We start from the raw sequence: 72,089 nt of genomic DNA, 5'->3' as shown, positions 1-72,089 counted from the left end.
GAATCCACTCCCGTCCACCGGGAAAACCCTACCTTGCCTTTCACTCGCTGCCAAATTAGTAGAAAACCACCGGAATCCCCAGAAGGATTCCCTGAGACCTTGTGGATCTCCCTTCCCCTTGCACTTCCCACTTCAGTGATTTCACCACCAACTCGCCAGAATTCCGCTGAGTTCCCAGTGAGCCCACTGATGTTCTCCCTTCTCTTCCTCCAATAATCAGAGGACCTATAGAGCCCTCTGAACTTGTTGCAATCTCCCCTTCAGCAGCAGAACGACCGGAGGAGCACTGGAACTCCGGCAGGCACCTCTGTAAATCCTGCTAAGGCCCCGAGCAGCCCTGTTCCTTACTCAAAAAGCCTCGGCATGTCCCTAAAAGTTTGCAATCACCGCCCGAAGTTTTGCGACATCCTGATGCTCGCCAGAAAAGCTCATAACCGCCTGTCTCTGCAAATTTTGATCGGGAAGTTCTCGTCAGAAAACCTTCGCCAAAAGCTTTGGCCCTCCCTCTCTAAAAGCCTTTCTACTGTTTTACCCTTACGTAAAAGAGTAAAGTGGGGTTTTTCCCCCTTTTATACCCAGTGGTGCCGTAAACTGCCCTCGACAAACACGATATGATGCGCCAGTCTCAAGTTCTTGGAGACAATAAGACCAAGCCGGGGTGGGTCAAGCCAGAGAGGGCTATCGCCATGCCCTTCACCGAGAGGGCTATCACCGCGCGCCTTGGTCAAGGGCCATCACCCCACGCCTTTGTCAAACGCCACCGTCATGGGCCCTCGTCAAAGGGTCATCGCCAAGCGCCCTCATCAAAGGGTCATCATCGCGCGCCTTCATCAAGAGCCATTGCCACGCGCCTCATTGAAAGAATTATCGCCTTGCGTTTTGCTAAGGGCCACTACCACACGCTTCACCAAGGGGCCTAATGCCGCGTGCGTCATCCGACACTTAATGCCACGCTCATGCCATGGCACTCTCAGCTGGACCATCGTTCTGTACTCTCAGGAAGTTCATCCCCTGCACCACAGCCTCACTCCTCGAGGAGTCCAGCCTCCGGTGATGGCTCTGTTCCCCATGGAGTCAAATTCCCTCACCACGCTACAGTCCAAATGCACGACCCTAAACTGCACGGTCCAAACTATATGACCTTAAAGTGTAGCGGTGGTCTAGTTGTATGCCCTTAAAATGCTTAGTCCTTGTCTCACGACTCAAAACTATACGACCACGGTTTGAACTATATGACCTTAAACTGTAGTGACGGTCCCGATGCACGACCTAAACTGTACGGTCCAAACTATATGACCTTAAACTATAGCGATGGTCTAGTTGTGCGACCTTAAACTGCATAGTCCTTGTCTCATGACTCAAAACTGTATGACCACAGTCTGAACTATATGACCTTAAACTGTAGCGACGGTCCAAATGCACGACCCTAAATTGCACAATCCGAACTATATGACCTTAAACTGTACCAGTGGTCTAGTTGTATGACCTTAAACTGTATAGTCCTTGTCTCACGACTCAAAACTGTACGACACGGTCCGAACTACATGACCTTAAACTGTAGCGATAGTCCAGATGCATGACCCTAAGCTGTACGGTCCGAACTATATGACCTTAAACTGTAGCGGTGGTATAGTTGTACGACCTTAAACTACATAGTCCTTGTCTCACGACTCAAAACTATACGACCACGGTCCAAACTATGTGACCTTAAACTGTAGCGACGGTCCAGATGCACGACCCTAAACTGCACGGTTCGAACTATATGACCTTAAATTGTAGCGGTGGTCTAGTTGTATAGTCCTTATCTCATGACTCAAAACTGTAAGCCCATGGTCCATGCTGCATGACCTTAAATTGCACAGCCATGGGTGAAACTATGCGACCTTAAACTGTAGCGAAGGTCTAGTTGCACGACCTTCAACTGCATGGTCAGAGCCGCACGACTTTAAACTACATAGCCATGGTTTAAGCTACAAGACCCTAAAACTATAACGAACGACATGACAAAGGGTCCATACACACAACTCCAATCGAGAGATAGAACACCTCCTCACTAAAAGGGTATTTCATCAACATCCCTAGTGGAGTTAGATGTGTGCAAGATTCATACCTACCCCTTTAACCAATTGACAGACGAGCATGGTCACGAAACCATGAGTAAGAGAGTTCCGTGGAAAACAAAATCCAGGCACGGTGAAAACCCCTACAGGGCATCATGAGTAAAACACGGAGGAAAATGGTGGATATGACTGCAGGTCATGGGTAAAAGAGCTCAGAAATAGCATAAGTTGGTGAAAATCATCTTCACAGTGCCACTTCCCTTGTTCAAGTGAAAACCCACAAAAGGGTGCTTGGACCGACAAGACAGGCTGACACACGAACACTGCCTCAGCCGACACTCAATCTCCAAACAGTCACAATCCTGGCTAATGAGGTATGCCTACAATCCTCAAAAGCCAGCATCCAATCGCAACACCACATGGCTCTTCAGGGAGTGAGAGCCGCATAAGATCTCCCAACTATCATGACTCATCAGGGGGGTGAGAGCCGCATAAGATCCCCCACATTTCAACATGGCTCATCAGGGAGTGAGAGCCGCATAAGATCTCCCAACCATCGTGGCTCACCAGGGGGTGAGAGGCGTATATGATCCCCCACGTTTCAATATGGCTCATCAGGGAGTGAGAGCCACATAAGATCTCCCAACCATCATGGCTCATCAAGGGATGAGAGTCGTATAAGATCCTCCATGTTTCAACATGTTTCAGGGAGTGAGAGCCGCATAAGATCTCCCAACAGTCATGGCTCATCAGAAGGTGAGAGCTGCATAAGATCCCTTGCAATATGTCTCATCAAGGAGTACGAGCCGCATAAGATCTCCCCAATTTAACAACAACAAGAGTCCTTGAGGGTGAGGGTGATGACTAAAATATCCCTCTAGAAATGCTAAGGACCGTCACGAAGGCAATAAATTGATGAAGCTAGGGTCTAACCTGCCACAGGCTTTAGGGTACATCTCGCTAAAACCCCCTAGCCTACATGGGACTAGAATTTTGGGACAGGTCAGAAGCCCCCGAATAGACCCTGTTAGACAAGACCTACAGAGATACCCTGAGCATCAAAAGCAAACGTTGTGTAGCAACGAACAATGCCGACCAAAGGTTCATAATATTCGGCCTTCAGAAAATGCCTGGTAGTCCCTTGAGGGTGAGGACTTCGACAAGATCCCTCAAAACTTCCTAAATAATTGTTTTGAGGGGCATGCTGTTGGAAGGTATTTTTCATCAACATGGGGCCCCCGCTCAATAAAACCTAGAAAACAGTGGAAATTTCGGTAGTCTCAGAATAGCCATGGAATCGGCTAATATCTTCATAAGGTCTCTCAAAAGTCTCCTGCCAAGTTTTATCGTAGTCCCATATGTCTAAGGCAGTGCAGACTAAGAAACAGTTCCAGCAAAATCAGCCTCTTGCACCTTGAAATGGCTCCTATAACTAGATTTACATTTTCAGTATCTCAAATCGCCGTGGGACCACCACCATTGGATCCGACATGATAAAAAACCCCAAGGGTCAAATTTCAGCCCGAACAGAAACTCCAGAAAGAAGTTATAAGCAAAAGAGTGAAACAGGAGGGGCCATCCGCTATTCCCGTGCGACCACCCTGCAACTCCATGCCATGGAAGGGACACTCACGACCAGTGACTTTGAATACTCATATCTCACCCACCCCAAGTCAGATCGTACTCAAATTTGGTGAGCATATTCGTCTAGTCAAGACGAGCGATTCGATATGTGGCATGCCCCGTGACGACACCCGAACACGAAGAAAAGCTAGAGAGAAGTTGCTGATCAGTGAAGAAAGTGTAAGCAATTCAGTAGCGTCGTGCCTTGCTCATGCGGCCAGATCACGCCGCTCACGAGCCCGATCGTCGCGAGACCAATTCCATCATGTGCGTAAGGTCTCGGGCTATCACACCCAAACCCTGTACTTTGCCCACAAAGTCAGCAAAGCAACTGTAAATTCTGTCTCCGCAATTTCAGATTCAGGCCAAAATTCCAAAGTTGCAAAATCTTCGTTCAAGCACGGAATCGAGCTGCGCTTGTTGCCCCGCGATCGTAACTGTATGCTCAATGTAATTCAGCGAAGAAATCACCGAAAACATCAAGGAACAAGTACACTGTGGATCCGAAGTTTTAAGATCCATTCAAATTTTAAGTCACATGATCGTGCACTAAAAACAGGATCCATGACTCGAAGTTGGTATCAAATCGATCGCCATGCCGAGCCTTACGAGAAAACAATCATCTTACGATCAACCAAGAATTAGAACGACCCCGAATCAGCCATGCAAGATCACACAAGTTCTAGGGAAACACAAGGATTGTTTTGAATTTCCATGAGTTGTTTGGAAGGGGCAAAGATGTCATTTTGTACCCTATTTTCTAATTTATTTTAATTCAATTTAATATTAATTTTCAGCAATTAGGGTTACTTTTTATCATCCACTCATGTTTGGGGTAAATTTATATATACGTAACAACATTGTAGCAACCAGAGGACTCAACCTTTCACAAAAGAGAGAGTTTTTACTTAATACAAGTTTCTCTTTCTTCTCATTGTTGGGTCACATTTGAGAGAGAGAGTGAGGTGAGAGAAACTTTTGACTGGTACCCCTAGGTTCGAGGAAAATCTTCTCTCCCTTCTTTTCTGTTTCTTTTTCTCTCTCTCTTTTTTTCTCTCTTCCCCCCCTCCTTCTCCGTCAGAGTTCCTTGCAGGGGCTTGCACGGCAGTGGCAGTGCCGTGCATGCCTTCACTGAGGTTACATAGGTCGCGCATGGCAATGGCAGGGCCATGCGAGAGTCTCCTTCTCCTTCTTTTATTCTATCTCTTTTGTCTAGTGGGGCTTATAGATGGTGTTGCCCATCGCCTTCCATAGACGTAGCGTGGACGTCTTAGTGGAAACCAGACATCGAAACCTGTTGTCGCTCGTAGGGGTCCTTCCCTGTTGCGCGTCTGTAGCAGAGGATGATACCCATCGCTGCCCGCTATGGGCCTCGACAACGTCTACCATTGTCCGCCCGCTTCCTTCACGTGTTCGGCATTCATCACCGTCCTTCCTGCGTCCCACGCCTATCATCGTGCGCCTCGTGAGGATTACCACCGTGCGCTTCACCAAGGACCATCGCTGCTTGCTTCATCAGAAACTATCGTCACCCGCGCGAGGGCATGTTGTTTTCTTATGTTGCCAACAATGATGCCTAACACTGTATGTAGTTCATTTCTCACTCTCTAGCCATGAGCAGTAGCGTCGAGCGCTGCCCAAGGGTCACGACGCTACTACTCCAACGCCTAACGCCGTTGGGAACTCATCTCTCTGCCGTTTCGTCTCTTCTTTTCATTCTCTTGTGTCTTCTCGCTTGATTGAGGGTAGACTTAGCCTAACACCGCCATATCGGTCTCGATTTCCAATATCATTGCCGCCATGCTGGTTCTAAGAACCATGCTCGTCTTGCTACCACTCCGAGTCAATGACTTCCCGGGTGCAATGCTAGTCTCATCTCCTTGTCAAGTTTTCTTCCCTTTTCTATCTTTATTTAAACCTTACTCTTCATCGCCCTCTCGCATGAACGTACGTTGCCCTAAGACAAGGGTGAGTCTCTTTGACCCACTTGTCTTACAAATTAACTATAGAAGTGTTGTATATAAAACAAGAGGATTGCAGGTCAAGGGAGGCGATTTCGAAGCAGCTAAAGCAGCTGGGGGGTTTTCTTTGTGATCTAAGAGGGCACATACGCGAGCCAGCCCCAGTAAGTCCTGAACCCACATTCAATTCCTCTCTCATCACGTGGTATACCTGCCCTTGCTCTCGAGCAAGGTTCTGAGAGAGTGATCTCAAATCTCGGGTTTGCCAAAAACCTGAGATACGTGCCCCAGATCATCTAGATCCGAAGGGCGAGATCGAGGTACCTAACCAGTCCCATTTGACAAAAATGTCATAGAGGCTTCCCCATCCAACATACCAATGGAGGCAGTCTCAGCCACAAATGAAAATCCAATTGAAACAGTCCCATCCAACATACCAATTAGGATGGTTTCCTCCAATGAAGAAGACCCTACAGGGGGAAACCCACCAAACTACTTGATAGGGGCACTCTCATTAGATGATATTATAGCATGGGCTATCAGTGGGGCTCACACCTTATCCATTGACTCTCAACAATTCCTTAACCATTGAAGACCAACATGAAGTTCTAAATGAAAAAGATTATTGAAAATGAGTAGGGTGATCATTAGGTACTCTTTCAAATAGCTAAGTGGGGCATCCACACTCTGCTTAGGTACCCCACTCCACGACATTGACAGCCTAAGGAGTCATAAAAAGAAGGAAAAAAAATCATCCGTTCAAGGGAAAAAAACCGAGCTTAGCGAACCAAGTAGGAGATTGAAGAAATAAGAAGCTGAAACTGACTCCAAGTCTGAAGATCAAGGTCTGAACGAAGCAATTCAAGGAGGAAAAAATTCAATAGAAATTCAGCAACCACTATCAAAGAAGTGTGAGGTATCAACCATGGGCAAGGGAAATCAAAGATGACCAAGGTTAGAACCTCCCTACCCCCTCGAGGAAAGAAGGATGATCGAGTTCTCATCTGTTTTTAGGATGAAGTGCTAAGAAAGAAAAGCACCACTGACTCTTCCTCTTCTCCTCATATTTCTTAATCTTGTTCAAAAGAGAAAAGAAAAAAGAAATAAAAAGAAGAAGAAATAAAAAGAAAAAGAAGAAAGAGAGAAAAAAAAAAGATAAAAAAAAGAAGCCACTGGGCTAAACACCTGAAAGGGATCCCAAGTGATAAAAAGGAAGAAACTCTCTCTCTTTTCATCCCTTCTCCAACACAAAACATCCCCTTCTCATCTTCTTTTCATATCATAATGGTGAGAAAAGCAAAGAAATATGAAATCATAAGTCCGAGGAAATTTGAAGGACCTCAGCTATCTGAACTTCAAAGGAGTGGTACTGGAGGATCAATATTGAAAGTTTACGGAGATTTCGAGCTCTCAGGGTCAGTATCGCATATTATTCAAGACATTGACTTATTCATAAAACTCTCTCTTGAATTGTGACATAAGAGCCACGATTAAAAGATGAAAGAATACTCAATGATTCCTCGTCCTGAAAGTTTCCAAGCAGAGGATCGGCAAGCTTTGTATTTGGAGAAAAAAAAAAATCCATGATAGCATGAATTTAAACTTCTTACCAACTTGTTTTTCAAAATTTTCTACCTTTAAAAAAATTTCGCTCAATGTGTTTGCGATTTCAAAAGCCTAGTTTCTTTTTAAAACTCATATTCCCAAGCACTTGGTTCTGTTTCCCAAAACTCATATCCATGATTTCAAAATTGCTAAACAAAATTTCTGAAACAAAGGTGTTGAACAATCCGTACATGATGTTACCACCTTTCTGTCGTTTATAAAAAGTCTTGAAGAATAGAAAACCCATTTTAGGGAAAATTACCTACATGTCCCAAATTTGGCTCGAACATGTGGTTCTTAGAATTTAGAATCAAAAGGTGAAAAGAAACTCAACAAGCCAAATTTTCTCCATCAATCAACTATCTTCTAAATCAAATTCTTGTTCATTTAAAAACCAAGTCCAAAAGAAAAAAGGTTTCATACCAAAGATGACTACACTGATGCCTCAGGTAGCATTATGGTAGCTTCAAGAAGGAAAAATAGCCGGTTTAAAGTTAGCACGGATCCTGTTGACTATCATTTTGGATACACATCTACCTTAAAGACAATGTAATTCTAGTTTGAGGTCTTATAGATAAAAAGTCCATCAGTGTACTACCTTCCTTGAGGATATTGGTCATTCAAAAGAGTAATCCCTCATTTCCATTCCGTCATATATTGGGGTCTACTTCTTTTCTATTCACCCTGTGTTGGGTTTTGTTGCCATTAAATGCTTTATGAGAGCACGTAATCAATTTTTGATATAGTGGAACAAAGAATCCAGTGGGAGTATGGGCTAGATGGACCGAAATTGGTAAATGTTGTTTGCCAAGACTTTAATTCAACTTAACGAGCTAGGCCAATCAAGTTACAAAGCCCTAAATTCATGAGCATAGAGCACAACCGATAAAAGTTAGCAATATTATCTCTTGATGATGTCGGAGTTGCCTAGGGTAGTAAGCCAATGGATTGAGTGACCTTTGTGTGTAATTGGTAGGGCTATAGGGACGAGGGCTAAAGCCTAATATTAAACCATCACACAACATGTACACAGGTAACTATATTGGGAAGCAAATTACCATTAAGGATGATATGTGTGCATGTGTAAGAGATAACCCCTTATATGCACCATGTGAGTTGTGTGTGCACAAGTATGTGTGACTTTGGATGGACTTGTCCCTAGGACAGAACATGTAATGCACAAACTATGATTGTGTCCCATCGCCTATTAGTTGATTTTGGTAGAGCAATCATGAACGCCTCTGATGGACTGTGGGTCAGTTTGAGAAAGTAGGTGCGGATTATATTCCTTAGTAGAAGATAAAATACTTCAATAATTTTAATATTCCTTTATATAGTTGGATCAAATCCCATCAAATTAATTTAGAACTAATTAATTTGACCTTAAATGATTAATATAATGAATTTTTAGAAATATCAAGGTATTTTATTTTCTCAAAATGGACTTATAAATAGTCTTAAATGAATTTTCAGTATTTTAATATTCAGAGAGAAAAATAAAATAATAGATATTTTCTAAAAATAATTTTTTATATTTTATAAATCATAAAACACATAGGGGCCATTATAGTCCATGGCCCCCACCATAATATTGTATGTGGGAAGTGCACGGGGCCTACATAAGGGCACCTAGAGAGGCACACCCCACTTTGTGCATAAGTTTTATATTTTGTGTTAAAGCCATCAAAGAATTCAATCAAATTAAAACAAGATAGGAAGGTTTTGAAAATTAAAGAATTTTTAATTAAAACATATGTAAGCAATTTATGGAAAAAAGAGGAAAGACAAATATATTTTCAATATTATATTTATTTGATGGGATTTTGTTAAAGAAGCTGAAGGTTCTAGCACATTCTTTTTAATCATGATGGTTGATCGAAGGATTGTAAGACTAAGATCTCTCACGCCACATGTCTTCTATAATCAATGGTCTGGATCTATTCTCTATAAGGATGACTGACCCTAGAAATGCTAACCTTAAGAGAAAGTCTATAAATACTCTCTTATGGGGACCCATTCTCTACACATTACATCTCTCTTTTCTCTCTCTCTCTCTCTCTCATGATGGTATGCCACCATCTCTCTCTCTGATCTCTCATCCCTCTCAAGCCACCCCTAATACTTAGAAATATTGTTAAGAAATAAAATTAGGAGGCACGCCCCAACCGTAGTTCAAGAAAGGGGCATGCCCCATATTATAGGCATTGATGCTTAGCTTTTGTTTTCTACCATTGCTCTCTAATTTAAAGGGTTGAATAGCCAAATGTTTCTCATACTTTGAAGATGAGATAGACTTTGATCCCTTATGCCATTAGACAAGGAAACCCGAAGTGGGGTGTACGAAGTCCAGTTTAGGTAACTTTTTGGTAGTTTACTTTATGATATGCAGTTTGTGTTTTCTTGTTTTCAAGAGTATTATATAATTTTTTCTTATTGAATAAAATAGTTTTATATTAATGGCAGAAAGTGATAAATTATTATGTTGTTCTTCTTTGTTTATTTTGATATTTATTTATTGTATTTGGATCCCTGCAAGTGTTTTACCCAGTAGAAAAGAGAAAATTAAAACCTGCATATTCCATGCAAGTTCACTATGTCCAACTTTCACCCGATACCCTAGGTGAATGCCAAAGAGAGACAACTATAGACACCCTTTATAAAGTATAGCTTAGGAAATTCCTAAAAACCTTAGTTCTAAGTCCTGAAGACCACGATAAGCCTAGTGAATTATAATGAACCTAGACCCATTAGAATTGTCCCAAAGTTACTCAAACCCTACATTAATACTCCAAGATTGTTGTCTTAGATACCATTGAGCCTAATGAACATAGAAAATTAGCTCAAACACCAATCTGAAGCCAACAAACTCAAAACCGAGGCCTTGAACTTTTAGCCATACATATCCCTCAAAAGTAATTAAAATTTGACCAGATTTGATTTTAAATTATATAAGAGGTCACAAGCTTTCCAACAGTCTAATAATCACTTGAATTTGACTTACGATTAGTAAATTATGGCCCGAATAATATTGTTAAAAAAAATGACAATTTGGTCGTGCATGGGCCGTACGAGTCGTTGGGACTCGTGTAGGCCCAATGAGCTCGAGGTGGGACAAAGCTTCTTGAAGGCCGTGGATAAGGCCTTTTGAGGTAATTTTTGGATGGGATAACTATGAAAATTGACATTTTTACCGCTTTCCTAGTTGGATTAGGACTCAAACTTTAGATCCATAAATTTCAACCATACCCTAGGCTAGATCTATATAAAGCACTTTCCATAATTCCACACAATTATCTGAAAAATCTTGAAAAACTCCCCAAACCCAAGAAAATCCCAAAATTATGAAACATTTCTAGAAAAGCTTAGAAAATTATAAAAAATAGGAAATTTGTTAAAAAATACCTAGAAAAATAAGATAAATTCTATCATCTAGAAAATTAGAAAAAAAAATAGAAATTTGGAAGATTTCCTAGAAAATCCTAAAAAATTCTCTTAGGGCATGTTTATTTTTTTGAAAGTATTCTTTCAGATTTTTAAAAAGTTCCATGCTTGTTTTATACTTTCTATCTAAAGTTTGGAAACTAATCTTTCAACAAAAGTTCCCATTCCGTTGTTAAAAAGTGAAAGAATAAGTTCCTAAGGGGGTAGGAACTTAATCTTTCAAACCTTTTTTATTGAATACTATTCACTATGCATACTATAAATACATAACTCTTAGTATTAGTAATATGATATAATATATATATATATATATATATATATATATATATATATATATATATATATATATATATATATATATATATATATATATATAGAATATATAATATAATATAAATATATAGCAATATTATATATTACATATACTATACAATCAATATATACAATATAAAATAAATTACATTAATAAAATGAATATTAATATATAATTAATATAATATATTTATATTATATATAATATGCCAATATCTTATATTATGTTATATATTATATAATATAAATTTATATTATATATAATATTGATATTATTATATTATAAATAATTTACTTAAGTATACTATATTAAATAAATATTATATTTAAATAATAACTAATAACATATAAATAAATATAAATATCTTATATTATACTATATTATATATAATATATAAGAGTAATGATCCTATAGGACCTTCTCCCACCCATGTGTATAGAATCTTAAAGGATCACCATTAAAGTTGGCATGGATCTTTAGAAAAGTTATCAAATGGGTGTAGGACTTGACTTTTCTATAGATCCGTGCCAAATTTAATAGTGATCCTTTGGAGTCCTACACACATGGGTGGGGGAGGGTCCTATATGATCATTTCTCAATATATAAATATATTAGATTAGATTATATGTTATATATTATATATTATGTATTATATATTATACTATATAATAAATATCTTATATTATGTTATATATTATATATAATATATATTTATATTATTATAATATAAATAATTTACTTATATGTACTATATTAAATACATATTAAATATTAAATATAATATAATAACTAATAATATTTAAATAAATATAAATATCTTATATTATACTATATTATATATAAAATATAAAGATATTTTATATCTTATATATAATATAAATATTCATTAATAAATATATAAATATATTATTATATATATTATATTATATAATAAATATATTATTAGATCATATATAAAAAATAATATCATATATTATATTATGTATAATATTTATATTCTTATATTATAGATAATGTATTTATTATATTACCTAAATATTATATACATAATATATAAATATCTTTTATTATATATAATATTTAAATATCTTATATTATATGTTATATAATATAAATATACATTAATAAAATATATAAAATATATTATATTATATATTATATTATATATTAAATTATGTTATATATTTATATTATTTATTTATATGGTTAATATATGTTATCAAACACAATACCCATCACTTTCGTAACATTCCAACAGGTTATTAAACACTGTACTTAGAACTCATTTAAACCTTTTAAAACAAAACATTCAACTTTTCAGAAGATTTTAAAACATTCAACTTTCTAGAAGATGTCTTTCAAAAAAAGAAACGTGCCCTTAAGCTCTAGAAACCTTAGTTCTAAGAAAATATCTAGAAAGACCCTAGACAAGAGACCCTAAGCGTATATCCATTTTAAAATTTCTCTACAAGTAAAATCCTAAGAACAAAATCTCCCAGATCCAAGACCTTTATGAGTCGTTTGGGTCCCTGGATACACAAATCCTAGGTTTCTCTCAATACTTGGTTTTGCAGATTCTAGTATATGTAAAAGCTAATTTTGAAAACATTGTTGTTTGGCTGGTTGCTAGAAGAGCCTAGTATATGAAAAAATACATTGTTTGGCATCATGAAGATGAAAACCACGTTTTGGTTGCTTGTTGCTCATGCAGTTTAGCCGCTCATTCTATAAGTTGATGATTCTCTAATAATACATGGCCAATGAAAAAGATTTTTTGAGAATAAGTTATCGATAATATAACAAATAAATTAGACAGTTCTGATTATAATTACACTTCGCATATAGGTTCTTTTTTAGGTTATCTGACCATAATGAAAGTAAACCATTTTATAGGCTGCACTATTCTATGTCCTATGCGAAAACTTGATCTATAAGCTAGGAAATAGAAAATGTCATATCAACCATGCAGAGTAAATTTGGCACATACTTTCAGCAACACAATAAAATTGAGCTCACAGTAATGTTAAATTGCTATTCAAAATTACTCTTGGTCTCAACTAGAAGCAGGTTATTAATGGATCTCAACTTAAAACCGGTTATTAATGGATCCGTGACTATGGACGTTCTATATGAATCTCATAAAGAATGAATTAACGGTAGTAAAATGCATTGGCCATCTTAAAACCAACCTATCAAACTGTTTTTCACATTGATAATGAAGAAGTTAATAGATGTCATTGGTGCTATGCATAAACTATAATAATACCTCAAATCCAATCTAAAAAATGAATAAAGACTTCGGGAATGAAAATAAACTCTGATATATGATTGCAAACAGAAGATAAAGCCAAAGGGTGAACTAAAGTAGCTCATGAATCACCATGCTATTTACTCTTCTATAGATTTTGAAATCAATGTTGTTTGGCTCGCATTTGGAATTAAAAAACAATGACATTTGGATTGGAAAAAATTTCAATCTCAAATAAAGATTTCTAGTGTGAAAGAAAGACAGTTTCGAGGTCTTTAACAATGCACTTGCTAATCCGTCAAAAATTTGAATAACCCTTTAACCATTTCTCACAATAAAAAAAACCAATAATATATCCATTTCTCCCCATCATTTCTCACTAACCACCTAATGCTGAACCTTCAACCTCTTATTTGCCTCACTGTGAAGAACTACACCCATGCTCGTACCTGCAAAACCTGTCATTCCCATCACTGTAATTGGGTTCCTAAAAATCAACCCCAAAACCAGGAACACCTAATCTTTATCTAACTCCCAACTAGCAATAGAAACATAAAATGGAGAAAAATGAATCACACCGCATTAACATAATATTTTCAATAAATATTCATTGAAAAAAAAAAAACAAACCCCATAAAGTTTTTGTCACAACTTCAATAAACCATCTCTATATTTTACAAAAGAATAACAAATTGAAGCAAAAATATTTACAGTTGCAGGATCATGACAAAAAACCCTAACTCATATTCCATGGATTCTATCAGTATTTGTAAATAATAGTTATAGAAAGACCACACATCTACAAAAAAAAGGGCGGAGTCCAAAATGATGTATGAGATAAGGCAGATCATTTGAGGTGGTTTTCGAGCTTCAATCACTTGCCTAGATGGATAGGGTGAGCTTCGGTCGGCTGCAACAATGGTGGATGAAAGCAGGGCAGAGAGAGAGAGAGAGAGAGAGAGAGAGAGAGATGAGGCTATTAAAAAAAGACGAAAGAGAAATGGGCCAACAAGTGGCGTGTTTTCTAAATAAAGCTGGGTTTTGTAGAAATGGTCGTATGCCAATTCTAGGTTTGTTTCACCTTTGTAAGGATGTGCCATTTACAGTAATGATGTCTACTTTTATTTAAAACTTGTTTCACTGCAGCTGTAATTACAAGGTCCTGATATTATACCGGGTTGATGATCACCCATTGCATCTAGCCACTTTTCAGATACCCATACAAATGACTCCACCTTCTCATTAATATAAGAGTGAATCCAAAAAATGTAGTGCTGAAGTGGTGATTCACACCAAGTATTGGAGCAAAAGGCATGTCAAATGAGTTTATTTTGTAGTTCGTATAAAAGTGACCACATCGGAGAAGTGGTACTATGCCACTTTTGACATGGAATTTACCCATAGCAAATTGAGAATATAACTCTCTTCATCTAATTGAAACGAATAGAAAAATGACGGGTTTGATTCTTTCATTTTATACAACAACTCCATAGCACGTTTTCCATCTTCTCCTTTTCAATTTTCTTCTATTGTTTGAGATTTGATTTTGGATATCTTTTTGTGAGTAAGGGAGATTATCAAACCCCCAAGCGTGTTGATGTAGAGAATTAATAGCACGAGAAAAGGTTGAGAGAATATACCCTCCCTCAAGATCTGCAAGGAAATCCACCTCAAGGTTGAGAGAATATATCCTCTCTCAAGGTCTGCAAGGGAATCCACCCTAAAAAATAATCTCTTAATAAGACCAAATTCTATTAACTATTTCACTAATTTACAATGAAAGGAAACATCCCCTTAAATAGACTAAAAAATTAATAAAGAAGATCGACAATGGACTTTCCTATTTTATCTCTCTCCCTATATTCTCTCTCTTAACCTAGTTTCTTGATCATTCATATCTTCTTTCTTTAACCATCACGTACCCATCACATATCAAAAAAAGATAAGATATTCCACATTTTATCCAAAGCCACGCTTCCCTTATCTAAAACATTCATAATAAAACTCCCCTTAGATTTAACTAACTCCCCTAATTTAACAGTATCTATTTACCTTCCTAAACTAACCTAATTGATACAAGATAAACAAAATATAAACTCTTACCCACCAAATTGCCCCTAGTTATCCCTACGCACATCTGAAGAGATAAACAAAAGAATAATAATTTTTTTTAAAATAACCCTAATATTATTTGCATCACGTGCTCTATAAAAATATCATGAATATTCATAGGTTTCATCATTGCAGAGCTCATAGAGTTTATCAACAACTATATTGCATTCAATATACTTCGATGTGAATAAATGAGTATAGTTTTCCTTGGATTGACAAGATCATAGTTGTAATCCTTTACAAAATTATACACAGCCTACTCATTATTTGAATTTAAGCTCATGCCTAGCTTAGCCAAGCATCTATATCTTGATTGAGGGACTTTCCTTTTATCTAAAGTTTCTTTCTCTCTATGAAACCCTTCCTTAGAGCAAATAATTTCCCTATCTATTCTTTGTTCATCCTTATTGTGTGTAGTTCCCAAACGGATGCCAAACCCCTTCACCACTGCGTAAGCCTTATAAAATTCCAATGCATGTTCTTCATAATTAAATTTCATGCCTATATGGGGTGCTTGTATTTCATCCCCTTGGATGAAGAACTATTTCCCCGATTCCCGATTCCCGATTCCCGTGTTGTTATAAGCTCAAGAAGAAAAGCAAGAAGGCGCACAATGGCAGAATTGTACACATAAAAAGGCCTTCTCTATACTAAGTTTTGGTGAAATCAATGAAGAAGTTTTGTAGTGCTACCCTTTGAGGTGTGTGTAGTTAAACATTTCATAGATAATTGATTGATTGAAGCTCACTATAGGAAACCTCAACTTAGTCGTGATTTTTTTTAATATGCAAGAGATCATATTAATAAAAGAAACCAGTGCACAATATCGAATTTTAAGACCGAGCTCTATGTAGAAACGAAAAAAAATCAACGAAAACAAGAAAGAAGAAATAAACACAAAAGAAAGAGACAATCAACCACAACGCAAAGATATACGTGGTTTGGCAACGTGCCTACATCCACGGGAGATTAGAGCTTCTTTACTGATAATGAAAATAGGGTTACAATTCTCTCTCTTCCTCACGCCTCTCTGTTTTTATCTAATTACAAAGAGTTGTGTTTTTCTCTTAACTCTTAACTTTGGATGAACCCGCAATCGTAATGATGTATATCGAGTCCCAAATAGATGGTATAAATTATTGAAATACCCTTGTACGGATATATATATCAAGTCCCAGATATATCGAATCCCATGTACGGATATATATGAACTTTGACAGATATATTTCCTTAGAATACAAGACATCAATCCTCAACAATCTCCACCTTGGCTTGAATTCTTTCGAGCCACCCTGAAGATGTCTTTATCCCTGTACCTCCATAAAGGTGCGCTACTGCACCCCACCTACCATGGGGTGCTTCCCTCATTCTCAACAATGAGAGATATTAAGCAAGTCCAACTAAAGCTTGAACTTCTTCGTGGTGACCGATGTTGTAAGCATATCTGCAGGTTGTCATTCATATGAATTTTCTTCTGGTGAATGATTCTTTCTGACACAAACTCCCTGATCTTGTGATAACTCACATCAATGTGTTTTGTCATTGTATGAAACACTTGGTTCTTTGTAAGATTTATGAAACTCTGACTATCACAATACAAAACAATACCTTCTTGCTCCACCCCCAACTCATGAGCCAAACCAATCGGCCAGATCGCCTCCTTTGCAGCCTCAACTGCTGCCATGTACTCTGCATCTGTCGTAGACAAGGAAATCGTGGGTTGAAGCATAGCCTTCCATGAAATAATTCTACCTGTTAGTGTGAAGACATACCTTGTAGTAGACCTTCGTTTGTCTAAATCACCAGCATAGTCAGAATCGATATATCCCACCATTTTTGTAGAGCTTATCTTACTACTGAACATAATTCTGAGATTTGATGTCCTGCTTAGATATCTGAAAATCCACTTAATAGCATTCTAATGCTCCCTTCCAGGATTACTCATATATCGACTAACAATACTGACAGCATGAGACAAATCTGGCCTACCATAGCATACATGAGGCTTCCGACTGCTCTAGTATAGGGCACCAGATACATCTGCTCTATCTCCTCATCCGTAGTGGGACACTGCCGTATCGATAGCTTGAAGTGACTCGCCAATGGAGTGCTAACTGACTTGGCCTTTTTCATGTTGAAACGCTCCAACACCTTTCCAACATACCTTTTCTGAGTTACCTAGAGTTTACCTGCACTTTTATCTCTATGAATCTCCATACCAAGGATCCTATTAGCAGCCCCTCCTTCATATCAAACTAAGAACTTAACATAAACTTGAGAGAAGTTATGTTACATGCATTCTTGGCAGCGATGAGCATGTCGTCAATATAAAACGTCAAGCGAATAAGGGAATTATCATAAGAACTTTAAAATAAACACAACAATCATCATCACTTCTTGAATAGCCAATCCGCACCATGAAATAGTTGAAGTGCTTGTACGTGGTCTAGGAGATTGTTTAAGAACATAAAGCGATCTCTTGAGCAAGCAAACTTGATCTTCCTTTCTATGCACTTTGAAGCCTTTAGGTTGCTCCATAAAGATTTGTTCTTCCAAATCACTATGAAGAAATGGGGTCTTCACGTCAAGCTGTTCTAGCTCCAAATCAAACATGGCTACTAAAGCAAGCAATAGCCTTATTGAAGTGTGCTTGACAACTAAAGAAAATATTTCATTGTAGTTCACTCTCTCCTTATGATTGTAGCCCTTTGCTATGAGCCTAGCCTTGAATCTCTCACATTCTTTTTCTGTTGTTGCCTCTTTCTTCCGAAAGATCCACTTGCACCCAATCACTTTCCTTTCTTTGGGCCTCTTAACAAGCTCACAAGTCTTATTCTTTTTTAAAGACTCCATCTCCTCCATCATGGCTGTCATCCATTTATCACTCTGTGCATCACTTAGAGCATCTTCAAAGGAGTTGATTTCTGTAGTACCAACAGTTAGAGTAAAGGCTACCTTTCCTCAAAGCCGTATCTCACAGGGGCATTGTGAACACACTTCTTTTTGCCTTTTACCAAATTGTAGGGTTCACTATATAATTGTTGCTGTTCTGGTATGTTGCTAGATGATTTTTCCTTTTATGATGTTTCAGACTCTTTTAGCTCCACCTGAACTTTCGATCTTTCTTCATCACTTTTATCGACTTGCACTTTGTCATTATGTTGATTGACTTCACCATGTGAGATTCATCAAACACAACATCCCTACTAAGCACAACCTTATGTGAAGTAGGATTCCAAAGCTTGAATCCCTTCACTTCTTTTTCAAAACCGAGAAAAATGCATTGCTTAGACTTAGAGTCTAATTTGGAACGTTTCTCACTTTGCACATGGACATAGGCTAGACTTCCAAAGATCATCAGTATAGAGTAATCTACCGGTTTTCTTGTCCACATATCCTCTAGAATTTTGCAATCAATCACTATAGATGGCGACCTATTAACGATGAAACGTGCCATGTTAACTGCTTCTGGCCATAAACTTTTCTTCAAATGTGCATTCAATATTATACTACGAACTCTTTCCAAAAGAGTCATGTTCGTCCTCTCAGCCACACCATTTTGCTGAGGAGTTTCTGGTGTGGTAAAGTGACGTATAATCCCCTCTTCTTTACAGAATTCTTGAAATTCTCTAGACTTGTACTCCACTCTATTATCTGATATCAAGCATTTTAGTTTCTTTGGTGTCTTCCTTTCTACCTCTCTTTTTCATTGTTTAAACTTCGTGAATGCTTCACTTTTGTGTTTCATGAAGTAGACCCAGACATTTCTTGAGTAATTGTTAATGAAGGTAATGAAGTATTCTGTCCCACCCTTGGATTTGATTAGTGAAGGCCCCCATACATCAGTGTGTACATAGTCTAGTATATCCTTACTCATATGAATGGCAGTTTTGAATCTAATCTTGTACTGTTTACCGAAAACACAGTACTTATAGAAATCTAGTTTACAGGCTCTGACACCCTTTAACAATTTTCTTTTATGAAGTTCCATCATACCTCGTTTACTCATATACCCTAAACGCACCATAGATTTGTGTCATCTGTGTTGGACTCAACATTTGTAGTTACAGAAGCTCCACCTGTAACAGTATTCCCTATCAACCTGTATAGGTTCCCAATCATCTGACCTTTCATGATAACCATAAATCCCTTACTAACTTTGAGGACTCCACCTGTTGCTGTATACTTGTAACCATTCAAATCAAGAGCCCTCAGAGATATTAAGTTTTTCTTTAATTGTGGGATATGCCTCACATCTGATAAGGTTTGTACTATCCCATCAAATATCTTGATTTTGATAGTTCTTATTCCAATGGTCTTGCATACCGCATCGTTCCCCATTAGAACAGGTCCACCACTATATGATTTGTAGGTTTTGAACCAGTTTCTATTTAGACACAACAACCAAAATCTAAAATCCAAGAATCAATAAATTGAATTTTACCTGAAGATAGCGAGAGAAGATCTCCATCATCTCCATCTGAGCTATCGGTTACTCTAGCGTCATCATATGTTTTTCTTATTTCTATCATCTTTATATCTTCCTTTCTTTTCGGGCAGTCTCTCTTCATATGACTTTTTTTTTTGCAGTAATAGCAAATGAGCTTGCCCTTCCTCTTCGATTTTGACCAACTTTTGCTTCCAAACATCCATTGATTTAATCTGCTCCTTTCATGACTCTCTTTGTGTTTTCCAAAAAAACCTTATCCTTGAGATTTAATACTGCTAGTATTCGTCCTTGTCTCGTTTGATGTAAGAGTAGCAGTGACTTCGTCTGTCTCAAGAGTCCCCTCCCCGTATAGTAGAGTCGTAACCAGGTGATCATATGATCCTGGAAGCGAATCAACAGAAGTAGGGTCTTGTCTTCATCCTCGATTTCGACCTCAAGGCTTGCTAACTGGCTTATAATCTAGTTGAACTCGCTGAGATGTTCAAGCAGATCTGTGCCTTCTTCCATATGAAGAGAATACAACTGCTTCTTCAAGAACTTGTTCATTAGAGATTTTGTCATGTAGATATTCTCGAGTTTTGTTCAAACCTCCGGAGTAGTTTCGAGATCTATCACATAACGCAAGGTGTCATTTGAGAGATTCAGACAAATCTCACTTACCAACTTTTCCTCCATCTCTTGCCACTCTTCATCGTCCATCTTTGCTGATTTCTTCGATTTTCCTAGCAAAGCCTTTGCCAGACCTTGTTGTATCAAAAGATCATTTATCCTTCGTCGCCAAAAGGTGAAATTGTTCTTTCCATTGAACCACTCAATGTCATACTTGACGTTTGAGCCCTTTCCTGTCATCATGGTAGTAAACCGCAGAACGGGGAATAACCTTGTAGGTTATGATACCAATTTCTAGAAACGAAAAGCAATCCAGAAAAAACAAAAAAGAAGAAACAAGCACATAAGAAAGAGACAACCAATCACAACGCAAAGATATACGTGGTTCGGCAACGTGCCTACGTCCACGGGAGATTAGAGCTTCTTTACTGGCAATGAAGAATATGGTTACACTTTGCTCTCTTCCTCACGCCTCTCTGTTTTTATCTAATTACAAAAAGATCTGTGTTTTTCCCTTAACCCTTAACTTTGGATGAACCCCCAATCGCAACGATATATATCGAGTCCTAGATAGATGGTAAAAATTATCGAAATACCTTTGTACAGATATATATATCAAGTCCTAGATATATCGAATCCCATGTACGAATATATACGAACATTGGCAGATATATTTCCTCAGAATACAAGACATCAATCCTCAACAATCTATTGGGTAGTAATGACAATATGTGATTAATAATCAATAAAAGCATAATTATGACTATGATAAATATGCCTCACAAGAAAATTTATTGGTCACTAAAACAAACCCCAACAAATATAAACAAGAAATAAAAATATCATATTGCACTTTCGTTTCTCTAGAGCCCTGCCTAATGTCCTCTCCAATTATTGAAGCTTCTCCACGAGTTTCTGGTCAATGGCATTCATAAAGCTATATAACTTCTTGAATTATTATTGAACATCCATTTTTTTTCTCTCATGGCCAGTGAGATAAATTATGGGTTTAGAAGAAATTGGAAAAGGCCAAGTCCTCCCATGCTCAAATTTGTTAACAGATTTGAAAGAGAGAGAGAGTAACTTACCTAAATTAGAAAAGAGGTAGACAAAGATTACCAAGAGGATTGAGAGAGAGAGAGGGGCAGAGAAGCCCTAGCAGGGAGAGACAGAGAGAGTGAGAGTGCCTTTCGATGTGGTTGGATTCTTGTGAAGAGAGGCAGCCAAGAGAGAGAGAGAAAATGGGGGAAAGAGAGAGAATCCAGTGTCCCATTTGAAGTCAGTTTGGATTTCTTTGTAAGAGTGACAATTTCATGATGCCGTAGTAATGTGTTTGCTTCCCGATATTAGATCAAAACCAGGAAAAAACCCACCACTATAACTTGATGTGTGAAACAAGAGAGAAAAAGTTGTTTATCTCGCCCACTACTTTAAGCTCTCTCACTGTCTCTCTCGCTGAACAGGGGAGAAAACCCACAACCCACTCTCTCTCTCTCTCTCTCTCTCTCTCTCTCTCTCTCTCTTTAATCCCCAAATTCCTCCACTCTTTCTCCTGGTTGAACCAGAGCGATCTTGCAGTGATTTTTGAGGAGTTGGATTTGTTTGGATAGGATATACATTGTTATCGATGCATATCAGTATATCTTTTGATAAGATTAAGATATGTATCATACAAATACATATCTGTATAGATACATATCTCTTGATAAAATTAGGTGGTGTCTATCCATAACTATTGGTATTTATCTTTAACTGTTGCTTGCTTGTATATTTATATGGAGTCTTGTATATTCTTGATTAAGTAATTTTATAGAGTTCTCTACAGTATTATGAAATAATCTTCCATGGGGGCTTAAGGCCCAAATATACAACATAGTATTAGAGCAAGGTATTTTTTTGGTTTTTCGGTGATATAATAGGTATTTTTTCGGTGATATAATAGGGGTTAGTTTTCTTTTTCGGCAAAGTATTTTATGATAGAAGACCTTCACAGATTTATTTTTCACATCTGGGGTGCCGTGTATTTAGCTCGTAGAAGTCCCTTCATAGATTTAGCTCTTGGCTCTTAGTACCATTTTTCACCTTGTCTCTTGTCACTTATCTGATAAACCTCTGCAAGAGGAAAAAGAGAAGAAACTCTGCAAGCTCTCTCTCTCTCTCTCACTCTCTCTCTCTCTAAATATCATAATTTTCAGGCTACAAGCTAAATACACCGCACCCCAGATGTAAAAAATAAATTCATGAAGGTCTTTTGCTGAAAAATACCTTGCCGAAAAAGAAAACTAGCCCCTATTATATCACCGAAAAAACATCTATTCTATCACTAGAAAAATACTTGAAAAAATACGTTGCTCTGATACCATGTTAGAAACTGTATGTATGTATATTTGGGCCTTAGGCCCCCATAGAAGATTATTTCAAAATACTGAAGAGAACTCTATAAAATTGCTTAATCAAGAATATACAAGACTCCGTATAAATATATGAATACTGAAAAGAACTCTATAAAATTGCTTAATCAAGAATATACAAGACTCCGTATAAATATACAGCTAGTAACCGTTACAGATAAATACCAATAGTTATGGATAGACAACGCGTAATCTTATCAAGAGATCTGTATCCATACAGATGGATATCCATACTGACATATATCAGTAGGATACATATTCTAATCTTATCAAGAGATATACTGATATATATCCATAATGATGTATATCCCTATCCTAAGAGGATTTTGTTATGCTATAATTTTATTGAGATTTTATGTCTTAATTTGTACCAATTCGGAATTGTTCTCGATGCTTTATATTTCCTTTACCTAAGAAAGACATTGCATAACTTGATTGTAATAGACACAACATGGCTAGTTGATGAACTAGCTATCTCTTCAACTACAAGAACATGGGAAGTCAAGCTTTATAAGCCGAAAATAACAAAAAACACATTAAAGCAAGCAGAGCAACAATGATATTCATGCTAAGAATTTAGACATTATCATCATCACTCTAGCATTATCATTATAAAAATTTTGCTACGTAAGAGCAATGCTTTTGTGCAATATCAAGGACCTCAAATCAGGCGCCTGTAAATATGTCATAACAAGACTACCATAATAAGAGTAGAGTGGTCTCCCAGGAAATGTGACAAACATATTTGGTACATCCCACAGACCTCCATCAGTTTCAAACCAATAGATGATTAGATGGTGATAATCCGTATGATCATTAAATTATCATAAACACAAGATTCATATTACCCAAAAGATTTTATTCTTCCATAGGAGTATACTGTCCATTTTTTCCCTCAAATAAAACTCAATCTAAGAGTAATTTTGGATCTCAAACTTTGGGGATGTAACCTCAAAAATGAAGAACTCCAAATTGCACTCTCTATGCAGTCGAAAAAAACATTGTCTCAAGATTGACTAGAGACCATCAATTTTTTAGAGTGAGGAAGTGTTAAAAAACTTAAAATTCAAATATTCACTTTTGAAAATAATCATTTAGTAATTCTTAAGTAATTCCCAAAATTTAAGATTTAAAAAATCCACGGAAATAGGTCTTATACTCTATGATGGAGATGAATAATGTGCTTATGTGGGAGCATAGCAGATACATTTATTTTATTATTTCTCCTTAACAAATAAGACCTCATAATCCCACTACGTATAAATGCAGCGCTTGAAATTCCAAATGGTCCGCCAGAACTAATCTGTTGAGGATTGATGTCTTCTATTATGAAAAAATAAATCTGTCAAGGTATAGTCAAAAGGATAACTCCGGAGGGCTATTAAAAGCTCGGAGGGCCGATTCGATATATCTGGGTTTCGATTTACATTGTTACGATTCAATATATATTGTTGCGATGGGGGTTCATTTAAGTTTAAGGGAAAAACACATATTTCTTTGTAATAAGATATAACAGAGAGGTGTGAGAAAGATAGCTAATGTAACTTTATGGCTAATGTAAACCTATTCTCCATTGTTAGTAAAGAAGCTCTTATCTCCCGTAGACATAGGTACCTTGCCGAACCACGTATATATTTGCATTGTGATTGGTTGTCTCTTTCTTTTGTGTTTGTTTTTTTTTTCTTGTTTTCGTGGATTGCTTTTCATTTCTACACAATCAAACCAATTGAACCGACTAAACGAGCATGTAGAGAGAGAGCGAGAAAGAGGCGGGGAGGGGGACATCCAATTCTTGTGAACTAGATCCGGAGTTTGTATCCATTGATACAAAACCCCAAGTCATGAGGAGTGAGATTATAGGGCAACAAACCCACTAAGGTTGAAGTTACCCTAGCCAAGGTCGGCATGAGAGTACCTCATAATTATTTACATGGCATGAGTATTTCTATTACTATATGAGAAAATATGCATGCGGATTAGAGAACTTCTGTATTTAGCATTTCCAAATGCTAACAAGGATTCGGGAGAGAAGCCCTGTGTAAAAAGGAATGGTTTTGAGAATGCATGAACCAAACCCTCGGCTTCACGATTTCTCACAGCATATGCATGAATAGGAAGCCACTCTCACAACCAATCCACTTGAAACATATACACATGTGTTAGAAAAAGTACCCTCAAATTCCAAGATTTCCATGGGGGTCCACCTACAGTCTACTGTTATTAAAAAATCTATCGAAAAAAATGAAATATTAATTCAAAAGTGTTTTTGGAGAATTTTTTGAATTTTTACCAGCTTAAAAAGGTGACAAAATAAATTATTTTCTAAAATCTAATTAAGAATTGAACTACATGAGGCCCAAATAGCAAAGGACCCCACTACCTCCACCCAGCGCCATGCAGCAGCGTGGCTAACGTGGGCCTGAGGTTAACCGCATTGAGTGGCATGCCCCTCATGGCGGTGTTTGCTATTTAGGCTTATTTGTGTTATCTGTGATTATTGTATTAGCACATGTGTGTCTTTCTGTCACATATGATATGCTACCTAATTTTTGATATTTTTCTTATTTTTTAGAACTCAGCTTTAAAAAGTGTTTCTTAATGTGTTGGGATTCTATTGATCACATGTGTGCTATATAACACGAAGTGTGTGTAGTGCGACACCTAGTGTGTGAATAAGGACATCTAGAGATAGAATGAAACACAATTTGAAATTTAAATTTTAGAGAGAAAAAAAGTGTAGAGATATTTGTGGGGCATACCTCTCAATTTTATCTCACGTAATGATTCAATCCCATGGGCAAATGTGAGAAATGAATTTTAATTTTTTTAAAATTAAAATACTAAGAGAGAAATTAGATTTTGTTTTTTAGAATGAAGAATTAGAAATTAAATTGTACCATAAAGATAGAAAAAGTTTATATAAGGTTGCAACCTTAAAATGTAGAATTACTTATGCACCTCAAAAATCCATCGGAAAAGGTTGTACGAATATGAAAAAATCATCTCGACAACAAAATGTACGAATATGAAAAAAAAAAAAACATTGGGTCCTAAAAATAGTACATCTTGCAACACATTATCAAGACCGTCCATTTTCAAGATTTTCATATATTTATAGATCTACTTGATTTTAACCATTTTTGAAGTTTAAAATTTTATAATTAAATATGAAAATAGATTTTGAGATAATCCTAAGAATGTTTTACCCTAAAATTCCATGTTATGATAAAATTTGGAGGTGCACCTTTTGAATTGTTTAAGGTTGCAACCTTATAGAAACCACACCCTAAAGATAAAGGTCCCTAAAGATAAAGGTGGAATTGTTTAAGGTTGCAACCTTATAGAAACCACACCCTAAAGATAAAGGTCCCTAAAGATAAAGGTGGTTAAATGGTAATCGCTCGTCAATAATAGCTTGGTAGTTGATGTGTAGCTAGGATCAAACCTCTAATGCTATCATTGGTCCATATTTAATCTAGGGTAAATCTCTTAAGTACTCATAAATATAAACCCAAAACCGTAAGTGCACATTGTGAGAGAGAGAGAGAGAGAGAGAGAGAGAGAGAGAGAGAGACCCCGTTCATGGTCTTGAACCACATGATGCACGGTGAGGCTAGCATAGCATTCAAGGAGCTCTTCCTACATCTTAAGCAACTTTATTCTTGCTGTCAATCCACTATAACAGTAACGTTTTCTTAATCTTTGGCCTCATTTCATTAGTTTTTCATTGGTCCTTTGATGCCTCCATACCTTACTTCTACGTACATTGATATTGCCAATTAATGTTGGTGACATCTTGTAGTTTTAGTTGAGCAACAATTTATCGTTCTTTTGCTACAAAATTAGCAAGATTTTATACTCTATGAAACTCGAATCACCATTTTTACATTGCCATCATAATGCCAAAATGTTGTCTCCCATAGCTTGAGCATATTTTAAACCTCTTATCCTATATCTTGAGCATAATTTAAACTTACTTCATAGCTTCTCATCATCTAAATCAGATTTGATCATGTCTTGTGCTTTTGGAGTATGGCATTCATATGGATTGAAACTAAATTCTGATCCGCAAAATATTAATCCACACGTGGATTCCCATAATCATGAAAACTTTTGCTTGTTCATGTGTTTTGAGATTGATATATTGATGTATTTAGGATAATGAAAATTGATGAATTTGAAAGTCCTAATGTTCATTTGGCTTTGTAATGTTCATTCTGGCCAAATCTTATGTGTTGAGTGGAACAAGTAGTGGACCAAATTGAGGTGTCATTGTCGTGTTTGGGGTTTGTATTCACATATTCATTTGAGTTGTACAATTATACGTACCCGTAAATTCAAGTTGGAAGGTTGCTTTGTGCCTTTCTAAGTCAAAACTTTTATAGTATTACTTGGTGAGCACTCTAGACGCCCCACCACTGGCCGGGCCAGCCCAGTTGGGACCAAGCTAGTGCATGGGCTGGCCCAGCCCATTTCCACCCCTAAGAGAGAGAGAGAGAGAGAGAGAGAGAGAGAGAGAGAGAGAGAAACCATGGACAACACTACTTTGGATAACTACTTGGCCAAGAGGCTGAGAGCCTGGGTAGAGAGCACATCAGTCACTCCAACTATACATCTGCCAAGCCAACCAACACCAGTCCCACCACAAACCAAAAAGAGATCATGTTTTCTTGGGTGGGGTAAGAGAAGAGAACATCACTCTGGATGGTTTTCTATTACCTACTAGTGCTCACATAAATATCAAAAGAGACAGAATACTGGTCAACTAGGCGTAGCAGAAGTTTGATTTTAACAAAAGAACATCGACTGAGAGACTGCCTTATGGAGCTTGGGAAGCTCAGGCACTTGCACAGCCTCAGTCGAGGTGCCTCCACCACCACTGCGGATTGAAGAAGTCTCAGAAGAGTCATCTGAGGCCTTTAAGATATGTTGCATCTGGGTAGCTGCCAGATGGGCGTAACTGATGGGGGACACTGCCACAATTCATCCATAAAATACAACACTGAAGTTAGATAAGCATAGAAATAGCAGGAGATGCAAGTATGCCTAAAAGTAAGAAATGCTTAACACACAAGTAAAAACCGAACTACCAAACGATTCACGACAAAGGCTATATTAGGAGTAGCTCTAGATCTTATTCAAAATTTCAAACTTCCAAGAGTACGTCAACCCCTGGAAAGAAGAATGGGTCAAAGTACGAGAACAGTTGATACAGACTACAATTTTTGTAAAGAGGTTCCAACCCTCGGCCATATGTACTTTACCTTGAATTCATTAGTGTAAAGATGACATGGAAGTGAGTCACGAACTCAAATGACTATTTCCCTTTTATGAAGTAGAAGGGCAATATTCAATTCTTGAACACCTCTCTTTTTCATGCCTACCTACATTTTTTTTTTCTGAGAAAGTTGCCTTCCTACATTGACCCTAGATATTCCCCTGCTATATGCTAAAGATTGTCTTGTATGTGGAAAGGATAGACAACAGGAAGCAATTCTGATAGAGCAGCGATAGGTATGTGGACTAAATACTATTTCTAGTACTATGGGTGTGAGTGCAAAAAAAGCAGCTTAGGCCACCTCTTCAATGACATAAGAAAAATAAGAAAGCAATTTTGGATGCAGAACATCGATTATCACTTTTCTATCAAAGAGTACAAAGGCAGTGCCTACTCCTCTCCTATTTTAGAGGGGTTCACGGTGAACATGCAGCAGATGAAGTTCAATAGGCACAACAGTGTCATTTTATCTGAATTAGAATGCAAAGAAACTCTATACCTACAGAAATTGAAGTTGTACTCCTCTGGTACCTACAGTAACAATAAACAAAGCACCAAAATCATTAGGGACTGGCCTGCAGGAAGAGCAGAGGGTTGGGTGCGATCTCACAGTGTGGGGAATTGCTATTTGTAACCATGTTTTTGCTACGCCCACCATAAACTTGGTCAGCATGGTAATCAAAAAGCCAGCAAAGGTTGCCACCAGTATTCTTTTGTGGGAATAGCAAAAACATGGGTGAGAGGGAGTACTTACACATGGGACAAGGCGTACACGAGCATTTGGAGATCATCTGGACTGAACCCAATCTCATCCATCAGAACATGATAATGCACAGGTCTCGAAGTACCCTTTGATTATTTTAAATAAGAATCTAATCAGAAAACTCAATGAGGAAACAGGAGCAAAAAGAGAAATCAAGAAAGTACGCCATATGCGACTTACAATAGGTCCAGCATGTGCACACAAGTAAAAGTCATAATTTCTAGGATGACAGATCCCGGAGTCCACAACCGTACCTTTCACCACAGTAAAATAAAGAGTTAAAGATCAGAAAGAATGTAGAGTCATGAATAAAGAGACGCAGCAGTTGTTCAAGAGACCTGGAGGGACATTATCATTTGATGAGTCCCGTTGGAAAAACCTCGTATGATGATTCTTCTGAGCAATAATCACTGTGATCTTTGGCCTGTAACCATCCTCAAGGTAGTTGCAAGCCTACAAAACCAATCACTTTACGGAGTCATATAACCATGAATGGTGAATGGAACGAGGAAAATTATAATTCAAAAGCTTAACATATAATTCAACAAAGAAAGACAACCTGAATGATTTGATCGACTTCAATGTTCAGCACTTGGGTGAACTGAGATTCACTCACCCCATCCCTAAAACCAAATAAACAGAAAACACACATGACAACTATATAGATACTCAGAATGTGCAGAAAAACTGAAGGCCTTCTTAGCCTTTGAAAGCCATATTCTCAAATTGCAAGACTAAAATAGTTGATATGCTAAATATCCCAGTTATAAGTACATGTTCCCAGAATAAACTGGTATCAATAAAAACAAAAGACAATACACAGCATATGAAAGTCAACAACATTTCCCAACCAAGAAAAACATAATTGGGGAAATAGTAAATAATGATAGAAAAGTTGAAGAGCAAGCAGTATTTACTCAAAGAATTTTACTATTTCATTGAAATAGTATAAAAATGGATTACATATGAAAAATGCAGATTGAGGGTACATACTCTCTTTTTCACTCTTTTTGCAATAGTTGCATAACTATTATTTTATCTCATTTCAGATTTTACCTCCATCACTTTTATAATATTTTCTCTCACTTTTTATGGGTTTTTCACTTCTTTTTTCCATGCCCATTCAACAATATAGTGACGGTCTATTTATAAGATATTTACACCGCCATTTTACATTTTTCTAATGTGCCTTCACATCAACGAAATAAGCTTAATCCTTATTCTATTGTGGGGTTCTATGGTGTTCTTTTGAAATACAATATCAATAGTAAAGAATCATGGCGTGTCGGTAGAGAGAGAAAAGTGTTTGGCGTATGATGATGTCATTGATAATAGGAGAGAGAGTCTGTGAGGGTTGCAAATTATTTTTTAACATCCCCTTGAATTTGTTACTCTCATAATATCTCTAAGCTGAATGAATTTGTCTGTAGAAATTGCTTTTGTAAATATATCTGCAAGCTAGTTATTTGTATTGATGAATTTCACTTCTATATCTTTTTTTTGTCAGCGGTCTGATGAACTAATGACAAATTCTCATGTGCTTTGATTTGGAATTTAACACTGGATTTCATATCATTGCAATAGTTGACATATTGTCATTGAAAATTGTTATGGGAGAATTTTGCTTTTGCTGCAAATCTGATAAAATTCTTCTGAGCACTTCACATGCTGCACTTGTTGCTCAAATATATTCGGCTTCTTAGGAGGATAAAGCCACAATATTTCTCTTCCTTGATGACCAAGATATGACTTTTGTCCCTTGGTCCGGAAGTGCTTCTTCAATCATCATAGAACACACCCAATCACTATTAGAAAATCTAACAAGATAAGTATCATTCTCAAAAATATATTTGATACCATGTTTCCTTGTTCTCTAGATATATCTCAAAATCTTTTTTGCTGTTGTAATATGCAATTTACTTGGTTTATGGATGAACATGGTACAAATATTGATTGCCTGCACAATGTTTGGCCTTGTTTTAGATAAATCAAGGAACCAATGGTGAATCAACTTTTTCTGCATTATCATTTTTGGAGAGTTTCACTGGAATACTTAGCTTGCAATTTGACATTTTCAATTTTTTCGAAAGATCCCCAATATATTTTTCTTGATAAATAAAAGTTTGTGCAGTTGATTGCTTTACTTGGATTCCAAGAAAATATTTCATGATCCCCAAACCAGTCATTTCATATTCTTTCATCATTGCTTTTTTGAAGTCTTCCACCATTTTTGGATTTGTGCCCGTATAAATCAAATCATCTACATAAAGGCATACAATTAGGAAGGAATTTCCACTTTCCTTTTTACATATAGTGAAGGTTCACTTGGGGCTTCTTTCAAATCCATTTTGGCAATAATCTTTATCAATTTTGCTATTCCAAGCTCTTGGAGCTTGTTTTAGCCCATAGTTGTTCAACTATTAAAATCTTTTTAAGTTTATAATTGTTTTTTCCATTTTTCCTTTGTCAAAAAGACCCAATAGTTGTTCAACATGTGCTTCTTCCTCAAATTGAAAAATTGGAATTTTAGTTGTGCAGCTATGGCCAAAATAGGTTGAATCGTTTCTATTCTTGCAACGGAGGCAGAAATCTATTCCAGTGCCACCAGTCGAGCTTTGTGTTTTTGAACAAAACCATCTTCATTATATTTGGTTTTGTAAAATCCATTTCAGCATAATTATTTCTTTCCCTTTGGGGTGATCAACCGGTTCCCGTGTATTATTCTTCCTTATCACTGAATTTCTTCATTTACCCGAATTTCTCATTAGCAACTTCTTCATAATTTTGTGGTTCACAAGAAAAGAATGCAACATCACGTGATTCATAAATTTCAAAAAGAGATCTTACTTAGTATTTCTTAACCTGAAGACCTTGGGCTTGGACTATCTTGTCTTGGACTTAAAACTTGGATATAAATCAACAATCTTTAAATTTTTTTATGCTTGGCCAGTTTTTTATTCCAGTCCCATTCACTTTTCTCATAAAACTTAACATCTTTGGAAATTACTAGTTCCTTTGTTTTTGGATTAGAAAGATGATAAGCTTTACAAATGAAAAAATAATTTGTAACTCTCTCCCATCATCATATACCACACGCTCATCAATGACATCATCATACACTATACACTCATCTCTTTCTACCGACAAGCTATCATTCTTGACTATTGAAATTATATTTCAAGAGAATATTATGGAAGCCCACAATAGAAGAAGGAAGAAACTTCCTATGTAAATATGAAGGCACACTAGAAAAATATAAAAAGGCAACGTAAAAAACTTATAAATAGACCATCATTATACCGTTGTATGGGCATGAGAAAAATGAAGTGAAAACCCATAAAAAGAGATAGAGAGAGAATCTCGTAAAAATGAGGGAGGTAAAATCGTAGATGAGATCAAGCAATAGTTACCCGAATTGCCTATGAGGGTAGCGATTCCGTTTCGGAATCTCGATTCGGCGTTTACCTGAGTAAAAATCGATTCCAAAAGAAAGGAATCACGTTTCCATCTTTTGCAGAACGCGATTCCACCTAGTTTAGGAATCTCAATTCCTGGATTACCGGAATCAAAATTCCATATCGAGGACTTTATGATTCTTAGCTACACAAGAATGCGATTCTGTTTGTGAGAAATGTTGATTCCAAAATTTTTGGAATTGCGAATCCATGTCGTTTGGAATCAAGTTTTTATATTGCAGACATCATGATTCCTTGCTACACAACAATGCGATTCTTCAACTAAATAATAGGAACTTCAAGTGGTCAACTAAATAATATAACATAAAAGTAATGTGAGAATAGGAAGTTCAATTTTTTAACTAAATTATATAACATGAAAGTAATATGAAAATAGGAACTTCAAATCTTCAACTAAATAATATAACATGAAAGTAATGTGAGAATAGGAACTTCAAGTGCTTAACTAAATAATATAAAACATGAAAGTAATGTGAGCATAGGGAGCAAAAAACCTTCGATGTGTGCTCAATCATGAGTGAGCGCGACATGTATGAGAGCGTGAGAGAATTTGAAGTTGTTGCACATGGAAATAAAATCAACTTTTAAAATATGAGTAATATCTTAATTTTTTTATTTTCTTATTTACTAATTTCCATCCTTCATTTCATGTTACTTTTTAAGAACTCTTGCCAAGAATAAATAATACTAAAAAAATACGTTACTTCAAATTTAATAATGTTTTGTAAATGGTGGGTAGTAAACTACTAATGTAATAATGTTTAATATATGATCGGCACTGTCATTTCTTCAAGTTGAATAAGAGGATAAAAAGGTTTTTCCTTAAGTAGAATAAGAAGATAATAAGGATATGAGCGAAGTGCCCTGTGGTGGTTTAGGTTAAATTAATGATTAAATATTAAAGAAATTGACTAAAAATTGAATAACTCCATTTTCAGAAGTAAAAAAAACTCAAAACTACATTTAACAAAGAAGAATTACCATGTTATGTACTTATTTTATAATTCAAATAAAGGAGATAAAGGAATCTTGCCCTTGTTCTCACTCCTTGTATGTCGTAGACTATCCGAACCTTGTAAGTATAATAGAGTTATCGGTAAATCGAGTCCATTGTATGGGATTGTCCACAAAGATATCATAAAGGTTGAAATTAGTACTTGGGAGTCTTCACTGAGTATACACAGACCAAAATTTGATCTTGTAGTAATGGGTAAGTTTATATGTTTTTTTAATACTTCTCACATATACTAGAGGGAATTGGTTTGTAATTCTAGTAAAGGGAGAATCTCAATTCCAGTATGGGGAGTTCACGATTCGGGAATAGTGAGAATGTTGATTCCAAATTGATGAGAACAATGATTCTAGAACTTTAGGAATCACGATTCCTTATTTTTTGGAATCACGATCTCAACAACCACCAAAAAAAGTGGGGTCATGTGTGATTCCATATGAGTATGAAATGCGATTCCAACATCAAGGGACATTGATTCTTGCAATTAAGGAACACGACTCCTCGTTTTTTGAATCGCGATTCCAAAATAGTGAGAATCATTTTTCTCAAATCCGAATCATAGGGACATTGATTCCTAGACTCCAAAACTTCTGATACACCCGATTCTGCGATACCGATTCCATAAACGATTTGGAATCACAGACATTTCCAACAGCTATAGTTATGCATCTATTGCAAAAAGAGTGAAAAGAAAGTGTCCACCATCATATTCATATGTAATCCCTCTTTTATAGTATTTCAATGAAATAGTGAAGTTACTTTGAGTAACCATTAATATTGCTCACTCTTCAACTTTTCTACCATTCTTTGCTATTTTTCCCAATAAATTTTGGTATCAGAAAGAATTTTGAGATATATCTCAAAAAGGATTTTGACATATATTTAGAGAACAAGGAAGCGCGATATCGAAGAGATTTATGAAAAAGATACTAATCTTGTTGGTTTTTCTGATTCTATTAATGATCAGAAAAGCACTTCTGGCAATGTATTCTGCCTAGGGACAAAAGTCATATCTTGATCACCAAGGAAGCAAAATACTGTGGATCTATCATTAGCAAAAGCCGAATATATTTTAACTACTGTAGCATGTGAAGCACTCTGGCACAAAATAATTTTATTCGATTTACAGCAAAAGTAGAATTCCTCCACAACAATTTCTCTTTTTTTAGTCAGCTCTCTGATGAAATGATGTTGAACTTCATCTCTATTGAAAATTGACTGAGTACCCTTTTTTCATCAATTGACCAACACTTAAAAGATTTTGAGTCAACCCAGTAACATAAAGAACATCATGAATGAACTTAGGATTACCTCCCTTTATTTCTACTGCAATTATTCCTTTTCCTTCAACATTTTTGAGCTTGCCATCACCGGGCTTGACTTGAGAAGTGACCTTTTCGTCTATCTCAACGAAATTGTCATGATGCCCTGTCATATGATTGTTGCAGCCACTATCCAAATACCAAACATCATGTAAATTTTGTTGAACATTCATGCAAGAACAAAACATCTGACGTGTATCACTTTTTCTCAGAAAAATTTACATTATTTTTCAATACTTCATTTTTCTATTGAAATCAACAACCTCGTTGAGAGTAATTGGGGATTCTGCGTTTTTGACATTTATATCAACAATCTTTTTATTCATGCCCCAATTGTTTTCAAATAAAACAATGAGATTCAGATTTATCATTTCCATCTAAATTTCTTTCGCTGTTGTAATTATTTCTTCATCTTCCTCTTCCTCGGCCATCGAAAAAATTGTCTGTTTCGACCTCTTCAAGAAGTTTGCAATGTCCCCCTTTCTTTATTTTCTCCAATATTTTTCTTTTCTAAAACTGTTAATTTTGATTGAATTTAAAATCTGCTCATTCTTTGCACATGTGCTTCAAGAGAACCACTTAATTCTTATAATGAAATTTAGATAAATATTTGGATTATTCTATGGAAACTACAACATGGTCAAACTTTACATGCAAACTTCTCAAAAAAAAATTAACTTTTTTTTATCAAGAATAACATCTCCATAACTTCTAATCTGATTAATAATTCCAGAACCCCTAGAAAAAAAGGTTTGAACAGATTCACTATCTGTCATCATCAAAATATCAAATTCTCTCAACAAATTTTGGAGTTTGATAGAAATCACTTTTTCATATCCCTAAAATTCATTTTTCAAAATATCCCATTCTTTTTTTTATTCTGAAGCAATTTTAATAAGAGGAAAGATTGATTTACTTACCCCTTGCTGGATAAAGAGAAGAGCTTTTGTATCTCTTTTTTTAATTTCCTTATATTCCTGTTATTTTTCCTACAACCATGAGTCCAGTGTTGTTGCGTCCACTGGCTCTAGATAGTCCTCTTCAACAATATCCTATAGATTATGTGAGATAAAGTAGGTCTTCATTTGCAAACTCTATGAGTCGTAATCATCTCCATCTAAAATGGGTATTAAGTTTTGGGCATATTTCATACCAGAAGTTGATGCCATTGGGAAAAATTTAGGCTAAGGGATCTTGGTAAGCACAACAATCAAGCTTTGATACCAAAATTTGTTGGGAGAAATTGCAACGAGTGGTAGAAAAGTTGAAGAGAAAACATTATTACTCAAAAAAATTTCACTATTTCATTGAAACAATATAAAAGTGGGATTACATATGATCAATGAGGACTGCAGCTACACATTCTCTTTTCACTCTTTTTGCAATAATTGCATAACTATTGCTTTATCTCATCTACGATTTTACCTCCCTCACTTTTACAAGATTCGTAAAAGTGATAGCTTGTTGGTAGAGAGAGAGGAGTGTATGATGTAACGATGACAACATTGATGAGTGTATGGTGTATGATGATGTCATTGACAACCTAATAGGAAGTTGAGGCTATGAAGCTCAGATATCCAACTTAGACAACCTCAAATTACAATACACATATCCCCAAAAAGGTGCTCTAATGCCTTTGCATCTAGATACCTAGAGTTTAAGTTGTTCTCATCATGCTAGCGGAAAACTTACTATTCTACAACATGTGACCATGGATTAGTCTCATATCCATCTGTTGAGTGTGCAGGATTTACTATAATGGCTGGTGATGCACTAGCACAGCAATGACCAGCCTCGTTCTTTACGACCATTGAATAACAACATAGGTGGCATGCCATTACGCACAACAAAAGACAAGTGCATTGTATCAAAAGTACCCACAGGCAAGGATGAATTTAACAAAACATCCACACATGATTTACCATACCTGTGTCATACTTCGTAGGAGGCCCACTTTCCAAGTTTGAATTTCCACCAAGAAGGATCTCATTATCTGTCAATACTATTTGAAAATGCGTCTTTATAGTTCCAATACTTCACATCTTCTATTCCCAAATCCATGGAATATTGGTGTTATAATCACTGACACCTTTATTATTATTATTATCGTCAAAATCTTTTCCCAACTAATTGGGGTCAGCTAAACGATACCTGCTCTGTCATTCTCCTCTATAAAGGGTCATATCCTCAGTGAGGCCATAAGTCCCCATTTCTTTTCTCACTACTTCCACCCGTATCTTTTTGGGACTACCCCTTACCCTTTTTTAGCCTTCTACATGAACTAACTTGCACCTCTTAACATGTGCTATACTGGGTCACATGGCCAGCCCACTTAAGTTTATACTCTCTCATTTTATCGCCTAGTGGTGCCACAACTAAATTTTTTTTAATATATTCATTTCAAATTCTATCCCTTCTTATCTTGCCACTCATCTATCTCATCATCCTCATCTCCGCTGCACTCATTCTATGGGAATTTTTTTTTACCACCCAACATTCTGCCCTTAGAACAAAGTTGGTCTCAATTGTCCTATAGAACTTGCCCTTCAGCTTCATTGGTATGCGACAATCATAAAAGATTCCAGTTGCACATCTCCACTTCACTCACCCAACTCTAATTTATGCGCGATTTTTTCCTCAATCTCTCCATTTAATCACTGACAACTTAAGCATGGTTTTTTTAAGTGAAACTAAACAAGATACCCCATGAGGAATGATATATTCGACATTTTATCCATTTGAAACTATTCCAGCTCATGATCATGTGTCTTTCTATGAGTATTTTGAATTTAAATAAAAATATATAAGTAGAATGTTAGGTAGTTCATCGCTCATGGGTATTTGGATAAATTTCCCAAAATTTAATTAGTATTTAAATACCTGAATTTTGAAAATGATGATTTCAAGAAAAGTGGAGCATTTTTAGTAGAGAGCAAAAATTGCATGGAACCCCTCCTTCCAGTTCTAACCATAGTACCGGAATCTCTCCACCGATCTCATGTTTCCGGTTCCGAACCCGATTCTACGTTTCCGCTAAGGAATCTCCATGGAAAGCATTTTCGGAACCAAGGAAACTATGTTCCTTAATTTAGGAATCTCAATTCGACACATCTTTAGGAACCAATTTTCGAAACCAAAGAAACTCAATTCCTTAATTTCGTAATCTCGATTCAACACATCTTTAGAAAACATTTATCGGAACCAAAGAAACTTGATTCCTTAATTTTGGAATCTCGAACCAACACATCTTTAGAAACTTGAACCAATTAATTGTGGGTAGACGTTCACAAATATATCGAATCTGGATTCTAATGAGGATTAAATCTTGATTCCATGTCAATTGGAGTAGAAATCTTCCTTCGAATGCTTCTAGCGGTTGCAGGGTTTCAATTTTTTACTTGTGCCACCCTAGATGGCCTTCACTTTAAATTAAAAATATAACTAGTAAACACAACACATACAATTAAAAGTAAAACCATGGCATAGACATAATCTTATTTTGTATTTATAATAAAAAAGTCAAAATCACAATTTAGAAATACTTGTCTTTTGTATATAATGACTGCAAGTTCAATAGTAAACACAATCACTTTAAAATTTGGGAAACCTTCTAATAAGAGACATCCAATGTAGGTTCTAAAGTTGATGAGGCTCAAGATGTGCTCGTGGCTTCCTTCTCTATAAAAATAAAATCTCGAAACCTGGTAGGGGTCGTCAAACGCATTGCATAGTTCATATTATTGTAAATCTTGATCTCAAACTAGCATAGATCTCTGATCCATATACTTCAGAAACTTGATTCCAAATATGTTAGAATCACGATTCGAAACAACAACATATCTCTGTTCCACATATATCAGAAACTCAATTCCATAAATGTTGGAAACTCAATTCTGCATATTAATGAATCTTGACTCCTAAAGTGTCAATTCCAAGGGGATGGGAATCTCAATTCCAAGGAGTACAGAATCTCCATTCCATATGTGGATGAAACTTGGATCTATTTCCGTCGAAACACGATTCTCAAAAACTAGGAATCTCGTTCCTAGCAATTTGTATTGTATAGACAACGACTCCTAAGACATAAATCTGTTAGACAACCACGATTCCGGTTCTTAAAACGATTCGGGTTCACAGGCGTTTCTAATAACTATGGTTCTAACACAACTATGGATAGGTACTTTTTGTAACATTCAATAATCCGAGTGGTGCAGTGTTAAAACAAGCACCTCCGATGAGTCAACAAACAACCAACATGCAATCCAAAGATAGAACTCCGGATCTTTTTTCTTTTGCACATGTGGATTTTCAATCACACGTATACACAGAGTGGTCAATCCTACATATGTCACACCTGCATTCTATCATTAATTAGGTTCAAACAAAAGGGAAGCACTCACCATCAAAAAATTGATAAAATACACCAAAACATACCACATTGTCATTTCAATTAAATGTGTCACACAATTGACACCATAGAAAATGGATAGTCATCAAAGAAAATAGAAATTTATAAGAAAATTATCATATTTGCCAAGGTAGCATATTTCTATATTAACTCAGTTAAGAGCACAATTTATTTGATGGAAAAGCATTTGAACTACTTTAAAAAAGGCAAAACAATATTTATTTCAAAATTTATGATACTTCCTAAATCAAATAAAAGTACATTTTAAATACATACAGGAAAAAGTTCCTTTAAGGGGCCAACGTTATACTATAAACATAAGGAGCACCTCAAAAACCCACCAGAAAAGGCTATTGCGACATTGTAAAACCCTCCAATTGATGGTCTAAATGTTGAGATGTATGGATATGAAAAAAAACAAATTATCTGGACATTCCATATTCAAAATTTTCAAGTCCCTAAATTACTGCATCTTATAACATATTATCTGGACTATTCATATTCAAAATTTTTAAGTGTTTTATAGATCTGCTAGATTTGCACTATTTTTGGAGCTTTAATTTCATAACTAAAGAGAAACAGACTTTAGTGTCAATGTAGGGTGTCTAACATTAGAACTACATCATCCAACAGGGTTTGGAGGTGCGCCTTACTTTGATTGTTTGTGGTTGATGCTTTATGTAACCCACATCCTCCATCCATCCATCTATATATATATATATATATATATATATATATATATATATATATATATATATATATATATATATATATATATATATATATTTCAAAGGATGACAAGAAAGGCTTTAGGACCAAATGGTATCCTAATAGAGGTTTGGAAATGCATGGGGAGAATCGCATTGACCAGCTGACCAAGTTGTTCAATAAGGAGTTGAAAACAAGAAAATGCTAGACGAATGGAGGAAGAGTATTGTTTTACCTATTTACAAGAGCAGAGTAGACATATAGAATTATGCAAACTATCGAGGGATCAAACTTATGAGCCACACTATGAAGCTCTGGAAGTTAGTGATTGAGCAATGACTAAGGCATGAAACGAGTTTATCAAAAAACCAATTCGGTTTTATGTCAAGGAGGTCAACAACCGACGCTATTTTCTTACTTAGGAAACAGATTGAGAAATTTAGGGCGAAGGTAAAAAACCTTTGCAAGGTTTTTATTGATCTAGAGAAAGCTTATGATAGAGTACCTTGAGATTTGATTTGGTGGAAGTTGGAAAAGAATGGAGTCTCCAGACACCACATCGACTTGGTGAGACATATGTACGATGGAGCGCTAACTAGTGTACAAACAATTAGTAGAGAAACGAGTAATTTTTCAGTGACTATAGGTTTAAATCAAGGATCAGCATTGAGCCCATACCACTATGTCTTTGTTATGAATGACTTAAGTAGGCACCTATATGATGGCATACCGTGGTGCAGGTCCGCAGATGACAGTTTTGGTTGATGAGACCGGAAACAACGCCAACACAAAGTTAGAACGTAGGAGAGATGCTTTAAAATCTAAAGGCTTTAAAATTAGTCGGTATAAAACATAGTATATGGAATACAAATTTAGTAATAATAGGAGTAGAAACAAGGACGTAGTTAAGATTGACAGTTAGGATATGCACACAAGAGCGCACTCTCAATATATGGGGTCAAGTATTTAGGAAAATGAAGAGATTGAGGAAGATGTCGCACATAGAATTAGAGCTGGTGGACAAAGTGGAGATGTGCAACTAGAATTTGATGTGATCGCCATATACCATTGAAGCTAAAAGGCAAGTTCAATAGGACAGCTGTGAGTGTAGAGGAGATGTTGGGCGGTAAAAAAAACAATATACAATAGAATGACTGTATCTGAGATGAGGATGTTGAGATGGATGAGTGGCAAGACAAAAAGGGAGAGAATTCGAAATGAATACATTCAGGAAAATTTAGGTGTGGCACCAATAAACGATAAGATGAGAGAGAGCAGACTTAGGTGGGCTGGCCCATAGTTGTTGGATACAAGAGCGGGATCGACTTGGGATTCACCAAACCGCCCTAGAGTGGAAGTTCCCTAGAGTTACGATCGTCGTACCTACAATGAACAAGACAAAGAACGAGATCCTTAAGTTTATGGGAGCGAGATCCCATGTCAATAGGTTCGATGTTTTAACTAGCAAGAATCTAAGCTCCACTATACATAAAAATGAAGTTGTTAACTAGAGCTAGTATGAGTTTCCTTGGTTAAGGAATCAAGGTTTAAGTATGTCATATAAACAAGTTCCTCTTGCTCTGATAGCGAGATTCTTAACTATGTTTGGCATATGTTTTAAGTACTAAGTATCACTCTCAGGAATGGTTAACCGTGCCAACTCTTGGTGGGGAGAAGAGGCCTAAGCCGCACTACGATAAAGAAGTATCAGCGTCTTATCTTGTTGCGCTTGAGAGGTTGTGCACAATACCCAGACGAGAATGAGAGGGGCCGAATATGACAACACATAAGTGATTTCGTGAGTAATAAAGGAGTTTTCTTACTTCCGACATCTATTTTTGACAGAGGAATTGTTTCATGGTGGGATCTATAAGTTGGTGGGGTTCCTGAATAATATTTACTACTTGTTAAGATGTTGTCTCAAAATATCAACTCGTCATATGCTGAGAGGTGTTGGAGTACGCATAGTTAAATTCAGAGTGTTAAGCAAAAGAGGTTAAATGCTCAAGTCATTGATTTATGTTCATTACAATGACAGGTTGTTAAGTAGACTACGATCCGGCGAAAGAGGTTAAATGCTCAAGTCATTGATTTATGTTCACTACAATGACAGGTTGTTAAGTAGACTACGATCAGAATATGCAGAGAAGTACAAAGGATGGAATTTCCATCTTGATGATGACAATCTAGAGGATGATGTTGGGGCATTAGGCGACCACCTTGATAATGATGAGGCTCGTCAGAGTGATCCATTACCAAGGCTGTCCCTCCCACTACATCTTCAGGCCATGACACATGTTTGGCATGCACCATTCCTCGAACTCCCGAGCAACCCAGAATCCTACAACTCAAGGTTCATCTTCTTTGAATGTAGTATCCTTTGCTTCTATTGTGTCTCAAAGGCTGGCTCTCCGAATGGGCAAGAGGAGAAGATGAACTACTCTCTCTCTCTCTCTCATAAATGTCAAAGAAGCTTTTCAAAGCTTGAAATGAAAGCATATATTCTCATCTCACAACTAAGAGAATTCATCATCATAAATATAAGATTCTAAATGAAATATATATTCTCACAACTAAGACGGATGGCTTACACAATAGGACTTAATAAAACAATGGGTCACTCTAGACTATGCCTAGTTTAAATTAAGAATCTAAAACAATGAAACTTCGTGCTATGCGAAAAATGGATTGGATTTTACCATCATGAAACTTACGATTCCTAACTAATGGGAACTTGGGACAATGGGAATATCTAACCTGATATCATCCGTTAATGAAAGTATATCCCACAAACATAGAACCCGAGATTTTAATGTACCAAAACCTAGGACCACGGTTGATAGAAGCGGGGATCTATTTCAAAATGGAACTGGAATCTACTGACAGATGGAACGTGGTCCTCTTTTTTTGAGAGCGAGATCCCAAAATCAAAAAACCTGGGTCCCGACAAGATCCCTTGCAACAACCGTGGGATCGAGGTTCCGAAGTAGGATTGTCACCCTAACCACAAGGCTCCCTTAACTATGGGCTGGCCATGTGTGGCGCAGACCCACTACAGTACATGTTAAGAAGGACGAGTTAGCTCAAGTAGAAGGCTAAAAAAAGACAAGGGATAGGCCCAAAAGGACATGGTTAGAAGTAGTGAGAAAAGATATGGGGACTTATGGCTTCACTGAGGGTATGACCTTTAATAGAGCAGAATGACGGACCAAGATTCATGTAGCCAACCCCAATTCGTTGGGACAAGGCTTTGACGATGATAATGATATATGTATATATATATATACACATATCATTCAAGCCTTATCCCAACTATTTGAGGTCCGCTATATGAACCTTGTTCTACCATTCCACTCTCAAGGGCCATACCTTCATTAAGACCATAAGTCACCATATCATTTCTCACTATCTCCATCTATGTCTTTCTGGGTCCTCCCCTTACCCATTTAGAGCCTTCCTATAAGTTATATTTGGAAAAACACTGTTTGTCCCTTAGTGTCCATCTGGAGTGCATTCGGACATGGAGTGTTCATCACTTATAGCATATTCTATATACTAAAGCAATATTCTGGGATCCTGGATTCATATCAAATCCCTGAGTCGTTATATTTAGTGTAAGAACCTTTAAGAGGTTTGGATCAGCCAAAGAAACCGAAAAATTTGGGAAACAGTTAAAATATATAGGTCCATTGCACAAGCTAGATTCTACTATTGCTAAAAGAGAGTCAAAAAATTTATTATGACGCTCATCTCGTAAGCATAATAGGAAAGAGTTATTTAAACCTAATCGAGTTAGAGGTTTTATTGCAATTTGGATAAGTCGTATATATAAATATTTATATTCCTAACTTTTATGGTCTTGTATCATTCTATTAGAAAGCAGTTGGAAGCTATCTTGTTCATTAGTAATGGATATGCTTTGTTCTACAGTTTTAATAGCGAAACTTGATTTAAATTCAAAAGTTCCTATTTTATAAACATTAGACGTAAGAACCTTAAAAATATTTCAATTTTGTATTTGTTTTTCTATGTTGTCTATAATTATTTCTTCTTTATTTCTTACTTGTAGTGTACAATTAGAGGGAGAAGTTATTCTATTGGACAGAATCCTGATAAAATTTGCAATTTTAGATAATGGTCAAATACTGAGTCAATCGGAAACAGTCCCTGTACCTTTTGCGGCTCTTCCATGCCTATCGCTAGTTCGGGTCATGACGACATTTAGATTCAATTCCTTTTATCTGAATGAAAAATTTTATTAAGTTTTAACCGTTAAAACAGTAGTTTCTTCAAATTACAGTCACCACTGTAAGCCTATGGCTCTGAAACCAAAACAGGCCAAAGAGAAACTTCTATAAGATCTATAATAGATGGGCTAACTAAAACAAGCAGCCATATAAAACAACTAGTGTACAAGATATATGAACCAAGCTCTCTAGATAAAGAACCCACACCATCTGATTTAGACTTTAATATCCTTACTCTTTAGAAAGAAGAAAATTCAAAATAGATAAAACAGGAAGAAAATTCAAAATAGATAAAACAGGAATCAAGAACGACTTCTTGTCTAAAGAAAATAAAGAGATACGAGATTGGTATCTAGTTGAATTTCCCCAAGAATTGTTGGATGCATTCCATAAAAAATTCAATAAATCCATAAAGAAAGCTAAACATAATTTAAAGTTCTTTGACTGCTTAAGATATACCCTAAAAGAAAAGGAAATACCAATTCCAAATTGTGGCCTTAATACTCTAGAAACCCAATATCAAACCTTCCATACAACAAAGGCAGAAGAAGTACATAGTATTCACCCTCCTGAAAAGAGCCTTCAACTTAAAGGAGCATTATAAGATAAACCAGAAACTAAAGCTTCTCTCTATAAAGTTATTCCAAAAGAGACAGAACATCATACTCATAAAATAGATGCCACACCTCATATTATTGAACAAAATAATTATACTAATCTTTGCCTTCAGACTATTGGAAAGCAAACAACGAGAATAGAAAATATTATTGCTAAACCTCAAAATAAAACAATCGGCATCAACGAAAAAAAGCTCTTTTGTTCAAACCTCCTCCAGTGCTCAATAAAGAACAGTTTAGCCTTCAAGGAATAGAGAAGAAAGACGATAATAAAGAATTGATTGATGCATTAGTAAAGAAACTGGCAAAACTGAGCTGGAAAGGGAAGGGGTAGCTACTGATCAAGGAGCCATGGTGCTTCAAGAAGAATCTTTATCTATTAATGAAATCCAGCAAATAGAACAGGCTTTTAAAGAAGAAAGCCTTGAAGTGAATAGAATAGACTATGGAAAAAAAGTAAGACCAACTTCTCTGACCAAAATGTATTATCCTAGGCCTACTCCTGTAGATCTCCAGTTTGAAGAGACTTGATTACCAGCTCTGTAACTTACTCAGAGAGATCCATTGTAAATTGGAATATTGATGGATTGTCAGAAAACCAAATACTTGATCTAATGAAGCATATGACTATGTACGCAACTGAGGGTAGAATAAGTGGAAATCATGACCAAGAAATAGCCAAGGCCATTATTTGTGGGTTTACAGGGTGGCTAAGGGGATGGTGGGATTTCCATATGGAAGAAAATGCAAAAAACGAAATACTAACTGCTACAAAGCATTGGGGAGCCAAAAATGAATATGGCGAAGATATAGTAAATAATGAAAGTGATGCAGTTAATACTCTAATATATACTATTACTCTCCATTTTGTGGGAAGTACTGCATTACTTGATGCTAGATCAGAAGACCTACTTTCTAATCTTAGTTGCCCGTCACTATCCCACTATAAGTGGTATAAAGATGTATTCTTCTCTAGACTCCTTTCCAAAGAAGATAGTAAATCGGACCATTGGAAGGAAAAATTTATAGCTGGGTTACCCCATCTTTTTGCCGAGAAGGTCAAAAGTCGATTGAAAAATAAGCATGGAGGATTAATACCCTATTCTTTATATACACTAGGTGAACTCTCGGCTGAATTTTGTGCAGAAGGCCTTGCTCTCTATACAGATCTATAACTAAAAAGGCAGCTAGAGAAACAAAGACTGGCTGGAAGAAAAGAATTAGGAGATTTTTGTGAACAGTTTGGATTTAACACAATGCTTTCTTCCAAAGACTCTGATAAAAGAAAATATAAAAGTAGAAAATATAGCAATAAACTAGGAACCAATAAAACTTCGAGCAAAGACAAGTTTTCTAAGAAATTTTCTCCAAAAAATAATAATTTTAAAAGGTTTAGGGGAAAAAGAAGGATACCCGTTTGTTATAATTGCTGAAAAATAGGCCATTATAAGAATAAATGCATAATAAAGAAAAAAATAGTTGCCCTACAATTAGATGATAATATTAGAGATCAATTGTTTAATCTATTACAAATAAGTAAGGAGTCTTCTGGTAGTTCTTCTAGTTCTGAACTAGAAATGTTGATGGGAGAAATAGAAAACGAAGATTTGATTTTCAGTAGCTCAGACTCAGATCATGATAATACTGATACCAATTGTTTCTGCAACATCCTTACTAAAGAATAAAATCTAATCCTAGATATAATGGACAAAATAACTGATTCTGAGACTAAGCAAGAAGCTCTAGTCCAATATATAAACATAGCCAAAATAAATAAAAAGCCCTCTCCTTCTTTAATTTGAACACAAGAGGACTATAGTTTTGCAAAAATTCTTAAGAGAGTTGAAGAAAAAAATAATAATAATCATAAGGCACTTACAGTCTCTGAATTAAGACATGAAATCAATGAAGTTCGCGATGAACTAATAAAACAAAAAAATAGGGTACAAATTCTAGAGTTGGCCTCCAACCCTGAAGATAGTCCTGGCAATTCAGACGATGAAATAGAATTTAATACTATCATAAATAATTATAAAAAGCCTCTGCCCCCGGAAGTAGAAGAATTTCTTCCTAAGGTAGTAAAAGATGAACTAGAGTCTTCTAATATGGTACAAGATTGTAATTATGTCAGTCTTCTTGACAAAGTAATTACCCAAAAATGGTTCACTATGATAAAGATACTTGTTCATAAAGAATATAGTTTCCACACCCTTTCTTTAATAGACTCTGAAGCATACCTGAATTGTATAAATGAAGGACTAGTTCCTACTAAATATTTTAATAAGACTACTTAAGTCTTCAATACAGCAGATGGTAGCAAGATGATTATAAATTATAAACTTTGAAATGCTGCAGTATGTACTAATGGAAATTGCTTTGAGTTCCCCTTTATTATGGTAAAAAGATTAAGCTAATCTGTAATCCTGAAAACACCATTTTTAAACATGCTATACCCGATAAAAATTGATAGTACAGGAATTGAAGCCAATATAAAAGGACATAAGGTGAAATTTGAATTTCTTGAAAAACCTAAGACTCGAAAAATAAACAATATCAAAGAAATAATTTTTAATAAAGAAAAATTTTTATATAAACTCAAAGTAGAAATTAAATATAAACAGATAGAAGCTAAGCTCTTACTTCCTGATAATAAAAAGATAATAGAAAATATTAAAGATAATATTGAAAGAGAAATATGTGCTGAACTACCAAATGCTTTTTGGGAAAGAAAGAAGCATATTGTCAGTCCACCCTATGAAACTGATTTTCATGAAAATAAAATCTCTACTAAGGCTAGACCAATACAAATGAACCCCCGACTCTTATAATTTGCAAAAAAGAGATTGCTGATCTATTGCAGAAAAGGCTTATTAGAAAAAGTTCCTCTCCTTGGAGTTGCTCAACGTTCTACGTGGAAAAAGCTTTTGAAATAGAAAGAGGAGCTCCCCGGTTGGTAATAAATTACAAACCGCTTAATAAAGCATTAAGATGGGTTAGGTACCCCATCCCTAATAAAAAAGATCTGCTAGATAGGCTGATAAATGCCTATATTTTTTCTAAATTTGATTTAAAATCTGGATATTGGCAAATCCAAATTGCTGAGAAGGATAAATATAAGACTGCCTTTAATGTCCCTTTTGGATAATATGAATGGAACGTAATGCCTTTTGGTCTTAAAAAGGCTCCTTCAAAATTCCAGAACATTATAATGATATTTTCAACCCTTATACAAAATTTATGATTGTTTATATTGATGATGTCTTAATATTCTCTGAATTGAACAACATTTTAAGCACTTACATATTTTTGTTAAAGCAATAAAATCTGTAGGACTAGTCGTTTCAGCAAGAAAGATTAGTCTTTGTCAGACAAAAATAAGATTTTTAGGACACAATATCTTTCAAGGTAGTATAGTCCCGATTGATATGGCTATTGAATTTTCAAATAAATTCCCAGATATCATCACAAATAAAACTGAACTTCAAAGGTTTTTGGGTTGTCTAAATTATATTGCTGATTTTTATAAAGATTTAGCCATTGATGCTAAACCATCATTTCAAGACTTCGAAAAAACCCACCCGAATGGACCAACATTCATACGATGGCAGTAAGAAAAATAAAGTTCAAAGCCAAAAAATTACCTTGTCTTACACTTTCCAACCCTGCTGCTTTCAAATAATTGACTCTGATGCTTCGGAGATAGGATTGGGAGGAATCCTAAAACAGAAAATTGAAAATATTGAACAACTGGTACGATTCACTTCTAAAGTTTGGAATCCAACACAGCAAAATTACTCAACGATTAAAAGAGAACTTCTGACTATTGTCCATTGTCACTAAATTCCAAAGTGATCTGCTCAATCAAAAATTTCTTATCCGCACGGATTGTAAAGCTGCTCGAGATATTCTTCACAAAGATGCCAAAAACTTAGTTTCCAAGCAAATTTTTGCTCGATGGCAAGGTATACTCTCTTCATTTGAATTCGACATTGAACACATTACCGAAAATACTAATTATCTTCCTGATTTTTTAACCCGTGAGTTTTTGCAGGGGTGAAAGGATGATAGCAAACACCAGCACCAGTAAGGGAAAAGGAAAAATGAAAGTAGTCCCTGTACCAAGTAGAGCCCCAATACCTTCAACCTCACCAATAACACCCAATCAAATAACTAAAAAATAAGCGCAAGAAATAACATTCTCGCCTGAACCAGTACCAATAACAACAACAATAGAAGAAAAAAGTAGGTTCCTGGAAACCTCTTTTATGCCAATTATGGTAATAGAAAATATCCATAGAGATAATGATCCATATGAAATAGCAAATATTTATATGAATAACCATATACATCCAAATGATGGGGATAAGACCAGAGACTATTATGAAGCTATCCTCCTGGAAACAGGATCAATTACATTGGTCCATTTCTACAAAAAAAATACAAATATGATAGCCTACTCTAAATTTCAGATACGAAGAATACTTTCATATAAAGACTGGGGTATGGAACCTTCAAAACCAAGAAAAATGCAATCAGAAGGATTTACTAATAAATATTTTCAGTACTTTGAATATATTAAAACCTGACGTAAAGTATTTGCCCTTAAAAATAATAATAACTCCCATACATGGTTCATACAAATAAAGATACCAATAGTAGGAGAATTCCCAAACTGGTTTACAAATTGGTTCCGATTATGGGGCTCGAGGACAGAAATATTACCACCTAATATCCAAGCTTCTTAACGGAAATTCATGGAATATAATAATAATGATACCAGAATAGACCTTCATATGTATTTCATGGCTTTATATCAAGTGACATGGATTATGAAATTGTCCTATCAAGTAACAGAAGACTATACTAATAATTGGGAATACATCCCAGAACTCGGAAGACAAATATACGTAAAATGGAGGGATGTATATGAAAATAAGACTATTAATCCCGAAAATATAAAACTGAAAAGTACCACTTGCACCTCCAAAAGAAGAAGTTAATATGACCACCCATATTAATAAAATAAGGCAACAAAATCCTACTGCTACGAAAGAAGAACTCAAAAGAAAATTGTTGCAAATGTTCGATGAAGAATAAGAAGCAATGTCTACATCCACACAAAATGAAGAAGACTACGCAGAAGAAAATGAAGACATATAGTTCGGACTATCCCATAGAGGATGAACAATTGAAATACTATTCAGGACGGGGCGACTGCATTTCACAAGCACATGAGTCCTGCCAAATAGTTCCTACCGACAAAATAGTTCCTGCCGACAAAATAATCCCTACCGACAGAATAGTCACTTTTTCACTATTCACCTTTTTGTCTCATCACCTTTTTACTATTCACCTTTTGGTCTGATCACCTTGTACTATTCACACCGTTCGGTCTTTTCACCAACATCCATGGGACCTATCCAGCACGACCGACATCCTCAGACGTTGTAGCGGACTTGAAATCTTTCTTTCATATCCACTGGCTATAAAAGAGAAGAGGAGGCTCATTTGATAGCACCACGAGTTTTCACCCTAAGTCTCCACTTACCTATCTGCAACCCTATCTCTCTAACTTTATAGCTCCACTACTACTAATACCCTCTCTCTCCATCCCTGCAACTACTTCTCTGTAGCCTCTTCATCTCTGCAACCATTTCTCTGCAACTACTTCTCTGTAGCCTCTTCATCTCTGCAACCATTTTCCTTCAACTACTTCTCTGTAACCTCTTCGTCTCTGCAACCTATTTACTGTTACTCTGCTCTCTCTCTACTGTTACTTTCTACTGTATATCTGGTGGTGTATCTAGCCAACCAGGTTACATTTTTAAAGAGCGATTTTGAGTGTGATATATGTGTAATTGTAATTGGGACTCACTACCCAACTATTGTCCAGACGAGTGCAAATTATTTTCTAGCTATTGCAAGTGTCACATGTAAGTTTTTCCGTTTACCTTACAATGCAAGTTAAAATAGTAATTTGTTTATTAAAAATTATTTCTTTGATATTGTTAATTTCTCGAGTCTTAGGTTTCTCAAGAAATTCAAATTTCACCTTATGTCCTTCTATATTGGCTTCAATTCCTGTACAATCAATTTTTATTGGGTATAGCTTGTTTAAAAATGGTGTTCCCAGGATTACAGATTGCTTAATCCTTTTACCATAATAGAGGGGAACTCAATGCAATTTCCATTATTACATACTGCAGCATTTGGAAGTTTATAATTTATAATCATCTTGCTACCATCTGCTGTATTTAAGCCTTGAGTAGTCTTACTAAAGTATTTAGTAAGAACTAGTCCTTCATTTATACAATTCAAGTCTGCTCCTGAGTCTATTAAAGCAAGGGTGTAGAAACTATATTCTTTATGAACAATTATCTTTATCATAGTGAACCATTTTTGGGTAATTACTTTGTCAAGAAGACTGACATAATTACAATCTTGTACCATATTAGAAGACTCAGGTTCATCTTTTACTACCTTATGAAGAAATTCTTCTACTTCCGAGGGCAGAGGCTTTTTATAATTATTTATGATAGTATTAAATTCTATTTCATCGTTTGAATTGCCAAGACATTCTTCAGGGTTGGAGGCCAACTCACTATTTTTTTGGTTTATTAGTTCATCGCGAACCCATTGAATTCATGTCTTAATTCAGAGACTGTAGGCGCCTTATGATTATTATTATTTTTGTCATCAACTCTCCTAAGAATTTTTGCAAAACTATAGTCCTCTTGTGTGCGAATTAAAGGAGGAGAGGGCTTTCTAATTATTTTGGCTATGTTTATATATTGGACTCGAGCTTCTCACTTAGTCTCAGAATCAGTTATTTTGTCTATTATATCTAGGATTAGATTATCTTCTTTAGTAAGAGTATTGCAAAAACAAATGGTATCCGTATTATCATGATCTGAGTCGGAGCTACTGAAAATCAAATCTTCGTTTTCTATTTCTCCCATCAACATTTCTAGTTCAAAACTAGAAGAACTACCAGAAGACTCCTTACTTATTTGTAATATATTAAACAATTGATCTCTAATATTATCATCTAATTGTAGGGCAACTATTTTTTTCTTTATTATGCATTTATTCTTATAATGGCCTATTTTTCAGCAATTATAACAAACTGGTATCCTTCTTTTTCCCCTAATCCTTTTAAAATTATTATTTTTTGGAGAAAATTTCTTAGAAAACTTGTCTTCGCTCGAAGTTTTATTGGTTCCTAGTTTACTGCTATATTTTCTACTTTTATATTTTCTTTTATCAGAGTCTTTGGAAGAAGGCATTGTGTTAAATCCAAACTGTTCACAAAAATCTCCTAATTCTTTTCTTCCAGGCAGTCTTTGTTTCTCTAGCAGCCTTTTTAGTTTAAGATCTATACAAAGAACAAGGCCTTCTGCACAAATTTCAGCCGAGAGTTCACCTAGTATATATAAAGAATAGGGTATTAATCCTCCATGCTTATTTTTCAATCGACTTTTGACCTTCTCGACAAAAAGATGGGCTAACCCAGCTATAAATTTTTCCTTCCAATGGTCTGATTTACTATCTTCTCTGGAAAGGAGTCTAGAGAAGAATACATCTTTATACCAGTTATAGTGGGATAGTGACAGGCAACTAAGATTAGAAAGTAGGTCTTCTGATCTAGCATCAAGTAATGCAGCACTTCCCACAAAAGTAATAGTATATATTAGAGTATTAACTGCATCACTTTCATTATTTACTATATCTTCGCCATATTCATTTTTGGATACCCACTGCTTTGTCGCAGTTAGTATTTCGTTGTTTGCATTTTCTTCCATATGGAAATCCCACCATCCCCTTAGCCACCCAGTAAACCCACAAATAATGGCCTTCGCTATTTCTTGATCATGATTTCCACTTATTTTACACGCAATTGCATACATAGTCATATGCTTCATTAGATCAAGTATTTGGTTTTCTGACAATCCATCAATATTCCAATTTACAATGGATCTCCCTGAGTAAGATACAGAGCTGATAATCAAATCTCTTCAAACTGGAGATCTACAGGAGTAGGCCTAGGATAATACATTCTGGTCAGAGAAGTTGGTCTTACTTTTCTTCCATAGTCTATTCTATTCACTTCAAGGCTTTCTTCTTTAAAAGCCTGTTCTATTTGCTGGATTTCATTATTAGATAAAGATTCTTCTTGAAGCACCATGGCTCCTTGATCAGTAGCTACCCCTTTCCCTTTCAAGCTCAGTTTTGCCAGTTTCTTTACTAATTCATCAATCAATTCTTTATTATTGTCTTTCTTCTCTATTCCTTTAAGGCTAAACTGTTCTTTATTGAGCACTGGAGGAGGTTTGAACAAAAGAGCTTTTTTTCGTTGATGTCGATTGTTTTATTTTGAGGTTTAGCAATAATATTTTCTATTCTCGTTGTTTGCTTTCCAATAGTCTGAAGGCAAAGATTAGTATAATTATTTTGTTCAATAATATGAGGTGTGGCATCTATTTTATGAGTATGATGTTCTGTCTCTTTTGGAATAACTTTATAGGGAGAAGCTTTAGTTTCTAGTTTATCTTCTAATGCTCCTTTAAGTTGAAGCCTTTATTCAAGAGGGTGAATACTATGTACTTCTTCTCCTTTTGTTGTATGGAAGGTTTGATATTGGGTTTCTAGAGTATCAAGGCCACAATTTGGAATTGGTATTTCCTTTTCTTTTAGGGTATATCTTAAGCAGTCAAAGAACTTTAAATTATGATTAGCTTTCTTTATGGATTTATTGAATTTTTTATGGAATGCATCCAACAATTCTTGGGGAAATTCAACCAGATACCAATCTCGTATCTCTTTATTTTCTTCAGACAAGAAGTCGTTCTTGATTCCTTCTTTATATATTTTGAATTTTTCTTCTTTTTGAAGAGTAAGGATATTAAAGTCTAAATCAGAAGGTGTGGGTTCTTTATCTGGAGAGCTAGGTTCATATATCTTATACACTGGTTGTTGTATATGGCTGTTTGTTCTAGTTAGCCCATCTATTATAGGCCTTATAGAAGTTTATCTTTGTTCAGTTTGTGGTAAAGAAGAAATAATTATAGAAAACATAGAAAAACAAATACAAAATTGGAATATTCCTAAGGTTCCTACGTCTAATGTTCGTAAAAAAGGAACTTTTGAATTTAAATCAAGTTTCCCTATTAAAACTGTAGAACAAAGCATATCCATTACTAATGAACAAGATAGCTTGCAACTGCTTTCTAATAAAATGATACAAGACCATAAAAGTAAGGAATATAAATATTTACATATAGGACTTATCCAAATTGCAATAAAACCTCTAACTCAATTAGGTTTAAATAACTATGTCCTATTATGCTTAAGAGATGAGCGTCATAATAAATTTTCTAACTCTCTTTTAGGAATAGTAAAATCTAGCCTGTGCAATGGACCTATATATTTTAACTGTTTCCCAAAATTTTCGGTTTCTTTGACTGATCCAAACCTCTTACAGGTTCTTACACTAAATATAAAAACTCAGGGATTTGATATGAATCCAGGATCCCAGAATATTGCTTTAGTATATAGAATATGCTATAAAGTGATGAAAACTCTGTGTCCGAATGCACTCCAGATGGACACCAAGAGAGTGTTTTTCGAAACCAATATGGAAAAATCAAATACTGTTATACCTAAGTCTATAAATTGGTCTTTAATAACTCTTCCGGATAACTGGTCTTTACACTACGAAAACCAAATTTAACTCATATATATATATATATATATATATATATATATATATATATATATATATATATATTTCCACCTTATAAAATCCTATAAATTATATATATATTCCCACCTTATATATATATATAGTCCCACCATATAAAATCCTATAAATCACATAAAACGGGTGTGAATTGTTAAAATTACTATAATTGCCCCTTCAATTATTCAATGTTCATAAAATTAGTGAGGCCATTTTTGTCATTAGAAAATTGTTGATATTTTTACTAAAAGACAAGGTAATTATGGAGTGAACCTTGAGGTACTTTATTATATAAAGGCCCTTGTCATTTAAAGAATATTTCAAATATGCTATTCTCGTATGCCTTTTGTCTTTTAGTGCAAATATCAACCCTTTATCATGACCAAAGTAGTAATGGAATAAAGAAGGGGCCAACTAAAGCGATCTTGGAATTACACGCCCCTATCTATATGTAACCTATATACATGCTCTAGGAGTTTGTCATTTTATATACATACCAATGTTCAAGAAGACTGCTTTCTTTTTTCTTTTCTTTTTTTGGAGTGGGGGTGAAGAGAGGGGATGGGGAGGTTGGTTTCAAACTTCAAACGTATTTATCTATTAACTAAAATTAACATGTCTGAAAAACTAACAATTTGAAATTGCCCAAAATTTTAGATCTACTAACCATATACGCCAAAATAAAAAGTCACATAATATAAATTTACATCATATTTCAAACATATTTTAAAAGTCCAAAAGTTAAAGCTCATAACATTCCAAAGTTCCAAAGTCTCAAAACATTGCATAAATTTGCATCCAATAGCATAAAAATTACAAACAAAGCTGAAATATGAAAACCTAAAAATAAATATAAAACCAAACTCCAAAATTAGACATATGAAAATGATAAGAAAACATAACACATTCTTTAAATTTACTAAGCACTCGAAAACTAATTGAAGTAGGCTTGAATCAGCCACTTTCAGTTGCCAAAAGCTCTAGTTTGCAACCTCTTTAATCCCCAAAAAGTTCCGATTGAATGCCTTTGTATTTCACAAACTTCGAACTCAATGCTTTAAAAAAACAATTGAGCTAAAAAAATTGTTTATAGGGCACAATTGAAGTTGTCTACGGTTTTGTGGACCAAAATACCTATTGCCCCCCAAATACTACATCCCCCTTTTCAAGGGGAGAAAATGGCTTTTTTTGCCCTTTTGGCCAGGGCAATTTTCAGCCTCACCAAAAAGGCGTTAGGCGCCCGCCCAGGCGGTGTCCCAGCAAACTAGTCAGCTGCCCAAGGTCACCATCCCACAGTGAGGCTGCCCATGTGCCTGGGGAGCCTTTGGACATAGCTACATATTATGCTGATAAAGAACTTTTAATTGCATCAAATGTGTATTATATTTACATCCAATAGAATAAAACAAAGAAAGGCTAAACAAATGGATAAATTGAATATTGTTACTATAATAAAGAAAACCAACAAACAACACAAAAGCTACAATTAACCAAGGACTAATTTCCAATAATGAAAAAGTAAACACATACCGAAAGATTATCATCTGCTCAGGTTTTCGTTTCTTGGTACTCTCAAAGAACTCAAATAATGCCCCCCTGCATTGCAATGCCAGAAGCATTTCAAAATAAGTTACAATCCCCATTCAACCTACTATAGGACTTGAAGTCTAATTATGAAATAAAAAGTAATGATCGCTTTAAGTCCATGAGGAAGGTAACATTGAAAGCTTCAAGGCAAGAAACCGCAGGTGCCATAGGCCCAATGTCTCACTTTATCAATGTTATGAAGTAGGATCAAGTGTTGAGAAATAACTTTTCGTGAACACCACACATGCATACCCTGAAAACTTAATGGTAGTGAGAAGCATATTATGTCATGAAAATTTTCTCGATGATGCACAAACAATATTTTTTCACAAATTTTTTAGTATATAATTTGTAATCCTAGGAACAGTGTTCGAATACTAACGTGTCCAACTCAGATTTGCTCGAATTAGACTTTGCTGGCAAAGTCAAGTTGCCTAACTCAGGCTCAAGACCCCTAGAGAGTCCCAACTCAAGTCCTTGCTTTATAACACTTACGAAAAATTCACAAACAAACTACAGCACACACATTGCTAAAAATTAACATGCACCTTCCTTGAAATTCTTTTGTACTAAAGAAATCAATATACATTTTTGATACAAGACATTTTTGAAACATAATTCATTTATGCAAGACCGTTTTCATAACTCCAGCACATGAATAAATTACGGCTTTTTGAAGAGAAGGTTTACTACATGAATAAATTAGGGTTTGCAACCATAATCTGATATAATTCCCAGTCTCATGGAAAACACACATGCATAATAGTATCTAATAACTCTTCCTCTTCTTTGCATTGGTTCTAGCTCATACAGATATTATGATGGCCTGTAACCTACAACTAACTTGTCACTGGACAAAAAATGCCCTCAAAGGGGATGGTACTAGGTGGGCACCTTGGCCTGCCTTAAGCCCACCTAGACCGGCACCAAGGGCAAAAGGCAGCCTGCCTAGGCACCTTCAGTTCCGTGGCCTGCTCAGATTGCCTAGGCAGCCAGGAGGCTGAAATTTTTAACACTAATCATTTGATCCCTAGCCCAAAATTTCCGAGGTGTGAAGTTATCCCAAAACCTTCTAGCCTTTCCCTCTCTCCTGATCCTATCCCGGAACAAGTCCCAATCTTAGCGGTATATACGGTTTTAACACAATGGGTATTTTTAAGACTACTGGCTGATTCTTTGCTGAGTCTTGACAAGACTCACCAAATGTTCAAAAAAACTTAAAATTTTTCTAGAGACATCAAACAATCAATTCTTCAAGAACTCACTGAGCGGATTGATGGCTTCATCTAACACATCATGGAGGTAGGCAAGATTCCAGTGAATTACAATTTGCAGACATTCTGTAATATGGATGCATTTCTACAAGTCTGGTTTTCTTGTGCGCAGGTGGGTAGTGTCAGAGCAATATATGCATGAGTATGCTATGAAGTATGTTATGTTTCTTTTATTTCTTCCGTATTTTATTTGTTTTTGTTATTTAATGCATTGGAGTTCAAAAAATATTTGGATATCTCAACGAATGAGTCAATTTGCACTATTTAGGACAGACTCCAAAGTTAAGATCAATACTTAAAATACTCTTCTAAAAAATGATTTGCTTTATGCTGGAGAGGAATTACCTAATAAAGCCTGTATCTTTACCATCCTCTGATGGTTGAAATAGGGAATCGATCATCTCCACCTTGGGGGACTGTGTTCTAACAAAAGCCCTATACCTTGAAATTAGAGGCCAACATCTTGAACTAACGACCTAAGCACAAAAGTAACAAAAAGTCCATGCATTAAAGATGATCTAGAACCCCATTCAAAACCCCGACTGGAGTAATTAGCTAAGCAAGTTACTCAACTTGGCAACAAAATAAAGAATAACAAAAGAAATAGGCACCGCAGAAATTGAAGGATTATCTGCTTGTCCTGGAGAACCATGAGAAACATCCATTCCTAGAATTATTGTGGGAGAACTGGATATTATAGGTATATAACATTCCTTCTCAGCATCTAATAAGGAGTTTATACCGCCGAGCTGCAAGGAAAGAAATTGTGTAAGCAAAACTCAATGGTAAAGTAATCAGGATTGAGAAGTGGAGAGATAGATTACCTTTGAATTGACTTTTAGAAGGATATTATATAGATATGGATCATTAACCTTCACAGGACAAGCGCATTGGGTAGGAACCCCCAGTTCTGTTAGAAGCTTTTTCTTCCATGGCCCTTGTAACCATGAAAAGTAAGCATGTGTCATGCATTATTACAAAGATACTATGAAAATGAATAAAAAGAAATTGAGCCAGCCCACCATAAATATCAGAATTCTTTCTATCAGGTAGCACACAAAAGACAAACTGTATCTCGCTGCATTGGTCACCAAGCCTTGCGAAAATCATCGCGATCATCCGATCAACTCGAATCAGAGGATTCTGAAACCTCCCATTTGAATCTTCTTCAATTATGCAAGGAGGGGAAAGATTCTGCAAATACATCAACATCGTCAAAATCCTAGAATCTAACTTCAATGTAGAACAGATAAACAAAATATCCATTCTTAATAGCAGTGAAGAATATGAACATACTACTCCTTTGTTTCGGCCACAATTTACAAGTTGACGAGCAAGGTAGTTTATGTCACATCTTGCCGAAAAATTCACGAGCACCCAACGTTCTACCCGAACAGGTTCATATAGTTGCTGATGTAGGTATAATATTAACTTCAGAAAGAGAATACAGAAATCAAGAGACATGCTGCTAAATCATCAGAGTGGCATGACAACAAACCTTGACATTCCACCGACCATTCTGAGGTACAAGGACTTCCCCTTTACCAAATATCATCTGCAGGAAGAAGATAAGGACATAAGGTTAATTGGGTTTCTTTTAGAAGCAAATGAAAGTTATGAACTTTGTGAAGAGGCCAAAAGGCATCACTAAACATAGAATATTTCTGGAGACAAATATATGCAAACATACAAGTACACATGAACAAAAACTTGTCCCCTCATGTGTATACACACACATGAACACACGAAACACGATAAGCAGTCAGCTTAAATCCAAGTCTAAACATATATGAAAATACAGATCTTTCTGGTATAAGTGTTAATGTACTTATGCATAAAATGCGCATGAAAATGTGCATGTGCATGCATGCACAAGTGTCTACATACGAAATCTTCAATAAAATGCATACATCAGGATGCTTATGTAAATACAAGCTGAAATACAGATGCCCGTGTGTGTGTGTGCGTGCGCTCTTTATGTATATCACAAGGTGTATTTTAGTAATTTAACCCTTCATATTTTCCTTTTCTTTTTTTTTTATTTGATTGATTTTTTAAGCCCTTAATTTCATTGACATGAACTCTATCAGAGTAACCTTTGGTATTAGAGCTGGTCCAATGCAAAGCATCACCTATCTTCCCAGAACCCTAGTCTAACTTACGAGTTTCCAGGAACCAGATCTTTTTTAAATTCCAAACCAGTGCATCCAAAGTGTCTTGGATGAGTTGAAGCCCAGCTTCATTGCATAAAACTATCAGCTGTGAAGACATAAACAACTTAGATTACCTGTAAGCCTGCATGTTCACATGTGTGACCCACACTTTGTAATATGAACAGTACACATTAGTAGTATGCATGACAAGTTCATGCGGTTGCCATAATTAATGTGGATCAGCTTCATTTGTGGTCATTGAGGAGCTAACGACCTGGAGGAGGGCATCTAGACCTTGGTAACCGACCAGCCACCACTCTCTGAGGTAGAACTTCCCACCCATAGCAACCGCATTGGAGCACGTGTAGCCTTATCAGGCCTCAAGCAAAGTTTCAAGAGAAGAATTCATGGGTAGCCTTTTCATCCTCCCCATAGAAACATGAATTCATGACTCTCAAGGGATCTCATTCTGTAATTTTTGGAAGTTGCACTCATTCTGAGGTCAGGTGAGGACAAGATGGCTTGCACCTTGTATCCTACATTGGTTGTTCTTGGTTAGTTCCTTTTACTAAGCACACATAATAATGGAGGTCCTTGGACACAACTAGACTAATGTGCCAGCTATCCCTCAAAACATATGGGCATTTGGATGGTCAGAATGTTTGGATAAGCCTCACATGGTGGGTCACCTTTAGCAAGGTAAGTGTAAAGTACAAACCCCAACAGGCATATTATGTAAGGCGGTATAAAGTTATCAAACCACCCTATCCTATGCAGGGCAGCAAGATGCATTAGGTGTTACATGCTTGTAACATATGAAGTCAAATTCACGCTGCACCATATTTGGCAGGTGCGGGTATGTTTCCAGGAGTAGGAGCTGGCTCGGGTCTACATAACCTTGGATTGTTGGAAGCTCCTTGTGATTAGGATCAGCATCCATACGATCCTATATCAAGGGAGTGGGGTCGTTGTCATAGAGAAACACGATTCAATGAGAAAGGAGTCACAATAGCAAGATTTAAGGGATCGCGAATGATGCGTGGGTTCACAATACCAGTGGGCACAAACCTGAATCAGTGCATAATAATCATTGTCGAATAGAGAAAACATCATATACATTGCATCATACACTTGAGAACGACAATTCAAACCCACTGGGGATGAGGATCACAATATAGGGATCCGTGTTCCATCCAAGATCCCTAGCTGGAATAGTGGGATCGAGGTTCCGGAGCGCATCCATGACTTTTCCTAGAAGGTTCCAGCAACTGTGTAGCACAATTAAGGTGATCTGGCTCAGTAGTCATCCACTCATTCCCTCCTGGGGGTTAAACCAATGTTATAAATTCGCTTCGCTTCGGCCTCTTCAGCTGAAGCCTTTGGATTTTAGCCATAAACTGAAGAGAAGAGAAGCGAAGCCTAGAGTTGCTGCTTCCGTCAGATTTGGACCGCTTCGGGCTCCTTCGGTCAGATTCGGACCGCTTCGGTTTTGCTTCAAGTCTACTTCGGCCAGCAAATAAAAGTATTTTTTATTTTTTTATTTTTTCTATTATTTGTATACATTTTACATATAAATATGTAATTTATTTATCCTAAATTAAAACAAAGTCTGAAGTCTTCCTCCGAATCGACCGAAACACAGAATTGCTTCATTTTTCTCACCAAACCGAAGAAGACTTCAAAGCGAATCTGACAACATTGGGTCAAACCCATTCCAACCACACCTTGGGTATCCTTCACTTCAAGGAATATTGCAGGAATGTTTGTATGTGGATCTTTAAAGGCAATAAAGCTAATATCACTGTTTTGAAGACCCATGACTGTAATTACATTACTAAGATGACCATTCGGAGCAAGAATTTCTAGGGAATTAAACTTTGGGGACCTCATTAGAGAAAGATGAGATAGGGTTCCAGGGAATTAAACTTTGGGGACTTCTCTAAAAAGATGAGAAAGGGGATTAAGCAAACATGATGTTCGGAGAGCCAAGATATATAGGTAGCATCTCAAGTAGGTATGGTCAAACTAAATTATTCTGGTAGGTCACTCAGAAATACAGAACTAGCAAATAGCATTTTCCAAGACTACAAATCAACAAAGAGGATATCCTTAAGGCAATCAAACCATGAGTACAATTTGTCAAAAATGAAGGATTCAAAGGATCAATAAGATCAAAACTTTCCAACAATATTTCAACAGACCTCGTGCTGTAAAGAGACTCAATAAATGTGATAAGATGAACCCTAGGTCTCTGATTTCCTGCTCATTGGAAGCTCTTTTGAGGAGATAGACGAGCTATGAAAGAAACACACTGCTCTGAACTGAACTATGATGACCCATAAAAGCCAAATGTGAGAGCTGATACTCTGGCTGAGTAAGGGGTTCAATATCCCACTCTGGCTAAATGGACAGCTAACCACAGTTCTAGGCCGTGTTTCCTCAGCATTACCATTTTCTTACTCATGAATGAAGAAGACACAGAAAAATAGAAAATAAATTTTGGGGAAAGGCGTTTATTTGAAGTTCATTTTTGGAAGAGAACATATTTCACCACATTTCTAGGGTTCACTTTCTTACACTTGTGATGACTGATCTACAAAGGCTATTCATCTATTTTTGGGTATGTTTTGTTTAAGTTCTGCAGATTTGAAGTAGGATTGCTCCCTAGTCCACTAAGTGTGGATCTTTGCTTACTCTCTCAAAAAGGGTGCAAAGTTTAAAAGCTCAAACTTGGGATCCTCAACTAGGTCACAGCCAAAACAGCGTCAACTCACCCACATTATTCAAATTTTGGAAGAAAGGACTATGCCAAAAATAGGTTTGAACATAAAACCAAGAGTAAACATGTACTACCATGTATGCACCACGCATTTTCCCAGTTTTTACATATTAAATGTAAATAAAGAAAAACTTTGCCAAACTCAAGTTTTTCATCAAAAAACTTGGGGTCTCCATGAGTTGTTTTGTCCTAGACAAGTTGCAAAAACTTGAAATGAGTTTTTTAATACTGGATCCAAAGACCAAAAGAAAATATCTTTCCAAGGATGTTACTTTATTGAACATCCCTATGTATCTGATATTAAAGATGTTATGTCTCCTAGTAATTCTCACCATGGGGAGAACAGGGAAGTTAAGCTCTGCCCATTCCTTGTTGAAGTGCTCCAGTTCCCTCATTCCAAATTTTCAAGCAGTCAACAAAGGATTCCTACAGGAAACAGGATAGAGAACTCTAAGTGCACAACAAGGACGAGGATCTACAATCTGAGAACCATGGAGTTCTCATCAAGGAATCACTCTGAGCATGTTTGTCAACTTTATTGCCTGTTATTCCCAGAAAAAGAATTGCCTACGCTTTTATTTGGAAAAGCTTTGCAACTGTGGGAATCTTTTCAATCCAGAGACATGGATAGTAGCACCTAGCCAAAAAAGCCAAGCCAAGACTTGAACAGGAATTCAAGTGGCAATCACCATAGAAATGTTGTATTATACAACATGCACACACACACACACATGTAAACCTATAATATGCATAATAATATCACAAGTAGAATATATGTGTGTACGTGTATGTGCATGTACACATATGAATGCCCAAATATATGTATAAGTCGGCATGTAATGACATATGAGTGTTTGTATCAAATGCATATACAAATAACGAATATAGAATTGAGCACAAAAAAACACACTTACAAACATCCAGTGACCCAAATGTAGGGCAACAGATAGAGAACAAACCTTGGGAGCTTCTAAAACTCGGCCTTCAACTTCAGTAAATTGATGTTTGATGGATACCCCACATGCTTTTAACAAGGTGTTTGCGTTGTAATTATTGAGTTTCATTGCCTAGGCAATTGTAATTGTGACAACCAGATTGTCGAAGCATGCAGTTAACAAATTAAAAATACAACAAAAATACGAGCAAAAAGAAGGAACGCACTTCACTCAGAATTGCCATGCGCTCCCGAGGCTTTTGCCTCGATTTCTCAACAAGGTTAGCTCTCTGAATAGTTGTAAGGGCCTTTGTATATCTTTGCAAAGGGAGAAGTACACAGAGCTACAAAAAAGATGACAGTTATTCAGTAAATGGAAGCACGACTGAGGACTCCAAACTCCATTTTTATCTTGATAACACATGGCCTACCTCTACAGGAATATAAGTGGGACGCTTACGCCTCCCAACGTCGATACAAGGGCATTTTCCAGAGTATTTTAGTGCTATATTCCTATGATTTACAAAGTATTCATAAACAGTAATTTCCTTAATTTCTTGTGGCGACCCATTGCCAGTTGGGCTATCTCCATTTTTAACCCTCAATGGAAATCTACAGAAATAAAAGCAAAAAGACAGAACACGTAAGAGAGCAGCTATAAAGAAACCAGACCAGACACTTGATTGCCATTAATAATGCATACTTGGTGAAAAACTGCCATGGAACACCAAGAAAAAGAAACTTGCACCGGCCAGCATGAGAAGAAAAACAGAAGGAAATTGGAAGAAAAAGATAAAAAGCATACAATTGTTCCTCACAGATCTTCTCACTAAATCCCATAATCTTGAACTCTTGATTTGTATGCCGTGTAGATATTCTGAAGTTTTTGAGGACACGTCTGGCCTGAAAATATCGTAGCATTTCAAAAGTCACAGGTAAATGAATTCCAAAACAAAACCTTAAAAAACCCTACATAAAAGGGGTGTTTCCTTACTTTTTTCCAATCAATGTCACGAGGATGGTTCAACTTCTGGTTCTCCAATAAAAATTCCACCAAATCACCAGGCTTCAGAATTATGGTTGTGGAGACATCTAACCATCCAATAAAAACACAAGTAAAGATAACAGTAAAGGGAGCATCCATTATACTAACAGAGAATGTGGTAAGAGAAAGCACACACCCATGTTCAATGAAAGCCCATTCTGAGTAGGGCGGAAGCTCGAATGAAAACCACTGCAGGCAGACACACCACCACCGAGGTCTCTAATGTTTCGTGGATCATTGTGGAAAAAAGATTGCCGCACTAGAAGGCATCCCCTAAAAGAGGGAAAGCACGATTACTATGAATAAGGAAAGAAATAGGAAATATCAAGAAAAGTAAGATTGACCTAAATGTAAAGTGAATTGAACAAAGAAACAAAGCTCTTCCTTACTGTTTCGCTGCATGCTGCCTTAAAATGATGTCAAGGACTCTAAGGGCATCCTGGGAGTTGTCAGTGGGATCTCCACGAAGAATGGCAGCGATGGATCCCAGAGGAATTTTTGCCGCAAAAGTGATTTCCACCTTGATAGTCCGAGAGCGACCCAGGCGTCGTTGCCTCTTTCTGTCCTCCTCACTCGGGCTTCCATTCCTGCCAGGTCTAAAAACACAAAGAAAGCACAATCAGTATGAGTAAACAAAGAAATGGGAAACATTTCATGGAAAAATGAATATGTTAGCACAAGAGAGCATTCAGCACAAATGCCTCAAATAAAAGAACACCAAGATCTCACACACACACACACACAGGGAGACAACACGCACGCACGCATGCATGCACACCCCACAACATACGCACACAACACAACACACGCACAACACACACACACACACACAATATAGTACATGCAGCCTCAACTGTCTGTTGTCAACAATGGGCAGTTGAGATGAACTGCTTCCCTACTTGAGAATACATTGACACACTCAAATGGAGGAATGGACTATCTCAACTGTCTGTTTTCAATGATGCACGTTTGCTGTTTGTGTGTTACATGCAGCATCTTATACACACCCAATTGAAATATAAGGGAATGCATTGTACAGTCCTATAAACTGCGGTATATGGTATCCCAAGGCTAGTTCCACCTGTTTGTTTCCACCAACAGATGGTTGAAGATCAACTTGGAATAGAATCTAAAGGGGAATATAAACCAATAATCAATGGAGACAAACAATGAATGTAGTCTTGGAGTAGCATATATCATAGTCTGTTGGAGTATGGTACACTTTTCCCAATATATAATGGTTGCAAGGGTCCCAGATGACCAACCAAGAGTGCTGATACCTATCGGATAACAAGTCCTCCAGCACAACAGTGAAGTCCATGTTGTTTCGAGGAAGAGCGCCCACTGTGAAGAGAGTGTGCTCTCCATCATAGGCCAGTTCCTTCCCAGAAAAGTCTGGTTTATAGGTCTGGTACACTCTATCTAACGCTCTTCGTCCTATGCCTTTAGTATCAGTTGCCCACTTATCCTCAGATGCTAGAGCAACCTGCACCCAGTAAAAACAACAGCATACAATCTGATTTTACCAAATTACAACATTGGAGAGAAGGTAGACCACTAAAAGAGAAAGGCTTCAAGATCACCCTCCCATCATTCAATGGAAGAGAACCTGATCCCAGCAAAACAAGTCCTAGTGAAACTCGTGCATAATGTGATTTGCTCTGAACACATGTTCAAAACCAAGCATGTAAAAAAATGTGGCAGAGCAGGCTACGCTCATATCCTTGGATGTAAGAGCAGCCTTCTTCCATTAGACCAATTCTCAATAAAAACCCTATGTATTTTTGTTTTTTTTGGCTAGTTCGATGGGAGGAATTGAACTTGGAACATACTGTTGCAATTTTCAACAACTAGCCAAGCAAACCCATGCCTGATTCCTCCAATATGTAATTTAAGTTTATCATCATCATCCAAGCCTTATCCCAACTATTTGGGGTCGCTACACTAATCCTGCTCCACCATTCTGCTCTATCAAGGGTCATACCCTCATGCAATTTGATTTTATAAAGAACAAAAAAGCAAAATTAGAATGGCCATTGAAACAAGCGAGCCATTTGGGCCTCCCTTTGATCATCAAATGCAAGCACAAGCTGCTTCTGTTAAACCATTTATCCATAAACCAGTACAAAATATGATATTACCGATCTTCAGTTTCTTTAAGAGGAAAGCAGGTGAGAACAAGAAGAAATACAGTCTGCCCTGTAATCCTTTATTGAAACAGCAACCTGCTCATAATATATCAATTGTATGTAAAAGAATACTTGTGTTAACAAAAATCATACTTTCTTAGAGATAAGAAGGTAAAAGCAACACAGTAAAATGCTATGCAGTTTTACCTCTGGATGCAAGAGCTACCAGTTCTGACAGGACAAATTCCCAATAAAATCAGCATATAAATAAAGAACCTGATTCGTTCAAAAAGGAAATGATCCTCTAAGCCAGACTCATTTTTAGTTTCAAATGAGCCAGGCCATCTGAACAGTAAACGATAACCTGGCTACATTTACTATGTTGACCAAGGCCCATTTGAAGGTTTAGATGAGTCAGGCCATCTAAACTGTAAATCATGATCTGGCTGCATTTAGTGAATTGACTAACTCTTCGCTGCATCAATGAAGCAAGCTATGTTCTTGAAATTCAAACCATTAGCTTGTCTCATCTGAATTCCAATGAGCCTGAGACAAGCAAATGGTAAGTAGCTTGACAAACACAATAAAGAGAAAACAGCAAGTAGAAAGCAAGACAGCAAGAGGTTAAAAGAGTAACATTCTCGGCCATTAAACCAATTCGCATAAAACCATCATATAGATAGAATCATAAAGAACAGCAGTTAAAAAGCAAGATGACAAGATGGTCTGCCCTTATATCCTCGAATGCAAGGGCAATCTATTCCCCCATTAAACCAATTCACAAAAAGACCACTACTCTGATTTTGCCAAACATCATATAGTTAGCGAGAGAGAATCAGGCGAACAAAGGTGGGGGCCAGAGAAGCTTCTTACGCTGTATTGGAAGAAAAATCCATCCGGAGAATTGAAATTGACTTGAAAGTGGTTTGTCAACAACTTGATCTTCCTACCCAAAGATCCAAATCCCTTGCGCTGTATGGGAGTAATCTTTTGATGAATGCGAGTTGGGATGACATTCGGTGGTAAGGGTGGTGGTGGAGGCAGCACTTCTTCAATTTTCGTGTCAGATGGATCCATTATTACTTGAAACCTTCAATAGTCAATACCCCCAAAGAAGAAAAAAAAAATTAAATTCATCACATGAAACAAGGATTTACCTGAAACCTTCAACAACCAGAAAAACAAAAAAAAAATAAAGATGGTGAGAAACTCTACTGGAATAATGAAACAAAAAGAAAAATGAAGGGAAAACTTAACAAGGGCCAGGCACTCTTTGTAACTGAGGACTACTAAGATTCCAAAATACCATAAAAGGTAAAGGATAAACACAAGCACCCACCAAAAGCAGAGAAATAACTAGAAATATAGTAACAGAATGACTACAGAAACCATAAAAACAGAAACAAAAAGGAAAAAAATGCATTCAAGCACATAATGGGGTCGCTGCTACAATAAGAAACAAAATAAAAAAGTTGGAAGACCTAACATTTTTTGTTGCTGAATGTTACCCAGAACGCCAAATGACAAAATCAAGCAAAAACCAGAATAAATACCAAATGATATAGAAATGGAGATGAACCCCACCAAAAAAAAAACACAGAAGAAGATAAATTAAATACAACATGGCACACAATAAGGACCACTCTAGATTCAAGAATATCAACTATTAAGGAATTATATAAACCCAATAACAATAGAGGGCATCTATCCAGAAAATAATTTCATATAAAAGGGAAAGAAAGTTCTAATGCTCACGACAACATGGGATATGCACTCATGAGGGTCATCACCATCCAATCATTGAACTAGGTGGTAAAAACGAGACAACATGATCCAAAGGAACACCACATGGCTTCAACAGTGGGTCCCACACTCTCTCTCCCCTTCTCCAACCAATTGGTTGATGGGATAGCCAAGCCCTCATGAGCTGATGTCCCCTGTGGTCAAGAGGATTAAAGAATACTTTTCCTAATAAAAGGTGTTCAAGGTAATTAGGGAAAGCACTTGTTAACAGAGAAGAATCTAGGCCCGACTACAACAGTCAACACCAAACGCATGAGACCAAGAATGAAACAAGGCACTTAAAAAAAAAAACCCAAAAACAAGGTATTTAACTACAATAAAAGGTAAACAATAAAAAAGCAGAGGAAAAAATTAAAAGACCATAAAGTCTTTCATATTTAATTATAATGAACAAAATTTACAAATTAACGTAGATTAATACACCTAGCGAAAACCACAAAAGGAAAAAAAATTAAGGAACATAGCCATGACAATAGCGATTAGATTAAACAACAGGAGACCCCACTACTTACCCAAAAATAGCTGGAAATAAAAGAAACCAAACTAAAAGAAGGCTATGCAGAGACCAGAAACAACAAAAGGAATGCAGAGACACCCTGAAGGACCGAAAATAACCTTCAGCCACTGAGCAATACTATAGGTGATTTCTGTTTCCAATAATACCATTTCTGCATGGCAACAAATATATCCATTTTCTTTAAAAAAATTCTCTTTTCAAAGAAAGTAAACCCATCATCACGCATGCATAGATATAAATATGAGTATACAAGAAAAACATGAGCTAAACAAATAAATATAAATACCTAAAGGCAAAAAAAGGCAAAATAAACATATTTTCATCGTTTCCAAGTGAAATATAACTTTTACAACTTGTCAAGTAGAAAAGTATTGCAGAAACTTAAAAAATAAAAATAAAAAATAAAAATAAAATCTTATACTCTTATAAAGATTAAAAAAATGACATAACTTCAATAAAAAAACAAAAACAAAAAAAAAACCACATGACAAAAAAGAAAGAAGATATTTTATTCAGTTTAAAGTTTTACTTGTCAACATAAAATTTCTAAAGAAACATTACAAAATATAAAGAAAGTATTTATTGTCCTCAAAGAATAATATTGTGTAGCTTGTTCATGCTTAACTAACTCTAGTGTTTTAGATATTTCCCTTGTTTTCCCCCGGTTTAGTGTTCCCCAAGAAATTTCTCAAAGAACACCTACATTTTGAAAATTTAGAAAACACCACCTCACAGAAATAAGTTTTTTTTTTTTTGGTAGTTTAGCTCACAGAAAATATTACAAGAAAGTTATTTCCTCATACGAAATAAAGATTCTTCATAGCATTTGGGTGAGAAATCAAGGGCATAACGATGCCCCAATAAGGCCAAAAAAAAAAAAAAAACCAAATCATAAGCCGTTGAAAAAACAAAAATGGATAAGCTCTGAGTCAAAATAGCACATGCACAAATATTTGAGGAGAAGGATTTAAGCACAGTGAAAACCCTTTTGAATCACATGTTAAACCTTCAGTGTTGATACAAGAAACTGGTCACTAAGATAATTTACATAAGAAATGACATTAAAAAGTGAACAAAACAGAGAAAGCAGTAGGATTAAAGGAGGACATTAAATTAGACACGACTGCAAAGAATACCCAAATCAAAGAAAAACCCTGAAAACCAGAAAAAACTGAGACCACTCCACAAACAAAATCACATTTTGAAAAGAGGAGAGAGAGAAATAGAGTGAGAGAGAAAGCGAGGATGAGAAGCTGTTAATGGAAAAACCCACTTTTACAAGCAAAAACCCACATTTCACACCCAAGCATTAGACAAAATATTCGAATTTTATAAAAAATAAGAACTAAAACCCAGCAAAACCCATTTTTCACACCCAAGCAAGGGACAAAATATTTTGATCATCAAAAAAAAATTAAAACCCACTTTTACAAGCAGAACTTACTATAAATAAAACCTAAATTGATTAAATCTAAGAAAAAGTAGAGAAGAATGACATGCAAAAGATGGATCAACAGTAGAGGAAGGGGGAGGTTAAAATTGACTGTCAAACCTTTGCTAAAGTAGTGAGAGAAACCACAAGCACTGGAGAGAGAAAAAAACCAAAACAACAGAGGCAGGAAGACCTAGTGGTAAGCTCCCAATCCCTTCGTTTCAGTTTCAGTTTCAGTTCTTCAAAACCCTCTCTCTCTCACACACTTTCTAGTTCAGTGAGAGAAACGGAACCCCTAGAGAGAGAAACCACAACACAAATGGTGGCAGAGGAAGCTCATCATTCATTGCAGGGAGGGTTTCAGACACCATTAACACAAAGTAAAAACGCTTCAACTACCTGCTTTTACAAATCCCACTTACCCAGTTCTCTTCGTTTCGCTCTCTAAACTTCTTTTTGCTAATTTGAATAACCAATGTATTACTTTCTCTCGCTAAACATCCCACTCTTTCTCTCTCTCATGCTTTATGGAACGTCCCGCCAGAGTAAAAATTTGATTGGCCCTTTTAGGGTACGGTCTCATAAGCCTGTAGCCTTATCTGTAGAGATAAAACTGCAGCGTCTTCATCCGTACACTGTGGAGGGTGCAGTTTTGGCACTACAATGGAAAGGGCAATTAGGACTCAATCCACATATTAGTCTCTTGCCTCACTTTGGCGGGTTTCTCTCTCTAATGTCGCTATGAATGCCGGGCTAGACCCACCAGCCGCCCCATACCCGTAATTATATCTCGGGTTAAGTTTCCAAATGTTGAAGTCCGGGTTAAATGCCGTGCCCTAATTCTTTAATGAAGGGAAAACACAATCAGGAAATAAAAGAACAAGGAGACTATTTAGTATGGGGGGCGGTTTGTATATGGCAGAGGCTCTAAACAATCAAATTAGGGCCTACTTTCAAAGAGTGTAGAGAAATATGGTTTCAATATTGGAAAGTTTTGTGATAGTCTTAAATTATATTTTTATATTTAGTCATAAAATTTAAAGCCTAAAAAATAGTGTAGATCAAACAGATCAATAAAAACTTGCAAAATCTTGAAAATTGACAGTCTAAAAATTAAAATCCTTTTTTTTTCTCTCACATCTATGCATCTTGATGTCGAGATGATCAATTTGATGATATTTTGGAATCAAAACAACCTCTTCTAATGAAAGTTTTGAAGTAGGTTCTAATTTGAATGTTTAAAGCCTAGGCTCTACATAAACTTTTACCTTTAGTATTTACTTTTAGTACAAGGATGTTAGCGTCACTCTCCTCCATCATATTTTATAAGGAAAAAGAGGTAGACTCCCTATCTAAATTATTATCCTAGATAACCATGGTCTCATAAAAAGCCCATAAAAAGCACTCAAGTTAAATAAAAAAAAGATATTTAACACATTCTTTACTTTTTCCGTCGTTTAAATTACATAATTTATCCTTTTTATGTTCTTTTAATAACTTCATCATAAAAATTGAGTTTGTAATGGCTCTTTTAACTTACTTGTGCGGTCCACCAAATGGGACAGAGATATCAGTACTCAGGCAAGACTTACCTTGAGCCTTTTAATTAGGAGTCCTTGCCTATCTTAACCATACTTGCCTTCTATAGGGCTTCCCACAATTATCCTTGCCCTAAAAACTATTCTCCACTACCATTTTGCTAACATAGCCACCCTAGATCCCCTTAGGCTTAATAGACTCAAAAAACTACTTGCACACCTAATTGAATGTCGAAAGCCTTGAAACTAAGCCTTTAGTGTCCAGAACTATAACATCCTTAAAAGTCATCCTAATTGGGCAGCACTAAATTATAGAGGAGATCATAATATTTACAACAGTTCAAGAACCACTTGAATCTTATATACAGTTTGAAAGGTATGAATAAAATAACATTTGTTAAAAAAAAAATACATTCTAGTCCCATAGATGCATTTTGGGTTGACGCTGATGCAGACCGCATTGATGTCAATGCGAGACCATAGTGGCAGAGTGAT

At 36.1% G+C, this 72,089-nt stretch overlaps 1 protein-coding gene across 33 annotated transcripts; it reads right to left on the bottom strand.

Annotated features, from left to right (window-relative positions):
* Positions 1 to 27,365: 27,365 nt before the first annotated feature.
* On the bottom strand, positions 27,366 to 70,555 carry LOC18423293 (protein argonaute 4A). Of its 33 annotated transcripts, none has more exons than XR_016054234.1 (25): positions 70,479 to 70,555; positions 67,178 to 67,394; positions 65,456 to 65,661; positions 64,565 to 64,771; positions 64,312 to 64,448; positions 64,125 to 64,222; positions 63,936 to 64,033; positions 63,562 to 63,742; positions 63,358 to 63,474; positions 63,156 to 63,263; positions 58,763 to 58,819; positions 58,561 to 58,674; positions 58,287 to 58,458; positions 58,089 to 58,201; positions 57,876 to 58,013; positions 57,610 to 57,740; positions 55,934 to 55,999; positions 48,306 to 48,381; positions 34,674 to 34,813; positions 29,434 to 29,497; positions 29,213 to 29,327; positions 29,055 to 29,128; positions 28,866 to 28,960; positions 28,611 to 28,642; positions 27,366 to 27,806 (listed from the first exon to the last, which is right to left on the bottom strand). XR_016054234.1 is itself a non-coding variant. In XM_088864981.1 (23 exons), the coding sequence occupies exons 2-23, from the start codon at positions 67,379 to 67,381 to the stop codon at positions 27,622 to 27,624; spliced, it is 2,712 nt and encodes a 903-aa protein (XP_088721107.1). In that variant the 5' UTR covers positions 67,382 to 67,468; positions 70,177 to 70,555; the 3' UTR covers positions 27,366 to 27,621. The 33 variants fall into 33 exon arrangements, 17 of the variants coding, with proteins under 17 accessions (XP_088721107.1, XP_088721114.1, XP_011626447.1 ...); XR_016054230.1 differs by lacking the exon at positions 70,479 to 70,555 and adding an exon at positions 68,060 to 68,387; XR_016054236.1 differs by lacking the exon at positions 34,674 to 34,813 and having other exon boundaries at positions 67,178 to 67,468; positions 70,177 to 70,555.
* Between the last annotated feature and the right edge of the window lie 1,534 nt (positions 70,556 to 72,089).

Source organism: Amborella trichopoda, chromosome 4 (assembly GCF_054954075.1).
Source record: "Amborella trichopoda isolate Santa Cruz 75 chromosome 4, AtrichopodaSantaCruz75HAP2 v2.0, whole genome shotgun sequence".
NCBI classification, from domain to species: domain Eukaryota; kingdom Viridiplantae; phylum Streptophyta; class Magnoliopsida; order Amborellales; family Amborellaceae; genus Amborella; species Amborella trichopoda.
This window is presented reverse-complemented; position numbering and strand designations above follow the sequence as displayed.

Coding starts and splice junctions, on each gene's coding strand:
- LOC18423293 (XM_088864979.1), bottom strand. CDS start 68,097: ATGGTGATGACCCTCATGAGTGCATATCCCATGTTGTC. Junction 64,034..64,124: donor GTGACATTGATTGGAAAAAA/GTAAGGAAACAC, acceptor CGATATTTTCAG/GCCAGACGTGTCCTCAAAAA. Junction 56,000..57,609: donor AAAGATACAGGCTTTATTAG/GTAATTCCTCTC, acceptor ATTGCAATGCAG/GGGGGCATTATTTGAGTTCT.